The 68,513-nt window shown below is 35.6% G+C and overlaps 9 protein-coding genes and 1 pseudogene across 15 annotated transcripts in view; 7 read left to right on the plus strand and 3 right to left on the minus strand.

Annotated features, from left to right (window-relative positions):
* The first annotated feature begins 7,128 nt into the window (after window positions 1-7,128).
* LOC121237639 (brassinosteroid-responsive RING protein 1-like) lies at window positions 7,129-7,899 on the plus strand. The gene has a single exon (XM_041134479.1). It carries the CDS (start codon window positions 7,243-7,245, stop codon window positions 7,735-7,737), a length of 495 nt encoding a protein of 164 aa, XP_040990413.1. The 5' UTR covers window positions 7,129-7,242; the 3' UTR covers window positions 7,738-7,899.
* A 3,275-nt stretch (window positions 7,900-11,174) lies between these two features.
* Window positions 11,175-18,307, minus strand: LOC121237622 (annotated as a pseudogene).
* A 352-nt stretch (window positions 18,308-18,659) lies between these two features.
* LOC121237591 (zinc finger protein CONSTANS-LIKE 2-like) lies at window positions 18,660-20,457 on the plus strand. Its single transcript, XM_041134409.1, has 4 exons — window positions 18,660-19,426; window positions 19,532-19,708; window positions 19,874-20,002; window positions 20,095-20,457. Exons 1-4 carry the CDS (start codon window positions 18,833-18,835, stop codon window positions 20,188-20,190), a joined length of 996 nt encoding a protein of 331 aa, XP_040990343.1. The 5' UTR covers window positions 18,660-18,832; the 3' UTR covers window positions 20,191-20,457.
* Window positions 20,458-26,301: 5,844 nt separating this feature from the next.
* On the minus strand, window positions 26,302-28,723 carry LOC121237597. 4 transcript variants are annotated; one of them, XM_041134418.1, is made up of 6 exons: window positions 28,592-28,715; window positions 28,209-28,357; window positions 27,629-27,715; window positions 26,947-27,540; window positions 26,779-26,834; window positions 26,302-26,689 (listed from the first exon to the last, which is right to left on the minus strand). In XM_041134418.1, the coding sequence occupies exons 2-6, from the start codon at window positions 28,210-28,212 to the stop codon at window positions 26,486-26,488; spliced, it is 945 nt and encodes a 314-aa protein (XP_040990352.1). In that variant the 5' UTR covers window positions 28,213-28,357; window positions 28,592-28,715; the 3' UTR covers window positions 26,302-26,485. The 4 variants fall into 4 exon arrangements, with proteins under 4 accessions (XP_040990352.1, XP_040990353.1, XP_040990355.1 ...); XM_041134419.1 differs by having other exon boundaries at window positions 28,581-28,714; XM_041134421.1 differs by lacking the exon at window positions 28,209-28,357 and having other exon boundaries at window positions 28,592-28,723.
* Window positions 28,724-30,539: 1,816 nt separating this feature from the next.
* LOC121237525 (general transcription and DNA repair factor IIH helicase subunit XPB1) lies at window positions 30,540-37,554 on the minus strand. The gene is made up of 19 exons (XM_041134290.1): window positions 37,397-37,554; window positions 37,145-37,258; window positions 36,875-37,043; window positions 36,570-36,792; window positions 36,422-36,478; window positions 35,665-35,808; window positions 34,947-35,027; window positions 34,705-34,792; window positions 33,868-34,205; window positions 33,697-33,772; window positions 33,405-33,598; window positions 32,865-33,028; window positions 32,702-32,774; window positions 32,188-32,301; window positions 31,927-32,007; window positions 31,773-31,832; window positions 31,330-31,413; window positions 31,106-31,248; window positions 30,540-30,869 (listed from the first exon to the last, which is right to left on the minus strand). The coding sequence occupies exons 1-19, from the start codon at window positions 37,404-37,406 to the stop codon at window positions 30,779-30,781; spliced, it is 2,304 nt and encodes a 767-aa protein (XP_040990224.1). The 5' UTR covers window positions 37,407-37,554; the 3' UTR covers window positions 30,540-30,778.
* A 1,691-nt stretch (window positions 37,555-39,245) lies between these two features.
* LOC121237519 (beta-adaptin-like protein C) lies at window positions 39,246-47,838 on the plus strand. The gene is made up of 15 exons (XM_041134280.1): window positions 39,246-39,404; window positions 41,064-41,261; window positions 41,796-41,909; window positions 42,112-42,362; window positions 42,864-42,999; window positions 43,132-43,311; window positions 43,414-43,506; window positions 43,612-43,823; window positions 43,935-43,998; window positions 44,125-44,304; window positions 44,984-45,076; window positions 45,562-45,971; window positions 46,270-46,459; window positions 46,580-46,783; window positions 47,304-47,838. The coding sequence occupies exons 1-15, from the start codon at window positions 39,318-39,320 to the stop codon at window positions 47,601-47,603; spliced, it is 2,712 nt and encodes a 903-aa protein (XP_040990214.1). The 5' UTR covers window positions 39,246-39,317; the 3' UTR covers window positions 47,604-47,838.
* Window positions 47,839-48,211: 373 nt separating this feature from the next.
* LOC121237627 (serine/arginine-rich splicing factor SR45a-like) lies at window positions 48,212-51,877 on the plus strand. The gene is made up of 7 exons (XM_041134461.1): window positions 48,212-48,348; window positions 48,639-48,661; window positions 48,742-48,831; window positions 48,999-49,110; window positions 49,763-49,912; window positions 50,638-50,704; window positions 51,505-51,877. Exons 2-7 carry the CDS (start codon window positions 48,639-48,641, stop codon window positions 51,690-51,692), a joined length of 630 nt encoding a protein of 209 aa, XP_040990395.1. The 5' UTR covers window positions 48,212-48,348; the 3' UTR covers window positions 51,693-51,877.
* A 2,155-nt stretch (window positions 51,878-54,032) lies between these two features.
* LOC121237631 lies at window positions 54,033-58,026 on the plus strand. Of its 2 annotated transcripts, XM_041134467.1 has the most exons (8): window positions 54,033-54,307; window positions 54,957-55,146; window positions 55,247-55,706; window positions 56,650-56,794; window positions 56,930-57,060; window positions 57,375-57,437; window positions 57,523-57,589; window positions 57,678-58,026. In XM_041134467.1, the coding sequence occupies exons 3-7, from the start codon at window positions 55,515-55,517 to the stop codon at window positions 57,562-57,564; spliced, it is 573 nt and encodes a 190-aa protein (XP_040990401.1). In that variant the 5' UTR covers window positions 54,033-54,307; window positions 54,957-55,146; window positions 55,247-55,514; the 3' UTR covers window positions 57,565-57,589; window positions 57,678-58,026. The 2 variants fall into 2 exon arrangements, with proteins under 2 accessions (XP_040990401.1, XP_040990402.1); XM_041134468.1 differs by lacking the exons at window positions 54,033-54,307; window positions 54,957-55,146; window positions 55,247-55,706 and adding an exon at window positions 55,729-56,073 and having other exon boundaries at window positions 57,678-57,897.
* A 2,715-nt stretch (window positions 58,027-60,741) lies between these two features.
* On the plus strand, window positions 60,742-64,318 carry LOC121237626 (probable E3 ubiquitin-protein ligase RHB1A). Of its 3 annotated transcripts, none has more exons than XM_041134459.1 (5): window positions 60,742-60,955; window positions 62,084-62,227; window positions 63,258-63,684; window positions 63,818-63,927; window positions 64,028-64,318. In XM_041134459.1, the coding sequence occupies exons 2-5, from the start codon at window positions 62,162-62,164 to the stop codon at window positions 64,055-64,057; spliced, it is 633 nt and encodes a 210-aa protein (XP_040990393.1). In that variant the 5' UTR covers window positions 60,742-60,955; window positions 62,084-62,161; the 3' UTR covers window positions 64,058-64,318. The 3 variants fall into 3 exon arrangements, with proteins under 3 accessions (XP_040990393.1, XP_040990392.1, XP_040990391.1); XM_041134458.1 differs by having other exon boundaries at window positions 60,754-61,062; window positions 63,258-63,722; window positions 64,028-64,084; XM_041134457.1 differs by having other exon boundaries at window positions 60,758-60,955; window positions 63,258-63,722.
* A 2,678-nt stretch (window positions 64,319-66,996) lies between these two features.
* LOC121237538 (AT-rich interactive domain-containing protein 2-like) overlaps window positions 66,997-68,513 on the plus strand; it is a 10,924-nt gene continuing 9,407 nt past the window's right edge. Inside the window, exon 1 of the mRNA XM_041134323.1 lies at window positions 66,997-68,491. Within this exon, the coding sequence (XP_040990257.1) occupies window positions 67,487-68,491 (1,005 nt within the window). The 5' untranslated portion in view covers window positions 66,997-67,486. The remainder of the gene's footprint in view (window positions 68,492-68,513) is intronic.

Here is a 68,513-nt window from a genome sequence, read left to right on the forward strand (position 1 = left end):
ATCTTGACAAAAGGGTCTGTAATTGGCCCAAATTCAAAACATGGGCTGTACTGCGTTTCCCTTTCCTCAGCCTCAAAATGCCCACATGGACTACATGACAATGGTTCAAAACAAAAATAATATACTAAGGCCCATCTCTCTCTCTCTCTCTCTCAGCGTGACAAAAACACTTAGACAAGAAATAATGACTAGACGAATGCATTTTCAGTAGTAATTCATGTGAATTATAGCTTGTTCAGGCTTGATGCCTTCTACAGGTTTCGAGTTTTTATGGCAGCTGTTGCTTTCAACACACTTATGAAGAGGTAAAGACAGCCTGTGATTTACTGTGTTACTCAATGCTTTATGAATAGAGTTGACTCAGTTGGATATATCTGTTTAATTTGAGATCAGTTTTTCAAACACTCATGGAACAACTGGACTGGACCAAGCAACATGGCAGATGGGTCAGATGATGACATGCAGCATTAATTTGCAATGCTGAAAAATCAATTACAGTGATCATTCCTAGTTTTATTGCATGTTTCATAATGCTGCTTATGAATCCATACATTTTGTTCAGAAAAATAAACAAAAAACAGAAACACCCCTTGAAGCTCATTACTTCTTCCTTTAAAAAAAAAAAAAAAAAGAAAATATCCAAGTTTATTGATAGCCCTCACTTATGACAGAAGAAAACTGTAATTATAGATAGACATCTACGATCTACAAATAATCATAAAATATCAAAACACAGGCATCAAAAAGCCTAAAACATTTATCCAATAGACAAATATTCAAGGATTACAGATAAATCAACAATAAATCAAACCTTAAAAATAAGAAAAACAACCTCACTGCAAAATTCGCAAATAATTTTATGATCTTTTTACTCCCAAAAGACTTTGATGGGAGCCCTGAACAATAGCTCATCAGAGCACTCCAGAAATGATATTTCCCTTGCATCCCAGAGATAATTTCTGCATGTGAGAGGGAGAGGTTGAGAGAGAGAGAGAGAGGGAGAGAGAGAGAATAGTTTTGTAAGCACTTTTTGTTGGAAAGGTACAACAGTACCAGACATCCCCACTTGCAGACATGACCCACCAATCTGATTTATGTCTCTCTGCTGATATCGTTATCTTTTCCATCAGCCATCACAATGTGATTCTGGAAATCTCCCATTCAACACCTTGGCTTTTTCTCAAGCAAGCATGGTCATTGGTCCCGTTCCCATCCAACTACAAAAGCTCTAGAAATCTACATTTTAGACCCTAGGCTGAGCTCAAAAGCTTAACACCATTGAGCTTCGTTACCTAAAATGTTCAGTAAAAAGATTCTCCTAGCTAACTTCCATCCTCCCAACTAAACCATTACTAAATGAGCAATGGAGAAAACAAATCCTAACAAAATGCTCTCACGACAGAAGAAAGAAAAAGACATACTCTTTGCACAAAGCTAGTTTGTGTTTGCTGATGTATCCTAGGAACAGTAATTTCAGTAAACCTATTCAAAGTGTTGATTATCAAACATAAACAATCAAGAGTATGGATTAGAACTTGAAGAAAAAACAGGGTTACATAATGGCAGTTTTAGAGAGAATCCTATTCAAGACACAGTGAGGAGACAAGCTCACATTGGTGTACGGACAAAAAGTGGTGGAGGTGGGATTGACTATTAGTATAGCTGCCACTGCCAGTTCTATTATTTTGATCATTAGTTGCAGGTATCCTACAAATAAATTTCACTTAATTATCAGGGGTTTTGCTCCCACAAACAAAACGTGGGTACACAGTAAAGGTTCAGTGCGAACTGTTCAAAAGCAAAAGCAACTGCATAATTAAAGAGAAAGCAAAGAAGAGGACAGTAGATATGTATTTTTTGTGAGTATTTTTTGTGAGCAATATAAGACTGACTGGTATCTGTAATGCCAATTGATACAGAAGCAACTCAAGCAAGTTGTGGAAAAAAGTTCTAAGCTAGCTCATCTCTCTAATCCCAATTTGTCAAGCTATACGCTTGTGCCACTACTGCTTGCCGGCCTTGCTTTATTAGTTATTACTAACATGCGCATGCCTGCGCAGAAAGAGAGAGGGCATTGATAGAGATTGTAAGTATTGGTGAGATCATTGGATTGTTCCATAGATCTGGAGATCATGTACCAACCTTTTCAAATGACAAGCATTAATGGCCAAGTCAGTACGATGAAATAAACCTTCTGATATCAGGACTTGACAGAGATTACTCAGATTACCGTTATCTTGGACTTCTGCAGTATTCTTTTTGTACTGGGAAATCATGCTTATCCTATGCTTTCTAGGCAACCAAACAGAAAACCAAAAAGAAAGTAAAGGGAGGGAATAATGGGAATTTAAGGAATGATCTTGTTCTCAAGATTTCCTGTCCTGTATACCATCTTACTGACCAAAAAATGGGTCATCAAAATTGACGGTGTATTGTACAGTCCAATGAAATGGTTTTCAAACCTTGCTACAATCTAAAGAGAACTTGAAAAATCTATCAAGGATGGATGCACCAAGTCTTATCGAAATGAAGTTCTTGAAGCTCTGATCTACTCTCACGTTCCTGGTTGAATGGCAGTGCATATGATCCAACTACTGTCTATTAATGTATGTATGTATGTGTATGTATGCATGCATGTGTTCAAAACAATGATTAGTACTTAAATTTCCCAAACCAAAGGAGAAAGGGCATTCAGAAAGAAAAGCCACGTGGTCCCTGTCAGTCTATATCACCAATGAGGCAACAATCAACGTGGTCTCACATGTCGAATTAAAGCATGACCCAGAAAAAGCGACTAGTCGCTGCTAATTCTGCCAGTTAAGCAGTACTCCTCGGTTATTTTTCCGCCATTTTAATGTTATGAAGCGGTGGACAATATCTGACAAACAAGGTTGGGTAGAATTTGATGATCTTTAATTTATCGGTAGACATGTTGTGGTTCTTAGTTCAATATGATGGCAGGCAATCTCTGATAATTAGATGCTAAATTAGGAACTAGTCACATAATAATCTTGTCTTTTGGCCTAGAATGTCTAGGCGATCAGACTAAAAAGAGAGAAAAAAAAAGGAGCCTGAAATCAGAAGAACCAAATGAATTAAATATGAAAGGTGGAGTAAAAAATAAATCATGGTTGGATTTAGCTGGCCGGCCTGTTAATCAGTTTTGTTTATGTTAAATTTACTGACATGTTGCTTTTCACAACCTGGATGGACCTTCTAGGCCATTTAGGCAGCAAGGTAAACGTGAGTCATGATGAACAAGTTTACAATACATGCATGCATGAAAGAGAAGGTTCTTCAATACCAAAATATATGCGCATAATATTCAGCATATTCATTTTATGGGCCAATTTGGATTCTCAAACTCCTTATAATCTGAGTGCAGAACAGGAAGAAAAATGTGATTTTCTCATTAGAGTTTTGAAGTCAGAATAGAAAAAATCCAAACTTCAAACCCACTTATAGCTGAAGCTTCATCGGCATTGCTAGCTTCCAAAATGTCACTTAATCATAATCTATCAATTATTAAAGACGACGTCCAAAATATCATCACAGTTGTAGAAAGTCCTGACGCCTAGTCCTCACTATTCTGGCAAGCCTCCCCTATTATTGCAGACATACAACAAATTCTCCATCATCATTAAGGATGGAAACTAGTCAAAATTCATTGATTTTAAAATTGATGTGCACACTTAGTGGCATAATGGGCAGCAACTAATCTTATTTTTGGATGCCTAGCCTTAGGAGTGGTTTGGATTCAGAAATGAGTTAAGATGGGTTGAGATGGTTTGTGAATAGTAGAATAAAAATTGAATTATTTATTATATTTTGTGTGGGAATTTGGAAAAGTTATTTTGAGATTTGAAGAAGTTGAATTATTTATTATATTTTGTGTGAGAATTTGAGAAAGTTATAATAATGAGATGGGATGAGTTGATGTGAGTTTTGAATGCGATAAATTTCTTAGATGTTTTATGTATATTGACTGTAGGAAAGATCCACTCTAAACTCTTGTAATGCTGTTTTTTAATCTATAATATACTTGATTAGGGAAAAAAAAAAGTACACAGGCCTGACCGAACAAAAATTATTTTACTCTTTTTGTTGTCTCATAGATAGCATCGAAAACCCCATTTAAATTTCCAAATACATGTTACTCCTAGATTTATTAATTAAAGGTATCATAGAACAGTGAACAACAGAAAGCAAGGAATGAGACAAAGGAAGGAAACAGAGGGGGTGGTGGTGTGTAGTCAGAGGTCTGGACCCTCTGGTCCTAGGCGGTCGGGGGTGGGTGCGTGCATGGGTTGCAGCCCCACCCCCGCTGCTTATAATATATATGGGGAGTGAATGTCGACCTAAAGGGCGAAGGGTGTAGCCTCTAGAATTTTGTTTTTTGGGCGGGGTAGTCATTCTCTGGACTTATTAAGACACATGTCAGAGCAACTTTGTAATCGGCAATTGGTGCTGCAATGGTGAACATGGCTGCCATCTGATCTTCTCCCCAAGTTCCAATCCATCATGCTTCGCTGTTACACAGTCACAGCCTCGCCCAATATGCTTGTTACTTTGTCCTCCGATCCAGATCCTTCCTCTTTCTGTCTTCACGGGCATTATGTCTTGATGAATGATCAGTTGATTGTAATTCAATGCCCTGTGTTTGTCAGAACAGAAGTTTAACAGTTTATGTATAGAACATAGAGGAGAGAGAGAGAGAGAGAGAGTAACCCAATTTTGGTGAGTGAATTGGAACTAAATCAAACAACGTGCAATATGGTGATGGATTTCGTGAGAACATGTCTTTCTCTACCATCAATGATCGACATTCCACATTCAAGCTTTATCTCATTCGGCTATAATTGAAGGTACGATTAAAAAGATGACTTGTAAATGAACACTATATCGCTGTTGTTTGTCTAGATGTCCATTTTAACTGCATTCTACTGCGATAATCCACCCTGTTTAGGGTCTACACTACACATGTGCATAATGAATTCTTCTACACAGATCATGTGCAAAAGTTCCCTTCGTTTTAAGTAGTATAAACGTCAAAGGATGATCAAGTGGGTTAAATGGGAGAAACGATTTTCTGTGCAAATTTATCCCAAACAAGAATGAGTCACGAGTGTGTTTGAGAGAGAGAGAGAGAGAGAGATGAAGAATGTCCCGAACAGGCCATTTGAGATGTCAGTGGGTGCCCCGACTTAAGAATGGACAATGACACAATGATATGCCAAAAGAAACCAAATATCACCCACCCACTAGCCGTAATCAGCCTCATCTTTTTTCCATTTTTCTGTTTTTCTTTATGTCTAGCAAGCTTTGTGGGTTTCCAAAGGGACCAAAGGGGATGAGTGGTGGAGCCATCAGTCCCCACTTCATCTCTACGACATTTTGATCGCAATCTCTCTCTCTCTCTCTCATTTTGGCCCATTACTTGATGATTAATTCCCAATAATTAATCTTTGCCATCTTCTTCTTTTACTTTTAAAAAAATCTTCTTATAAGTAAGTTCGTGCACTAAACTGAGCAGCGATACTGGCGTGTAAGACATCTATTTAATAAAATAGTATTAATTAAAGACAGAAATGATTTTCAAGAGATATAATATATTCTTTTTATTTCAAAATTTTTCTTCTTTTATTTTTCTTTTCAATAAAAAAGATTATGTCAGTGTTTATATGCAGTTTGGTACACTAAATCGAAAACTTTTTATCTCTCTAAAGTCTAAACGGAGATCTATAACTCGTAATTATTACAACCCTAGGTAACTATATATGACTTTACTAAAGAGGGATCATATTATTAGTTCATTTTCAAGGGGACCTTAATCATCTTTTATGAATTATTTCCATGGACCCTATCGAACAAAAGAGACCGAAAACAAAAAGATTAGTGCATCCGATTCATGCGATTGTTAGTCACTAAAGAAGCCATCGGATCCATACATTTATATTCAATGCAGGCTTTGTCACTTGTTGACATGACAGATGTTCATTAAATGCCTATTTAAATTGATGAATTGGGGGTATTTTGCATGACAATTCACATAACACTAGAAGGAAAGAGCGCTGTTGCAGAGAGTATATGTTCGGAAAAATAGGATACTTGTTATAATTATAAAAAGATTTTATAAAATTAAACTCATAAATTTACTTGATTTTATATCATACGTTAGATCTACTTTTTCTATAATAAAATAAATTTACAATTTAACATAACACATCGTCAATTTATGAATTTATTTTTAAAATATTTCTCTAAAAAAGGAGGATGAAATTCTATTACAATATGTAATTTAAGAACTTTCTTATTGGCTTGGACAAATGAGAAGGTCGGCTAAAATTTACATAATTTATTTCAAAAAATCCTACATTGAATTGGACAAATTTAAAATAATTTAGATTTCTGCTACAGTAGTTAGTTAAAAATAGAGAATTACAATTGATTAATCAAATATTAAAATATTAATTTTTCACTCCAACCACACACGTGGAAAAAACAATTCTAATATGAGAATACAAAAGGGAACGGCAATTTCTCACTCCAACCACACATTAATTTAAAATGTTACCACCTTATTTGTATATGATTTAAAAATTAAAATAAATTTCAAAAATCTGGGTTAAAGGGAAAATGTTAATGAAATTGGTAGTAAAATGTTACAATGTTATTTGGAAATATGAATATTTTAATATTAATTTAATTAAAATATAATTATTATTAATATTAAATTGATAAAATAATAAAATGTGATACAAATAAATTAAATAAAAAAATTATTAAATTAATAATAATTTATTATTAAATAAAAAGTGAATGAATAATGGAGATTGATAGACAAATACAAAGAAATATGATATTAACTAAATTTTAAAAATGAATTTTACCAAGCCACAATAAGGAATAAGGATGCTCAAGGAACTCAAAAAGTGTAACACTGCATTCACATTCGTAAAAAGCCTCTGAATAGGACAGCAATGACCAGTACTCACATGAACCAAAACCATAACTGTGCCTGTGTCACTCTCCACAATCACATGTCCCCCTTCTTCATTTGTCATTCTTTTCAAACCTCGGACCCATTTTTGACATTTACACATCCCCTCACTCCTCCTTATAACTCGGCCTCTCCCTCTTCCTCTCTCCCACTTCGTATCTCTCTCTCTCTCTCTCTCTCGCTCTCTGCTTCAAAGAATCCACGCGAACGAGCATACTCTCTTTCTCTCTATAGTCTATTCCATGGGTTTTCCGGTGGGCTATACGGAGCTTCTTCTGCCGAAGCTCTTTATCCACGCGCTTTCGGTTCTGGGTTTTCTCAGAAAGCTCATCTCCACCCTGTTTCGCCATCTGGGTCTCGCCGATTTTCTGGAGCCCGACATTGCGTGGCACGACGCACCGGCCCGAGTCCCCGAATTCCACTCCATGTCGGCGGTTCTTATCCGGGAAATCCTTCCTGTGGTGAGGTTCTCGGACCTGGTGGACCCGCCGGAGTCCTGCGCTGTCTGCCTCTACGAGTTCGAGCCGCAGGACGAGATCCGACGGCTTACAAACTGCCGCCACATCTTCCACAAGGGCTGCCTCGACCGCTGGATGGGGTACGAGCAGAAGACGTGTCCCCTGTGCCGGACACCATTTATTCCGGACGATATGCAAGGAGCTTTCAACGAGAGGCTCTGGGCTGCTTCTGGGATACCTGAATTTTACGACGAATATACCAATATTACCGGTTGGTAGTAACTCTTCAGTTTACCAAAAATCGAAGAGAGAAAATCTTGGGTCTTGCCTGTTTGAGATGTTCATGAACCATGTGTGTATACATACCAAAAAATGATCTTTTTTTCTTTTAATTCTTCTAAGAAAGAGGTAAAGTTATAAGAAGTTAGATGATTTTGTACAGTTTCTTTTCCGGGTATATTGAATTTTGGGTAAAACAAAAAAAGCGCATACTTTACCTTTGCGTTTAATCTATGGGGATGATCTGATTTGACATGTTATATAATCAGGTAATATGGTGAAATTGGTATTGGTTCATGAACGATTTTTGTGTTATATGCTTGGATGTGACAAACGTTGGTTGTGGGGTGGTGGCAATAGGTACCTATAATGCAATAGGCGATAAGTGTGGCATGGTGAGTGGCAGCAAGTTTTGTTTGGATTAAAAGTGTATAAATAAAGGACGACATGAACAGTCTTACACGGGGTTTGGAGCTTTTTATGCTTGTGGTTGTGGGGACAACGTTGAATCTAGCGAAGCCGGAAAGAGATGGTGGAAGCTGCAATAATCCAATGCATCTCTCATAATCTTGCCATTGTCATCTGGACTATATGAATTGAATTTGGTTGAGCAGAGTACATCAAGGACTCACAGAAAAGTTGGCATCATCATTTTGTTACTCTCCCCTACCCTATAAACTTTTTCCGGCATTAATAATCTATGACTGTTTTTTACATTATGGTTTCTTTTTTGAAGGAGATAATATCATAATACGGCAGTGTCATGGACCATATTGAGTCAAAATTCGCATGAATCGAATACAAAGAATCGACTATCGAGGATGAAAGAGCCAGTAGAGCTGCTCTCTCTCTCTCTCTCTCTCTCTCTCTGAGCAAGCTCACGTTTTATGTTGTTAGCACTTTGTGAGGCTTGGCCAATGGCCATTGTTGCAACCTTTGAAGGGGACATTCTAAAATAAGTTTCAATTTGCATAAAGAGTCTCAGGCCATTTTTATCCCTAGGCTCACAAAAAGAATCCCTTGGTTCTTATTTCAATAGAGTTGTCATGGTAGGGACAAAAAATAATATTGTTATACTAAGTAATACATTTATAAAGTATGATCCGACCATGACAAAGACATAACATGAATATCATAATAGATAAACACAAAATGCTTTTTACAACATTGTTTTACAGTATGGTGTTCAATTTTTAGAAATTATTTAAGTTAAGAATTAAGAAATAAAAAATCCCACATACCATATTATTATCTCACTGACACATTGTGATGAGGCAACAAATTATCAGATTTTCATTTTTTTTTTAAATAACATAAAGATGATAGAAAGTGTCATGTTTACAAAATATAATAGTGATACGGTATGATTGCACTCTTATCTTATTATGATGGGCAACCTATCAATTTTTTATTTTCTAGTTAAAAATAAGAGATAATCTAAAAATGATAGAAAATATCGCATTTACAAAATAAAATAGTGATATAGTTTTTAACATTACTCTTAAGAAATATTTAACCATTCCAGCCATTTTACAAAGGGTTAGGTACAGAGGAGAGAGTAGAACAAAACGTGCAATCGGTATTGGTTTGTTAATCGATCGTGTGTAGCAAGTAATTATGGTATATTTAATATAAAAAAATATTAAATGTATTTAAAATTTTTTTACAAAATATGTACTTCTTCATGTATTATTTATTGATATGTTAAAAATTATAAAATTAAAAATTAAAAATAAAATAACAAAATAAATCTTGTAAGTAAAAATATAACTATAAGTATTATATTCCTTTTTATCAATATTTTTTTTTCTTTTTTAATCGGAGAGTGGGTCAAATTCAAGAACTCAATTTTGAAGATTATATATATACGCCTTTTGACCCTTTTTTTTTTTTTTATCAATAATTATATTCTGTTATAAGTTTTGGAATTATAATAAAACTTATAATATTCTCTAAAATATTTTTTTGGAAATAAAGTGTCATTTATTACATGGGCCCCCACCTTATGAGGAAAGGTGATGATATCGTGTGATGAACTTTTGCCCGTGGAAAGCGCCTTGTCGTGTGTCACGTTGCATGCACTAGATCATCTATGTATATGTCCTTTGCGTACATGTTTCTAGTTAATGCTAGACCTTCACCAACATCTTTCAAAATATCAATAATCTCTTATCAAAAAATATATATATATATATATCAATAATCAAAATACATAAAAATCAAAGGGTAAATGTATGTGGTCTCGGAATAATAACAGGGCGTGGGTGATTGATAAAATGAATTTGCTTAAATAATGTATGTTCTCTGTAATATTCTGCATGTATTTGAGTATAATACCTAAATTTATCATTAGAGTATGAGAATTTTTCTGTATAATAATTTTAAAGAATTTTAATTATAATTTTGAGTTGTCTTTTTAGAATATAGGCTCGAATATAACTTTAGATTGAATATCTTTCAAATGACTCTTTTAACCCTCCCATTATAAAGCTTGATCGTTACAGTATTAGACAAACTGTGGTCTTCTGGATGCTCCTTATTCCTTTTAAATGGTCCCAAATTGACGTTGTCATTCAAAATTTCGAGAAAGTTGGGGAAGACTGTATATGGGCAAATCCTCTATGGTATCAGTTTGAATAGTGTTGTTTTATATATTGGCGATAAAGAAAAAAAACCCATATGAAAACTCGTCTAATGGAGGAAATTATGAAAATGATTTTGATTATACGACAAAAAAATAAATAAAACATAAGAACAATAATTTTAAAACTTTATTTATCTATTTTCAATTTTGTTGTTTTCTTGTTGGTGTCCCATGCTCCCCCAACCCCTTCTATTTTATTTTGATTGTTTTATATAATCAAAATTTTAAGGAGAATTACACAGAGAAATGATATTTACAGTCGTAGAGTATGTAAATACTGCACAATCGTTTTGAAAAAAGTGAGTAAACACAGGAATCACATGAAAACAAATTAATTTTTTAAGAGTGAATCTCACTCTTTTTCAAAATACTTGTGCGGCACTTGTATACTCTACAACTGTATGTAACATTATTCAATTACACCCTAGTCAATAAACAAGAGGAAGGAATAAATAAATAACGAAATAGAAATATCTTAAAGTGCGGATGAACATACATGTAGGCGAATTTAGAGGAAACTAGGAGGTGACATAAGTCCGACTCATCAGGCATGTTACACCAATACATGCATATACCTGATACACAAATTTATACGAACACACAAGAAGTCAAAGGAAGTAGGATAAGAAATGTCCATGGAAGGAACAAGAAGAAATGACTAATTTAAAAAATAAAAATAAAATAAAAAATAACATAAAAGAATATTCGACTTTTGAGTTTTTTTTTATTATTGTTTTAGTGACAAATTACAATACACACTGGTTTACAAGTAACAAAACTATTTATTTAAAACCTTTGTTTCATAAATGGGCAATGAGAAGCCAAATCACAAACAAACATGTTTCTATCCTCATCACTCTTCTAGAAGTAAATTATCAAGGACAAAGTGCCAGGACCAGATGTTCAGGTCAATATAGAAAGTGGAACTTTATATAGTGGCATCACTTGAAACTGTAATACTCCAAAATCGCCTGAAGTTGCAAATCAACTTGTAATGTTGTAATAAGATCACCTAGAATAGCCAGGAGGTGGGTAAGCGGAAGGATAAGCAGGTGGATAGCCTTGAGCCTGGGGCTGGGGATAACCATAAGGATGTCCATATGCTGGTTGAGGTGGATATCCAACGGAGGGAGGAATTGGCTGGTCGATACGAGACATCTGTTGCATTGGGGCACCGCCATTACAGGTCCAAACTTGCCATCTCGCTTGTCCATTTCGATCTTGTGTTGTGTCTGCAAAAAATCCCAGTTAATTAGGTATTTAATGACATTTCATTCATTTACAGATATGTTTTCCCACTTGAGGGTAATTTTTATTGCTCTCATACCTGCATACATGCGCAGACCCTACATACACACAAAAAAAAAAGTTATATAACCAGTAAGTTATTTAGGCCCAACTGGATGAGAAATTCAGTGGGAGAGGGGAAGAAAAGCCTTACGTGCAGTACACCATGTCTGCCAAACAGGATAATATTTGAGAAGCCTCTCGAATTTCATCACTTCCGACAATCATTGCAACGATGGAAAAGATGCATGCAACTTGTTGTAGAACGAGCATGAAACCCTAAAAACAGGAGGAAACATGTATAAAATAGTTGCATGAGAGGAGGGGGGGGGGGGGGGGGGGGAGGGGGTACACAGAGAGAGAGAGAGAGAGAGAGTACAATGATGCAATTATCACATTGTGTTGTCTGTATATTAAATTCATCTTGTAATAAAAACCGGGTTGAGGCCACTGAATTTCCAAAGCAGAGAAAAACCTGGGAGATCAAACACAAAAACATAGAATCATAAATTATGACAACAGAAGCCTTTTACGACTGCCACAAAAGTGAAAAACATAATTGAAAAGTTATGGAAAACCATAATCAACACATTTTGTATTATATTTAAACAGAGTTAGGATGAGGATGAGAAAATCTTCTCATGGTAATCAATCTAACCTGTCAAGAAGTACTGAGAGTTAAGAAGGGACAGATTTAAATAACGTCGATGTAAAGATCAGAAACTTTGTGATCAATTTAGCAGCCTATTTAAGTCAATGACACTAGACTATATCTACTTCAACTTCCACAGAATAAAGGGTTCAAATGATGGATAATCAATAATTTAGTATTAACAAAGAGATAACTTGTTAAACCAAGAAGTATCTGAACAAAGAGAATACACAGCTTAAGTAACAAGCATGCTAACCAAAATCAAATAGAATCTGTACCTCAGTGGCTAGGCAAAATTCAGGGCATTTACTCTCCCCACACTTGCCACTACAGGGCATATAACCAGCGCAGCATACATATCTACACCAAATGAGAAAACAGTACATAAGCACCAAAACATCACATTTTTCAAATGAGTCTGAGGGGAATCAAAAGAATAATTACCTTGACATGTCATCGTAAAGAGCTCGTTTACGGAGCAAGTATGATACACATGGTGCACTACAATGAAAAAAATGGATTGTGAAGAGTGAAAATGCTTATGTAATTAAATAGCTTGTATATTCAATAAAAGATTAAAAGTAAAAAGATAAGCAATCAAATTTTAGATATTGAGACAAGAACAGGTATTTTTATCTTGAGTTGTGTTTATAACTTTTTTCTGTATTAGTATAAATATAAAATATATGATATGCAATAAGAAGAAAAAAATATGACTATTATGGACATGCTTATCAACCTATGGATGTGAGCACACGTCTATGATAGTGAAAGATCATAATTTCCAAATATTGATTTCACTTGTCAACCGAAAACTTGTTTCCCTTCAAAGCAACAGTTGTGGAAAAGAGAGAAGTCTGAGGACAGTTAGGAAAAGATTAGAGGGACTTACGAAAGGATGGAGGAAAATCAAGCATTGTAGAATTCTTTCTTTTCTTTTGTTTTTTTAAATAGCTGTAGACAATTATTATTTGCGAGTATCATTAGGAAAGGAGGTCTAAAATCTAAATGCTTTTATAGTTTTATGGATAGGTCGATCATTAGCAAACATTTTCTGATCTCAAAGGTAGAAAAATGAATTTGGATGGTAAAATAAAAATAGAAAAATTGATATCTCAATTAGTTGGAGAATCTTTTAAAATTGATTATTTCATATAGATATATTCATGATATAGTTCTAGCTATTTCTTTAATTCAGAAACAATTTGTATCATTTAAAATACATCAAGATGCCTTTGATTAATTTTTAAAAAGTTAAGATCATCAAAAGAAGACACTTTAAAGCAAAACATTGTCTTAATATTGAAAATTTTCTAAAACATCGTATATAATCAGATATGTATGATCCAAATTTTTTTTTTATCAGAGTTAAAAACATTAGAAGTTCCACAACAGAAACTAATGCTACATTCAAAACACTAAACTATATATAGATAAATATATTTCCAGACACATACATGCATTATCTAGACAATATTGGTGGCAATACCCATGACAATGCCATGAGAAAGTTTACATAAATCAGATATAGTATCTATTGAAAATAATATATATATATTTTTAATCGGTAATCAAAGATATTGTTTTCATAGTAGGCAAGGCCCAGGTATACAGGAAGTATACATGAAAAACGCCTAGCTAGAGGTTACAATAGGAAGTATACTCTCGATTTCTTGGCGCCAGAAGTCGAGAGCATTGTGGCTGAAAGAAGGGGATCGGAGTACAAAGTTCTTCCATAGAGTTGCCAACTCCCATAGAAGAAATAATACCATTGAAATGTTGAATATAAATGGTATGGTGTGTAAGGAGGCCCCTGTGATTAGTGAACATGTGGTGGATTTCTATGAACAACTACTTACAGAAAGAGAGGGATGGAGGCCAAAGATGGATGGCCTTGGTTTTGATACGATTGAGCCTCAAGAAGCGGCGTGGTTAGAGAGGCCCTTTGAAGAAGGGGAAGTGTATGAGGTAGTGAGACGTATGGTCAAAGATAAAGCTCCCGGTCCAGATGGTTTCTCGATGGGCTTTTTCCACTCTTGTTGGGAAGTGGTGAAAGTAGATTTAATGAATGTGTTTCAGGAAGTTTCATTGGTTGGGAAGTTTGAGAAAAGCATAAATGCTACTTTTATTGCGTTGATCCCTAAGAAGATGGGGGCGGTGGAGATTAAGGATTTTCGACCCATCAGCCTGGTGAATGGAGTGTATAAAATTATTTCAAAGGTTCTGGCTAACAGATTGGGGGTGGTTCTGGGGAAGATTATCACGAAAACACAAAATGCTTTTGTTAAGGGGCGACAAATCTTGGATTCAGTTCTTATTGCTAATGAAGGACTAGATAGCAGATTGAAGGCTGGATCTACAGGGATTCTGTGCAAATTAGATATGGAGAAGGCATATGACCATGTAAACTGGGATTTCCTCTTGTATGTGCTGGGTAGATGTGGCTTTGGGGTGAGATGGTGTACTTGGATCAGGTGGTGTATCTCTACGGCCAGATTTTCAGTCTTGATAAATGGCTGTCCGACTGGCTTCTTTAGCAGCTCTCGAGGTCTCAGACAAGGAGATCCTCTGTCCCCACTCCTTTTTGTTATCGTTATGGAGGCATTGAGTAGGATGATATCGGCGGTGGTCACGCATGGGTTGGTGGCTGGTTTTCCGATTGGTGACCCCAATAGGGGTATTATTATTTTGTCTCACTTACCATTTGCAGATGACACCCTTTTATTTTGTGAGGCTGATCACAACCAGTTGAGGACATTGAAGGCTCTGTTATTATGCTTTGAAGCAGCGTCAGGCCTGAAAATTAATTTTGACAAGTCAGAATTAGTACCAGTGGGGAATGTGAGCAATACTAGGCAGTTAGCTAGCATTCTTGGGTGTAAGATAGCTTCTCTTCCCATTACCTATTTGGGATTACCTTTGGGGGCTGTTGCTAGGGCCTCATCCATTTGGGATTCTGTTATTGAAAAGATAGGAAAAAAATTGGCAGGATGGAAGAGATTGTATTTGTCGAAAGGTGGCCGGGTTACTCTCATTAAGAGTACCCTTTCTAACTTACCTACGTACTTTCTATCTTTGTTTCAATTGCCTGTCAGTGTAGCGGCTCGGATTGAGAAACTGTATCGTGATTTCCTATGGAGTGGGATAGGGGATGAATTCAAATTTCATTTAGTTAGCTGGGACAAGGTGTGTAGACCAATCTCGTCAGGTGGGTTGGGCATAAAGAATTTGAGAACATTAAATCGGGCTTTGCTTGGGAAGTGGTTATGGCGGTATAATTTGGAAACCGGAGCTCTATGGAAACTGGTGATTGATTATAAACATGGAAGCTTATGGGGGGGCTAGTGCACAAAAGAGGTAATTGGGGCAAGTGGAGTGGGGATATGGAAACACATTAGGCGCGGGTGGGGGGACTTTATTACTCATTCTAAAATGGTGTTGGGGAGGGGATCCCGTATTAAGTTTTGGGAGGACATTTGGTGTGGGAGTGAAGCCCTAAAGGAGGCATTTCCAGCTGTTTTCCGTGTGGCTCGCAACCAGGAAGCATCCATTGAGGACCTCATGATTATATCAAGGGATCATGTGCAGTGGAACGTGACATTTAGTAGAGCGGCACAAGATTGGGAAGTAGACATTTTTGAAGCCTTTTTCAGCCTCATATATTCTGTGAAGCCGAATAGACAGCAAGCTGACAGCTTATGGTGGAACCTGACGGGTAAGGGCATCTTCTCTGTTAGATCCTTCTATAAGTCCCTTTCCCACACCACAACCATTCAGTTCCCGTGGAAGAGACTTTGGAGAAATAAGGCGCCTCCGAAAGCGGTTTTCTTTACATGGACAGCAGCATGGGGGAAGATTCTGACCATTGACAACCTGAGGAAGCGACGGTTAGTTATAATAGACTGGTGTTGCTTGTGTAAGAGATCAGGTGAGACAGTGGATCATCTATTGTTACATTGCGAGATAACGAGAGCCTTGTGGGTGGAAGTTTTCAGTCGAGTAGAGTTACCCTTCGTGATGCCAGAAACTGTGGTTGATCTGTTGGCCAGTTGGACACTCCCGAGAGGCGTTCAACAAATTAAGGAGGTGTGAAAATGATCCCGATCTGTATCATGTGGTGTATCTGGCAAGAGCACAATGATAGGACTTTTGAAAACAAGGAGCGGTCGCCGGGGGAACTTAGAGCTTTACTTTTCCGTACTTTAATGTTATGGGCCATTGCTATAGATTTTAATGGCCTGAATGTACATGACTTCTTAGCTTCCCTTTCGTTGACCTAGATAGGTTTTATCTCCTGTATCCATCTTGTGTACTTGGGTTTTTGCCTATCTCTATTTATAATATTATCGATTACTTATCAAAAAAAAAAAAAGATCATGGACACTAAGTCCGTTACAAACTATAGCGCCCGCCCATAGAAACAATGACTTAAAAAAGAAAACTTTAAGCTCATCCATAGTTCTCTCTTGATCATCAAAACATCTAGCATTTCTCTCACTCCAACTACACCAACACATGCATAGTCTATTGAAAATAATATAGAAGTTAAATACAAAGTTTTAGCTTTTTGCGATCCACAATGACACAAGAAAGTATAAATTAATAGGTCATGCTGCCAATTGGAAAGAATACATTAATAAAAACTCAACTCAAAAATTTGATTGGTAAGTTTGCATCTAAAAAAATGAGAATAATGATTTAAATATTTCAAATTTAATAAAAAAATTTGTATATAATATAATATCTTTTGTTTGTAACCATTTATTTATGTAAATAATATAATATATTGACCATTTATGTGTAATATTTATATTAGATATTCCCCATTTAGACCTTTGCCCTAGCCCTCAATTTATGTTGAGCAAATTCTCTCTCGCCCAAATTATATCATAGCCATTTTCTCAAAGCCCATTGTAACATAAACACCTAAAACATTTCAAGGCTGCTTGCCCATTCATTGAAGCTAATACACTACGACTTGCAAAACTACAGTCTCTAATGCCCTATATTTACAGTTCCTAAAAGATAGTTTCCCTGCTTTATTCTTTTGATGAATATGAGTATGGAGATGCTTCAATCTTCACGTCCCAAAGGAAAAGCCAAGTATTTGTACAGAAACATTTCCAAATTCCGTAGAATTCATTGAAACATTTTCTAGTTACCATCTGTAAATTAACAAACATAAATCTGCATAATTACTCATAAATTGTTCCAGAATTTCCAATCCATTAGAAAGAAAGAACAAGAAAATGGCACGGCCAATCAATGCCATGATCAGTAAATTCCAACTCATTCGCAAGAACCAGATATCGCATTCCATTCAAATTTGACCAAAAGACCAAAAAATCACAAAGTCAACCACTGTCATACAAAGTCAAACAGCTTCTCACAAACATGAGACCACAACGTAAGCAACGAAGACTTAAGATTCAGCGAGTAAGGAATAGATACAGAAACGAAGTCATGAAACATAATCGGATCCAAGATACAAACCAACAGATCGAGAGCACCTACCACCAAAATGCAAAGCAGCAATCTGCACACGCAGTCACACAGCATCAGCAAAAGAGGTATACACACATACAAATAATATAAGCACAGCAGCGAGAGAGATAGAGAGAGTACATGGAGTGTCAGCCTGAATGGTGCCCATGAGATCGGAGTGCCAGAGGTTGCGGTAATTCTGGCGGAGCTGCATCTTATCGAGGTGCGCCTGCGACGCCATGTTCGTAAAAACCTTGGTACTGAGCCGCAACCAAAGAAACCCTAGCTCCTAGATCTCGAGGAAGAAGGAGAAGTGGAACATGGAAAATTTATCGATATGACTTTTTATAAAGGAAAAATCAATGCCAAAAGACTTGGGAACTTTCGGTGGGCAAAGTAGCATTCTTCATAAGAATTTCTTATGCTTGCGGAGACGAATTCAACGACGATGACCCACTTGGGAATTTTCGTCACATGCCGGCCCTCATAGTCGTGGCACTTGATTATTGCCATTGGTTACATAGTCTTGAGGGCAAATTGGGAACTAAATTAAAACTCACGACTTCCGCTTTTGAAAAATATAAAAGTTCTGGGTTGTTTGGGAATTTCTAAAAGTATATGAACAAAAGTGTAAATAACAACTTCTTCATTTCTTTTTATAGTCGTAGCGGAAGAAAGTGGACTGGTCTGAGTCACTTCGTTCTGTGTTCGAAAATCTCAATGAGGGAGAGGGAGAGGGAGAGAGAGAGGGAGCGGTGAAATGGCTTTTCCTTGTCTTGTAGCTCTTGAAAACCCTTGGCTTTGAATAAATAAATCAGAAGCCAAGTGTCACTTCTGCTTGGTCGCCATTCCAGAGCCAAATACCCAGACAAAATAGCCACCAAAGAGAGAACAAGAATAGAGACAAAAATACAGATTACTCACTGATATTATATTTGAGCAACAAACACTGCTTGTTTCCAGTTTTGTTTTGTTTTTTTTATCCCTTGGTTCTTAATTGATTTTCAATCAAGAAGCAATCTGTTTCAATGTCTTCGGATTACTTCCTTTTTGATGACCCTTTCTACCTTAATTCAAGCTCAGACATGGTCTCCTCAGATGGAGACCTGCCCTACCTCCCTGACTCAACCTTTGATATTTTTCAGGCAATTTCAGACAGCCAAAACCATCATAACCCAGTTGATGAATCTCGCTCCTTTGACCGATACTCCTCTACGCTCCTCTCCTCCTCTCCAAGCCAGCAATTCGAGAGTTTGAACCTTTACCAGTCTACCCATTTTCAGTGTTTACCGAATGGTTTGGATTTGCAAAATGGGTTTGGGAATTTGTCTGGCTTGGAGAATTTGGAGGTAAAAAATGAGGAATGTCAAATGGGTTTCGAGTCTTTTTTCAACCAGACCTTTGCTCCTCACAGTTACAGCGGTGGGGCTGAGAATGTGGCTAAGTTGATGCAGAGGAGCTATAGCAGTAATTGTTTTGATGGAAAGCCTCGTTTTCTATACCAGCCTCGCTTTGATACTTTCATGGAATCCTCAAATTTTCGGAAACATGACCTGAGTCCTCCTGAAAGAAGCCTTTTCAGCGGACAAATGAGGAGGGTTTGCAGCACAGGAGATTTGCAGGTAAGAAATACTCTCTAATTGTCTCTTTTTTTCCCCTTCTGTCTCGGCTCTGTTTTTCAGCCCCATATCTAATTAAATCATGTCTTCTTTTTCTCTGTCTTTCAGAATATCAAAGCAGCTCATACCGCCCACAGATCCTCCTCAAGTCCTTTGGCTATGGAGAGCTCATTCATAGAGGAAGCGAATTCCAAAGTAGGTCGTTACAGTGCAGAAGAGAGAAAAGAGAGGATTTCCAAATACAAGGCCAAAAGAACCCAGAGGAACTTCAATAAGACCATTAAGGTAGTAATTAATTGGGTTTAAATGCATTTACTTTTTACCTTCTCTGAGCAAAAGTTCAATAATCTAATACGAACAAACTTCAAAAAAAGTTTCTTTATTTATCTGTGTTTTTGCTTATTCTAAAAACTAACTCTAACTGGTATGATGTTCTTGCGTTGGCACCAGTACGCCTGTCGAAAAACACTAGCCGACAACCGACCCCGCATACGTGGCAGATTCGCACGCAACGATGAAACCGGTGAGATCCCCAAGGCTGCATGTTCAACCAGCGTTGAAGACGAAGATGATCTCTGGGTAAAACATATTTCCACATATTTCTTAGCACATGTCTGAATATACCTCTCGTTAACATCATATTTAGATGCAAATAATGTTTCACTATACAGCTCGAGGGGATGCATGAAGACAATGGAACAGTGAGAATGGCACAGTTTGGGAACACTTTTGGAGCCACACAGATACATTACTACGGATTCCGATGAGTGGAATCTTTAGACAGCTCCGGACTACGTGTCCAGAAAAGCCTTTTTTGAGCAAAATCACTCCAAAAAGGCCTTTTTCTTTTCCTGAATAAGTCACCACTTGTTGCTGAGGTTAAAACGACAATTGGGTAAATTATAGACTGGCGGGAGGTAGTTTCTGGTCGGGTTTTTTTTTCTTCTTCTCTTTCTTTTTTTCTTTTTGTGCGACATTTCTCGCGTCAGTATGTATATACGGTGACCAGTAATAAGATTTTAAGGACTTTCTATTATCTTTGAATGTTTGAAATGAGTGAGAACCAGTGTTGCTTATTCTCCTTTTGGATCTAAACATTTCCTAGCTGTACGTGGATGTCGTGATACGATTACTTGCATAGAAAATTATCACGTACTCACAAACGATGGACGACGTAGTTGTGAGTAATATGACATCGTGAATTAAGATGAAAGTACCATGAACTTATATTATTGTCAAGCTGTTTATAGCCTCGCAGAAAACTACGGTATCCTGTTAATTATATTTGTTGAAGGGTTTTGTTTTAGAAAGAGGGCGGAACCTCTACATTTATTAGACGGCCTCACTCAGGTGGAGGGAAACCCGTGGTACATAAACAGATAAACCAAAACGCCGGAACAGTGCATCCGAAAAAATGCAAAAACACAAAATCCTCCTAACATCGTGCTATTGTCTAATAGAGGGAAAACCCAAAGCATATAAACGAATAATACCCCTCCGTGATCTTGGTAAGCATGCAGTACCTGAACCGAAAGTCCAATATGATTATAAGTAAACAATATGATTACTATATTTCAATTGGATGCTTTGTTTTCATTATTTATTGAAAATACCATTTTAGAAACTTGTTGGACATTTTGATCAATCTTATTGGTCAGTTGACAAAAGAAAAAAAAAAAAAAATTGAAAAACCGTTCTATTAATGGCCCAACACATTGGCTGTTGTTAGGAATCACATGCAAAAGATGGATTCTTTGATTCGACATATGTTTACTGGTCATGAAATTTGTATATATAATATACATGGCAAGAACCAGGACGATAAAAAATTTCAAATTCCAAAGGAAATATACCGGTGAAGGTTGTTCACTGAACGTTCTGCTGATGATGTGAGACATGGCAAAATGTCTTGCTTGTTTAGATCTGTAGTCTCTGTGTTTGAAGTGTAAAATCATAACTTGAACTCTAATTTAATCATTTAATTTATATTATAAAAGTATCAAAATTTTTGGTCTTTTTATAGAAGAAAAAACACAACACAGCATGAAGACTCTTTTTTTTTTTTAATGGTGATAGAAATATAATGCAATGAGGACACAGTGCTACTGCTAGGCCTAAGGTCTACCCAATTATGATGATTAGAGAGCTTCTTTGTATGTGGTGTCCCCATCTTGTGCATGCGTGTTGATATTCTGAGACAACACTCGGTCATATTTCTCATGTCATCCGACAACAATCGTGTTGATTTTTAACATATCAATAACTGACGTTTAGAAGTAAGTTTTTTGTAGGTTTTTCTTAAATATATTTAGCATTTTCCTTAGTTCTAAATGCCAAGTATAAAGGAAGCAGACAGACAATCAATTGTCTGCACATGATTCTAACCAGACAAAGTTTTGCTTAAAGCAGGAATGAGTGGATGGATATTGTCTCTTTAGACTGTCTTTGGAATAGCTGTAAAACAACTTCCAGGTAAATATTTGAGTATAGATTCTGTTTGGCTGGGCTGAGCTGAGCCTTTTCTCTATCATTCATGATCGATCTGCACAAAATCTCCTTCTGCCATTCTCGCTCACCATTTACCAATTAAGAAACCTCCTCGTCTCATGCAAATCTAACAGTGAAAACTCCTATGACCATTCTTTTTCCCAAATTCCAATTCAATGTTACTAGTAGATCGAGCTAGTTGTTCAACTATGCAAATGTCAGGTAATTTTGCTAGGAAATCAGTAGCCACAAAGGGCAATTTTTTCAGTCTTTATTGGAATATTATACAAAAGGGCAAGGGCTCAGTTTTAAGTACTATCGTGCATTCAGCTTAACATCTTTGGATTGGATTGCTTTATCTACATTAGGAGGAGTATTTAATTGACAACTTGGTGCAGCATGGAACATGAAATATGGCTGTACGTTATTCACAAAAAGCAATATGCTTTCAACACTGAACTGGTGTAGTAACACCTGGTCTTTCTCCTACAGTGCAGCAATCGATTTAGTTGAAGAAAATAAATCATTTGGGTGTCCACCTGGATTTGACTCTTGTAACGTTCATGATGCTGCACTAAAGGGACATGTATATATTAGTTAATTTGATTTGTTTGGTCTGAACCAATATAATCTCTTCTTTTGCTAATCAAGCAGCCTCCATTCCCGAAATCGGAAAAGAACAAAGTGCAAGGGAAAAGGAGACATTATATTGTTGTTTTTAAATGTCCCAATGTCACAACATTTGATTATGAGAATTTCATTCACCAATCCCAGATCAGTCAAAGAATTTCAAATGCTAGAGGAATGTGTATAGGTAGTTCATGCCTCTACCCTTTTTAGTGTTGTCAAATCGTTGGCGTCCTAACGATGATTTAGAGCAATTCGTAGGTATTGATGGAGTGTGGATAGCATGTTCTCCATCCAATAGAGAGGAAGAGACAGAAATATAATGGAAAGCCACTCCCTTTTCATAAAGTGACTATTCCTTTAGTTTCTTTTCCCATCTGACAGAAGGTAACAGCTAGCACTTTATCATTGGTGACTTCAAATAAAACCAGTGGTGTGATCTCAACCGTCCCTAAGCACTAATGGTGTGTGATAAACCAACTTAATTGGTCAAAGACACATGTGAGAAAATAAGTAGAAGAGACAGAATCTAGAGTTGGAACGTTTGTATATAACCTGTACCAGAAATATTGTTTAAACATACAAAATTGTAATGAAGGTATTGTCTAGTTAACTTCTTCCAAATGATAATATAGATAAGCAGCGTAGCTTTTGCTGTTCCTTGTTTCTGAAGCAAGAAAAACTGCATCTTCTGTTGATCTTAAAGGCATGAAAGGTATTGTGAAAGTCCTGATTAAACCATGCCTAGATTATTATCCAACTATTTCAATATTGGGAACTCAATCAAGGCACAAATGAAGCAAGGTACCATGTGTCAAGCTGAACAGCTTAGTGGCATTTCCCACAAAGGGGCAATCCTTTAAGTTCATGCCAGTTGGAACCATATCTCTAGGATGCAATCCTCTCAATTGAAAATGAAAATTTAGCTCGAGATGGAGAAGTTCATCACTATTGTAAGCATTTTCTTTACTTGAATCATGGCAGAAAAAGGTGTCATAGAATTCGTGTCTCATCTTTGGCATTAGAAAGAGATATATGCTTTGAGGATAAAGCTCATATCTTCTTAATAGTTTGCGTAACTGATCCTAATCCACATAAAGCTCAGCATCTGCAACCTTCCATTATTATAATTTGAGCACATCTTTATGGAAAAAAAAAAAAAACAAACAGAGAATTTGTGAGCAAAAGATCACCCCTAGTTTTGCTGTTCAGAATGACAGCCTATACTCGTTCACTCCATCAAAAATGCAAATGGAAACCCAAAAGGAACCAATAAGCATCTAATAAGAGTCACAAAAAGGAGATACAAGGACCGAATCTTGTCATCAATCCATAGCTCTAAATCTACAATTATGCAGTGACTGTGAGTTGACCATCAGCAAACCATCTTCCTACTGTGAACAATCTCTGAATGAGAAAGATGACTCGCTTAATGGGGAGAGCAGTATAGAAAAGAATGCTTATTAAATTTGATCATAAGCACCGAGCAACAATGATTCCAAAGACTAACTTTTGACCAAACCACAATATTAGAATAACTTATTAAAAAAACTAGTTCAATTTCCAATCATTGCACTGCTATAGATTATAAGATGATTAGTCGACTGGCCTCTTGGAAAGATATATACCCCAAAGAGAATTTTCTCAGGGATGACATATGTTGAGAAAACGAGTGATTGAAAAAGTTGTCGGCTACACTGTCCTTTTCCTGTGTTTTTTTTTTTTTATCCAAGAAAAGGTTTCCTGTGTTTGTACATCGAAAATTCCATGCTCTAAAAGCTTGTATTCGTGATTTTGTAAAATTATACTTTGAAAAGAAGTTCATTTTCTTTAGTTTTTAAAGCTTGTGCACGAACGGTATATGATTAACCCGTTTTACTTTTATGTACTGTCCATCTAGCAGACCGGAGAGAACCTTGTGTCACTGGTGATGAAACTTTTGATTCAGGAAAAAGAAGAGGAAGAATACAATTTTGAAGCCTTTTCCTTTAGTGGGAAACCAGTTAGGCTGCCATCTAACAGCTAGCAGTTTAAGTCTAACTAATCAGAATCCAACTCCAAAGGAAAGCTATGAAAATGAGTAGGCATACTAAAGTTTGAGGAGGCAAAATTGGTATTTTAATTAAGCATATCATATGCTTTTTATAGAACTATTTTCCACCTCCTAACATATCAATAACACACCCTTGTGCGGAGTAATAGTTAGAGATGGCTTAAAGTTGACTAAACCGAAGAACGGTGCTTTAGGAATAATTCCTATAGTTTATTTGTGCAGAACTTTCTTATGATTATGCACTTAGTCCTCCTTTACTGTATATGGTATTTTATTCTGCTTGTCTCCACTACTTGGAATTGGGAGTGAGGTCCTTGTTGCTTTCTTTATAGTCGTACATAATCTCTCTCTCTCTCTCTCTCTCTCTCTCTCTCTGTGCGTGATCCTGTTTTGCCTTTTACAAATTGATTTTATATTAGCAATAATGAGCAGTAATGGTAGGCATATTGTTTGTGGTTTGGTGAAGTGAATCTTTTGCCTTGCTGGGAGGTGGCTTTTCCTTTTTTCTTTCGCCAAGTATTTTGTGTAATAAGTGGCTTTGTTTTAACACGATCAAGTGCAAATTATATAAGCTAAAAGCGAAGATTATGTCCAAAAAGCAGTCAAATGCTAGAGTTCCTCTAGGTCTATTGTAGGCAGAAGAAATTCCCCCAGCTTGTGAAGAAGCCATAAAAAGCTACCCCCATTAACAGAACTCTCTTTCTCTTTCTCTTTCTCTTGATAGTGTTTTGCATGTGGGGTCTCGCAACAACTTCAACATGATGACAGGTTGGTTTCTGGCAGCAGAATGGTTGTGCAGCCTATTTTGAAATTCAATCACCAAACACAACTTGAGGAGGCAAATCCCAAAACTGCTAGTAACATTTGTCAAGGAAAATATTCTTCTGGTTGCAAATAGAAATGCAGCTACTTTGTGGGGGCATATATCCTATCTAGTGATCTCCAACCACAAGCATTGCAACTGTCAATTCATCTTTTCTCCGTGAATAAGCTCGTTTGTTTTTTCAGATGAGTTGAGATGAAAGTTGAAAGTTTTTTTTTAATATTATTTTTACTTTGAAATTTGAAAAAGTTGAATTGTTTATTTTATTTTGTGTGAGAATTTTAAAAAGTTGTAATGATTAGATGAGATAAGTTGAGATAAATTGCAAAAACAAACGAGGCCTAACACTTCCCTACCAAAGTGGGATAGATAGTGTGAGTTAGTTTTTCCCCTTTTTTTGGTTTTTTTTTTTACATAATTTGTAAGGTTTCTTTTCTTATGACTTCCATAGTCAAATTAGAATCCTTGAAGATAATTAGCATTCTTATTTTAACCCTTTTTTATTTTTTGTCTTTTGTTCGTCTTTCCATAGCCATGATTTTTGCATCATTCGGTTAGCATACTAAAACGGTTTCTACAGTTTCAAAACTATGAATCCAGCCACCCTTCTGTTTTTAGATGCCAATTTCTCAGTATTTCTTCGAGCTAGGGTGGACATGCCTGCCACAATCACCTCGTCTCCAGTGATTTCTTTGATATCCCCTAAGATAACACCAATAATGTACATAAATAACACATTACTTTTCCTATTTCTGCTTCCAATTACTGCAATGATTATAGGTCAATCAGAAGTTCCTTACCCACAAGGGGAAAAAAAAGGTTTGTAATGCAATGCAAAAATCCCTTCACGGGGACAAAAGCAGAAGAACTTTAGGCGGTCAGCCCACATGGACAAACAAACATGTATGAGCTGCATTATTATAACAACCAATCAAAATGGCTTCAGAAACTAGAAGTACGGATGCGTTCAAGTACAAAAAGGTGGAAAGATTCGAAGGAAAGAAACATGAACTACATGATTTTAACTACCACATTTGATCAAGATATCACCAGGCCTACAGCACAGCATTGGTTACTCAAAGTTGAGAGGATTCAACACTGAGGAAAGCTTTGGCGTGTTCATTAATGCAAATTTTGGAGACTTAAATGTCCTGCATTGCTGTGAAGAACAATTCATATCCAGCAGCTCAAGTGTCCTGTGTTGAAAGGGAGTTTGAATTTCTTTTGGGAGCTCAACCATCTCCATAGTTTCCCAATTCCGAAGGGGGCTCTCAACCTGAAAATAGCAAATCTCGCAGGTCAAGTGCATCCTATTTTGAAAGGTTAAAAAACATTGCATAAACAAGGGAAAGCATGCATATACACCTTTCCTCGCCTCTGTTCTAAAAGCTCGCTTTCAAATGATAATGGCATTGAAGAATCTGAGAATAACTGAAGCGATTAGTTATAAGATACAAGCAAATAAATGATTAATAGCCTGATAGGCATGGCTTAAAAAAATAATAAAAGAAAAAAAGGAAACTTTATTACTACCATCATCCAATCCAAGAGTCCTCATAAAGCATTCCATATCAGCAGCCCTTGTTCTTGATTTAACACACCCTTTATGATCGTGTAGGAATTGTTCATCCGCAACAGAACTAAGCTTCTTGGAATGATTAATTTTTAAAGCTTGATGCACAGATAAACTTTCTCGATTCGAAATGTTTGCAAGTGCTTTCCTGCTATTTACTTTCCCTTGAGCATTAAACTGATGGCTCTTTAATTCCTGACAGGCCGTGGGATCATGAACATTAATCTCTCCCTTGACAGGAGATCTAGGCTTAGAAACATTAGTCTCTTCGTTGTTAGTACTCAACTTATTCAAATGTTTCTTCTTTGAAGCCTGAAGCATAGAGGGTTTCCCGGAGTTTAACTCACTAAGGACATTGATCTTTCCTCCAGAGATATATGTTGGCTTGCATACACCATGTTCTGCATCAACAGCACCAAGCTTAAGGGAATGGTTCTTTGATGGCAGGCATGTAGAGGGTTTTGCTGAATTTGAAAGGTCAGCGAGTGCTCTTCGACTGCCAACTGATACAGTCTTCTTTTTATATACATTAGTACTCTTTATAACTGAATCCCCTGAAATATTAAATATGAAAGTCGAAAGATGAAAGACTCAATAATGCAGGGTTAAGCAGAACAAAAGGCTTAAGCAGATCTAAAGTACCTCTACAATGGGAGTTCAAATTCTGCTCTTGCATCAAGCCGCCAGATTGAGTTTCCATTTTTCTTCTACTAGGATGGCAAGGTAATTCTGCAGCATAGATTTCACACTCAATCATAATGCAGGGTTTTCAATATGACATCCTTCTCAAACTGTTGACGTGACATTAAGCTTGAAATAGTAAGCAAACAGGTACAATTCACAGAGTGAAAATGCCACCCAGTCGGTGGAAGTCATGAACCGAAAATGCGTTGCTATTTAACCTAAACATCTACATTGGGCTTAGGTAAGCAGACCATATGGTGAGGTGCGCCAGCATAATACAGATTAAAATTTAAATTAAATACTTAAATCAATTATAAACCAACCGTAATGACAAACATTTTTAATGCAAATCTTAAAACACGTTCGCCTATTTTTTTGCCTCACTCTTGCGTTTCTCGTTAAATTAACTCCAGAGTCCAGTCTTTTAGCTTCAATAACCATTTTGAACCCTTACTACATATGAAGACAGAAGAAAGGTTTCCCAATTCTCTGCTATAGCACGAGAAAAAGAAAGCCCTAGTTTTCCTATGAACTTTACCCATTATGAAGTTCGAAGTCTGAATCAATCAGCTTAAAGAATCAAAATTCTGCTAACACAAGAAGAAACCCACAAAGGTCCACCAACAGTTCACAGCGCATCTTTTCCACTCTCTCTCTTCCCATATGCACCATACAATCACACACCCACTGCACCAATGGCCAAAAAATCACTTGTAACGAGAAAAGCACGCAAGCGTTCCAAACAAACAAGAAAATACATAGATGCCACTGATCAATTAAGGAATATTTATTTCATACGATGCAACCAATGTACACCCTGATCAATAGAAGAAGAAGAAGAAGAAGCAAAAGAAAGAAATTAAACGAAGAGAAGGACTTAGTTCATATATTAAAAGGACAGGGTTTACACCTAGATCTCACAGATGGATGATCTCCGATCTTGATCTCTTTATCTTCTTCCGAAATTTCGTCGAGTTGATTCTCTTTCGTATGTCTGCGTTTCTCAGGAACTTTCTTTTGTCAAGGTGGTTCAAACGTGAAACATGGTTCCAACGGTCGAGTTTCTTAAGTATGCTATCGATTCGATACACCGGCGATGCAGTAGGAAGTTTACACATTCGATTCGGAAACCTTGCCACGTGGCGTTAATCTGGACAACATTTAAGGTCTTCCGTCTTTATAACACTAAGAGCATTTTCATTGGCTTTACCAAAGTTAAAGAATGGTTAAAATTTAGATAATTTGTATCAAAAAGATCTCACATTAGATTGGTCATTTCTAAAATAATTTAGATTTCAGCTACAGTGCTTCACTAAATATAACTAACTATAATTGTTTTATCAAATATTAAAATATTAGTTTCTTCCTCTAAGCAAACAAATTAAATTAATTAGAATAAAATTAACATTTAATAATATTTTTTAATATTAATTTAATTAGAATATAATTATTATTAACATTTAATAATACTTTTTTTATTATTAATTTAATTAGAATATAACTATTATTAACATTTAATAATACTTTTTTAATATTAATTTAATTAGTATAATTATTATTAACATTTAACAATACTTTTTTTTAATATTAATTTAATTAGAATATAATTATTATTAACATTTAATTGGTAGAACTATAAAATGTGATAAAATAAATTTAATTAATTAATTATTAAAATAATAATATTTTATTATTATATAGAGAGTAAATGAATAATCTAATGTGGGGATTAAATTTAAATGGAATAGGCATATGTAAATTCATGTGATATTAGCTAAAATTTGAAGATGCATTTGGCTAATCCAATGAGAATGTTCTTAATTTTTTGCGAGATTCATTTTGCAACAGTCAAACCAAAATACATTGACGTTTACTGCCCATTACTCCCTCCTTTGTTTCTTCAACTCATTTCAATTCCTGTCATTTTATTTTATTTAATTATTATAATTTTTTTAAATTTTCACACAAAATAAAATAAACAATTCAACTTTTTCAAATTTTAAAACAAAAATAATATTAAAAATATATATTCTAATAATATTTTATTCAACTTTTACGGCTCGTTTGGATATAGAAATCATCTCACCTCATCTCATATCATCTCATCATTACAATTTTTTCAAATTTTCACACAAAATATAATAAATAATTAAACATTTTCAAATCTCAAAACAATAATAATATTAAAAAATAATATTCAAATAATATTTTATTCGACTCATCTAAAATCATCTCATCTTATCTCATCTCAACTCATCTCATCTGCGAAAATAAACAAGGTCTAAGCTTTGCTACTTATTATCTCCGCACACCATACTTATTTTTATTATTTTTTTTAAGTTTATTTTATTTTTATTTTATTTTATTCTTTCTAAATTAATTGAGTTATTCTACTCATTATCTATATACTATAAATTTGATAAGAGAAAAAATAAAAAATAAAAAATTATGTATTGTGTGTGGAGATAATGAGTATAGTTTTTCATTACATATATTACTTTTATTTAATAACTTTAAACGAATCCTGAAAATTCATAAAAGGAAACACTCAAAACAAAAAGCAGAAAAAATGTTCTGTCAAATATATATTAGTTATGAGTTATTTTATTTTCAAATTGGGATTATTTAGTGCACACTATTCATATAACTTAAATAATAAAATTTAATTTGTAAAATTTATTTTCTAAATCAAATTATATCATATAAACAATTTACTAGATGTTCTCTAAATACAAACTTTATAATAGAATTTTTCATTAGTTTTTATTTAAGAATCCATGAGTTCTACAATAGGAGTTTCTCTGCAATTATTGAGTCATTTTTCGTTTAAAACTTGAGTGGAATGTCGATTAAAAAATTACTAGAAAAATAGAGGGGAACAGACTAGGGCCGAATTTCACATCAAACCAAAAATGCATAAATACCACCACCATTATATTTACAGATCTCTGTAGCGATGCATTTTAAATCTCAACTGGCAAGTAAGTAATGCCTACTAATTATAATATTATATATATATATTGCAAGGCAAAAGGACAAAAGAAACCACCATCCTGCTTGTTGTTTTCTTCTTAGCTTTTACTGGGATCAAGAAATCCGTATGCCTCTTTAAGTAAAGCGTTTCTTGAACAGATGATGTCGCCTCGCAGGATCTTTGGGTTTACTCTTGAGCAGGCCTTGCCGATGTTTTTGCCCGGTACTGCAAATAAAGATAGAAGTTCATGATACAAGATTGAAGTGAGTGCCAGCAGGCATTGAGGTAAAAAATGCAACTAGAGCGTAATATAAAGGCCCATAATTAGTAATCCGCGATGCCCCATATTGAGTGAGTATGGGTGGTGAATGGGGGGATCCCATACTGCTTGGGACTTGGGCATTATTTGGATTGTTACATAATCTTACTCCTCGTGATGTAAGAGAAGATGGAGATTATACCTGTATTCCATATAAACCATCCCATTTGCACCTGACATAGCACTCATGGATCCCATTAATCGACGGCCCTTATGAAGAGCTATGTCATCTGCATCTTCTTCTAATTGCTCCAAACCGACCGCATCATCACCCGCACTCAACACCTGATGTGCAAAAAAGGTCAGAAATTTCTTTTCTCATACAACAGTTAAGTTCAAAATTGAAAGAGAAGTGAAGATATAGACCTTTCCGAGAAGTGCCAATTGTTCATCTAGACTGTGGTAACTTAAATCAGCTCCAGTATCAGGTGGAGGCAAGCTTGTTATTACCTGTCACGTGCAGAAGTTGAATGCCAATTACTTAACAATTGAGATCCCTATGAGGTGCAATTTTGACAGCTTATGTGTGGCACACACTTAATTGGGCAAAGTGATACCAGCTTATTTTTAACTTCAACCAATATACATGATTTAGAACTTAGGGAAGCCAATGATAAGTCCACATGTATGACCATCCTAATCAAAGCTGCTTCCAGCAAAGAATGGGATACCTACATCTATACGGGCAGGCTAAACCAACAATCTTCTCTTATCTAAACTTCAGGCTACTATATCCCCACAGGTAACGGATACCATTACATAAGCATAAGTGCAGTAAATTCAATGAATAATAAAATATAGTCATATACCTTAAAGCTATAACCTTGATCAATCAAAAACTGTTGCCTTTTACTTGAGTAGTACATCTCCTGCATTCAAACCAACAAATTGGATATCAAAAAGCTTAGCAATAGAAATATAACATGCAACATGTTGACAGACAAAAAGAGAATAGAGGCGTACCTGTGTATCTGTTGACACAAGGGAATAGAAAAATGCATTATACTCCTCTTTACCTCCTGCCATCCTGTCCTGAAGTTTACCCTGTTGATAAATTGGAATTTTTGAAATATCACACCAATGTCTATTGGTTTTTTTTCAAGATTGCATCATTCAGGCTTTTCAAATAATGATCTCAATCGATTAAAAGAGCTAATTATTTCCCACACCAGCTAGTAAAAAAAAGCTAGGTTACACACATAAGAAGAGAATATGAAAACTAACCTTGGCCCTGAGAATACGGCCCAGACGTTGGGCCTCTTGACGTCTTGAACCAGCATGTGAAGAAATCTGAATTATAACATTTGCCTCAGGAATATCTATCGAATTATCACCCACCTGAAAATGACACAAACAATTAAAAACATCCTTTTGTAGTCTAAATGTTCCAACTTTCAGAAGGTATGCCTTAGAAATTATAAGAACTAGTCAATGATGTGAAGAAAGTTGGTTCCCCACAAAGACAGAGAATGGTTTTTAACCTTCAGAAGACTAACAACAACAGATTATGCAGCTATACAGCATATATAACCAGATTTTCTTAAACTTGAAAAGTGAGGTTGCCCAGGCACATCAAGCACCCAGTAAAGCTTTATGGTTTACATATCCATGCATGTTTTGGTGAATTTTACATATACATCAATCATCAAGTAATAAAGATTGTATGAATTCATGAAATAAGACGAGCCTTTTCAAGTTGAAGTTACTGAAAAAGAAGATAGCAAAATCAACCGAGTACCTTGGACAGGAAAATAGTGTTTACTTCCTTGCTAGTTTTGAAAGCTCCAAGAATTTTTGTCCTCTCAACATGGCTATACATTAAAATACAGATAGCCAGCATTAGATATGAGCCAGCACAAGTAGAAGCATACTTCTAAAAATAAAAGATCTCCATGAACTACCTTGTAGCACCATAGATCATAGGTTTGCGTAGTTTCATCGCATACTCCGTGAGTGCAAAAAGATTGTCAGCAAAGACAATTATCTTATCACCACGTTGCTGTTCATGAAACCTTATGAGAAACTCGCATGCCCTAAACTTATTTGGGTTCATCACATAAAGTGCCTGGAAATGTAAAAGACCATTAATTATGTTAGGAGGAAAAATAATGACAAGCAATGAATCACACAACCACCATGAATCTGCTGGCTTTTAATAAAGCAATTCACCCATGCACTTCCATAGAAATTATCAAAACTTCTTACGATCAGAGAATAACACCCTACCATGAAAGTCTAAATAGAGCATCAGAAGTCAATGAAGAAAGACATTGTCTAACAGAGAACCAAAAAAACAAAGACAAAAACAAAAATGACTGGATAACAGAGGAATAGACAAGATGACTTAATGGTGCAACAAAAAATACAATCCATTCATCATTGCACATAAGATATAACTCCCCTAAATATTTATAAAAGAAGCATTTCTGTAATAGGCATACCTGCTTTTTTTTGGAGTTTTCTTTCTTCAAATATTCTGCGAAAAACTCCTTTGTCATTGGACACCATACTTCAGCACACTGTACATTTGCTATAAATCCACCTTTCACTAGATCCAACCAGTTTGCTTCATACAATTTGGGACCGATAAGGAAGTTTAGATCTGTAATCCTTTCATCCTCTCTCACAAGCGTGGCTGAAATTAGATTAGTTAATTTTCAGTTCCTGGCAGGGAGAAAAGAAATATAAAGACTGGATGTTGCACTCAATCTACGAAAATACTATCATGCATACCAGTGAGTCCAAGTTTACAGTGGGATTTAGTGATGCTGATGACCTTTCGAAACATGTGAGCAGGAACCACATGCACCTGAACAAAATGGATATAATACACCAACTTACTACGCATATAACATTTACATAATCTTACAGGCATTAAGTCACAACTAAAATGATAAAGCTTACCTCATCCATGAGAAGCAATCCCCATTCTCTATTTCTTATTTCTTCAATAATCTTTTCAGATTCTTCAGACCGTTTACCACCAAAAGCAACCATGTTATATGTCGTCACAACCACCCCAGCATTGCCACGAAATCTTTCTTTGCTATCAGATGTGAAACGACAAATTTGATCATCACCGATGGATGACCACAGTTTGAACTGAAAAGCCCATTGATCCACCGAAACAGCATTTGTTGCTAAGCAAAGACAGCTTTTTTTTATTCGGCAGGCTGCAGAGACACCCACTAGAGACTTTCCAGCACCACAAGGTAGTACAATAATTCCAGATCTAGCTCTACCTATAATAGATAATTTTGTTGTGTCAACTAAAATACAGCTTCTTCTTCATTCAAATCAAAACAAAATATATATACATATCAACTAAAAAGAAAGCCGTATGCTTTGGACCTTTGGACGAAGCTCATACAGTTGGGGAAGATGTTTGAATTGACCACAAAAAGGTTTTACTGCAATCGATATGCCCTTGGGCATGGCCATGTATAAAAGAAATCAAAATCGGAAGGGGTGGCCCATTAGAAGCATAGAAGATTGAAAATTAGTATGTGGAACCAAGCCTGTAACTAATTCAAAATTTATAACTAATTATTCTTCTTCTTCGCAAGAGTAATCTACAATACACCAACAATGAGCCCGAAAATTGTAGCCTCAAAATGTGATTCATTACATACAGGTCCCACCTAAAAGAAAAATAAACTTAGAAATAATCTAGAGCATGTCCCAATTTATTGCCAGTTGAATAAGATACTATAGATACTTAGCATCACAAGATAAACTCACCATTTCCAAACATTTTAGTAAGGCTCTTTTCCTGATATGGCCGTGGTTGTGCTTCAGGCTTCAGGTCCATGTTGAGGTCAGGGTTGACCTGCAGTGCCAGAGAGCAAAATTAATAAAGATGCACTATGCAAGTCCAAGACATGATGAAACTTGTGGATGTGCCTTCACTCAACGACATTGAAATTCAGCTTAACATTCTACTTAATTTGCAGCAGGGGAAACACATGAGAACTCCAACTCACGGTATCATTTCTGAAGTCGTACTCCTCCAACATGGGGTAATTTAAAGCATTTGGCAAGCAACGTTGCTTTACATTCTCAACCTGTCAATTAGAGAACAAAGTATAAAGAAATGTCTTGTCTATAGCCAAGGATCCAAGTATGAAAATGATGTTTTTCGACCATTGAAAATAGAATGCCTCAATAAAATCTGTAAAAGAATGTTTCTACCCATTTTGGTTGGCATTTTGGCTTTTCCATATGATGGAGTGTATAAGTACCATTCGATCCAATGTTTAAGTTTATTGGTCGTGGAAGATTTCTATGTAAATATGTAAATACAACAATACTCAGATTTTTTTTATTGGACTGGTAACAATACCAAGAGACGAAACATACTGAAACAAGCAGAGCTAAAAGATCACACATTAATAATGTATAAGTGAACCCTACCCAGTAAAATCCTTTCACAGAAAACTATGAAATAATAAAACAGACTGAAACAGGATGGCCTAGACCCAGCTGATACGCTTACTTACCACATGACTGGCTTACATCCAATTTATAGAGCAAGGGCCAGACATAGATGAAAACCTAGGTGAAGTAACTGTATGAAAAGGGCAACATGAATCATGCATAGTCTAACACATGTTCAATTCCAAAAACCTAAGCATGCATTACATCCAGAGGGTCAATTTTAAAAGCATGAGTTCAATTTCAAAAGAGATAAGCATGCATTACCTGAGAAGGGTCAATTTCAAATGCATGAGTTTCTTTTTGTTCCACTGCAGTCGACACTTCTGCTCCATTAAGTAAATCCTCATGACCAGTTCCAATTTCACCAATCGATTTGCTAATTGTAAATCCATCACTTCCATTTGAGCCCTAAGCAAAATCAACATATAGGTTCAATATTCAACTGATAGAAAATGTTAAATATGTTATGAGGATACTTCTCAAGCAAAACATAAACAGCAATGAGATTGAGAACAAAAAAAAATGTAAAGCAGCCATATCTGACAGTAATTCCTTTTTCTCTCATTTTTGTTTTTTTTCCCTTTCTATTTTGTTTTTGTGTTTTTTTTTTTTTTTGGGCAATGCATGCCTTCATGAGAAATATACCAGCACATATTTGACATACGTCATAGACCATTAATGTGGAAACTTAAAAAGTTCCAGTATAAAAGCCTGTACAATTGAAGCAGAAAATGAATCCTAATAAGATCTCATATCACAATCACAGCTAAATGATTGTCTTTAACAAACTTCACATATTACTGGAAACAGCCCGGCATGCATACAAACAAAGAGAAACACATTTGGAACAGGATATAAAGCTAGAACGTGCAACCAATTGAAACAACTCTGTTCAAACAACCATGAACCAACCGCTAGCCAAATGACCCAATGACTAAAGGGCTAACAGAAGTTAGTCGTGTCATGGGAAACAATACATAGGCGCCTGCCATTTAAAATGTAACTCTATTAAGAAGCCAACCTCAGAATTGATCCTTGCCCGGGAAATAACTTCATCCTTGAGCAACTTCTTCAAGACCTGCAATGAGTTCAGTAAGTACAATCAGCATCAAAAACCTAAAATCTTCATACACTGTGCACGACTAAAAGCTAAAAGCAGAATCACTTGCCTCCGGAAATGGGGATTCGACAAAGTATCGATTCTTCTTAAGCACAAGCTTTACTTTGCCATAATTGGCCGTGGAAGCATGTATGAAATCAACCATTTCCTTAGGCAGCTTGGTCTTTGATAGTTTACTCAAAACAGCTATAATTGTTTCCGTTGCAAGACCAACAGACACCGCAGCATACAGCGAGTGCGGGGTCAGGTTGTACTCGTGCATCGACTCCGGCCTAAAAATCGAAATTCACGTTACGTAAATGTCCAATAGATTGACGAACTGAGACCCACATAACTGGGTTCAAAATTAGATACCGGCAAACGGGTTCGGCGATAGCGATAAGAAAATCGTAAGCTTGTTTATACAAAGTCGAGAAGGTTTCGAGGAAAATGCGGCCATCGGCGCAAGCCCACAAAGGCCTATTAGCATGATCCGGCTTCAACTCTAATTTGCTAAAATCTCTCTTCTTCCCTTCTCTCTCGGCTTGAATCAATCGGATTCACACAACAAAACGAATCCAAATCAAAATTTTCGTACAAAATACTATAAATTCGTACTAACAACAATGACTACAACGAAAATACCATCGCGATCGTCGTCGACTTCTTCGCCAAAAAAGGCGTCTTCGACCTCGGTAATTTTCCTGTGACCTTCCTTCGCCGATGATTTGTGCTTTTTGGCGGGTCGGCCTTTTTCACCTGCGAGTACGAACCAGAATTTGAATAGAAAACATATACTACTTTTTTTCAACAGATTTTCTTCCAGGATCTTTGCTTCCGCTTGAAATTTATATTATATATACGAATTCGACGAGGGAAAGATTAAAAGTCCGGTACCGTGTCCCATGATCTTCGATGGGAATCTAAGATTGTTTAGTGCGATGAGCTCGTAGGAGACTCAGATGCTTGGTTTCTTGAACGAACGGACCAATTTATAGAGGTTTTGGATTGCAGAGATTGAAGAGAGGAGGATCTCTAGATCATTTGTAAGAGGAACCGCCCGAGTAGGTCACCGTAAATCCGCGATCGCGTGACGGGCACGTGCGTATACGGAACGAAGAAGATCCTCTGTATGCCCGAGCTCAGTCCTCTACATGGGTTGGTTTTCACAGATGTGGCCCAGCTTGCCTTTCAACGCAAGAGAATTTTTTCCCAAGAGTAATGCTACTGAGTATAATAGTTTTAGGTGGGCAAATAAAATAGTGTCTATAATTCAAAAATTATTATTTCATATAGATTTTGAATTTATCTATATTTTAATCATGACATCACCTACAAAATGACTAAACTAGATTTGGATACAAAATTATCTCATTTAATCTAATTATTATAATTTTTTTAAATTTTCACACAAAATACAGTAAATAATTCAATTTTTTCAAATCTCAAAATAATAATAATATTAAAAAATAATATTCTAACAATATTTAATTCAATTTTTAACTTTCATCTCAACTCACTATTCAAATCTCCCCTCAACGAGCATGTCAAATATTTAAAGAATAAAGTTGTAATACTCGGGACGTGAATGACATCATACATTATCTAAAATTGAGAAACTTTTATGATTTATAGTAAATTAATGTATCTCAAATTATAATATTAACTAATCATTTCAGAAAATAAGCCCATAAACCACTTAAAATTTTTATCATATCCTTATAAAATACAACTTATGTCTTGTATATTATATCTAGTGAAGTTATCGGAACAAAAAGATTTGTACTCTATTTGATTTTGGAATTCTTCTAGTTTTACATCACATACTGTTGATGTGGGTCTTTAGTTTTTGTCTTTTAATTTATTTTTCTTAAATAAATATGTAGTGTAAGATTGCTTAATATAATTTTTCATAATTTTGTTTTCAAAAGCATTCTCATTGGATCAGTCAAAGTTAAATGACACATTTGATGAATGTGAGAGAAATTTAACTTTTAACTATTTCATTCATATAAATCTCCACATTGGAATAGCTATTTTTTCATTATATAATAATAAAATAATATAAGATAAATTTGATTTTAGTTATTCACATCAAATCTCCACATTAGATTATACATTTATTCATTATATAGTAATGAATAACTAATTATTTCAAAAATATTTAATTTTTTTAATTATTAATTTATTTTATTTTATCATATTTTACTATTCTACTTATTATATATTAGTTAATAATCATATTCTTATTAAATTAATATATTACTAACTCAAATTAATATATCAATTGTAATAAAATATGTGATAGAAAGAAAGAGAAAGAGAAATAATTAATAAAATATATATTTGATGATGTACAATAATTTTTAAATTTGAAAAAATTTTTGAAAGTCACTGCAGCTAAATTTTAAAATTTAGATAATCTAATGTGAGTATATTTTACTCTTTAATAATTAAATACTTATTAAATTTAATTTTTAATTAATCTAATAAGAGTGTTCGGGACAGTCACCGGGACAGTCACCGGGAGGAGAGCTCAAAGTTTCAAACGTGTTGAAAATGGCCCAAATCAGCACCAGACCCACGACAGACGGGTTCACCTTGGAATTGGCCTATCGCGGCCCAAGTTGCTGATGACTTTGACCATGACCAAAAGCAAGTCCTTGACTAGTTGTCCGGCTCAATGCGGTCCGCGAATTGCCAATGGGCTCGGTTTTAGGCCACAGCGATTTAAATCGAAACCATTTTTTGACCACTATCGTTCTTCTTCTTCTTCGATTCGGCGAGAGAGAGTAAGAAAGACGAAGACACAACAGAGATGAGCGGCCACGACTCCAAGTACTTCTCCACCACCAAGAAGGGTGAAATTCCTGAGCTCAAAGAGGAGCTCAATTCTCAGTACAAGGTTCTTTTCTGTCTCTGTCTCTCTATTTCTATGTATATTTGTGTATCTGTACCTATGTATGAATGTATATGTTATGTATGGAGCTCTGATCTCCATATATTTGATTATTGATTCGAGGCCTATCACGATTTCGTGGCCAATTGGCGACGTTTTCTGGCAGATCTGCTGGTTTTCGATTTGATTTGTACTCAGATTTCATCGGATTTGGCGTTATTTAGTTCTGTCACGTTTTCTGGATTGTACAGATCGAACTTATTTTTTTCTCCGTGAATGACGAGCTTTTATGCTCTGTTTGGTGGTTCAAAAATCGCTGGTAAAAGAAGAAAATCTGGATTTTCTGCCTGTCAATACAATACGGACATAGCGGAATATTTGTTGTTTTTAAGTTTTTTATTTTTTTCTTTCTATCAGATCGAGCCGGAAATTGTGAATAATTCCTGATTGGGGTCTGATTTACTCCGAGTTTCTGCTAGTAGATTAAACTGTTATCTATACTTTTTTTATAAGGTATTTTTATCTATATAAATGAGAAATTTGTTAGAATTAAGGAAAAACAGAAGAAGATGTGAAATTTGTTTTGTGTCACTCAAACTCTGAGGTTTAGGATATTTCTCTAGGGGGTTTAGGAGTAGAGATAAAAACTACCTTCTGTATGGGAATTTCAAATTTAGCGGACTACATGAAGAGACAGGCCAATGAATCTATAAGAATGTTGTGTTCAGCTTGCCGAGCAGCTTAGTGAAGGGAGGATTGTTATTTCTTTTTGGTATTCAAGAATAAATGTCAAACATACTGTTCCCGATGAGTTTGGTGTCTAAAGTAAGAGAGGCTCATTATGTGATAAGACAGATTAAAAGTGTCAGAAAGTTTGATAAATTAGTTTGAATGCATTTTTCATACAGACTTGTAAACTTCGATGTGGATCCCCGCTGACTAAGGGAGGATTGTTATTTCTTTTTAGGATTTAAGAATAAATGGCAAAAATATTGTTCCCGATCAGTTTGGTGTCTGAAGTAAGAGAGGCTCATTATGTGATAAGACAGATTAACAGTATCAGAAAGTTTGATAAACTAGTTCGAATGCATTTTTCATACAGACATGTAAACTTCGATGTGGATCCCCGCTGACTAAGGAAGGGGGCCAGGCTTGGCCTTGATATAATGAGTGATATTATGCTGATTTTGAATTTTTTTATCATTTTATTCTTAAAATGTTTTGAAACCGTTTCCAGCTTGCAAAAATCAGTGCCATTAGTATGTAGATGTGCTTGATCTCTTTTCACTTTATAATTACTATAAAAGTTTATTCTCTCATAGTTTTTGTTTTTTGAAAAGTTAAGAGAGTCATAGTTACTCCCAGTTATTATGTTTTTGTTACAAGGACAATATAATATTCTTGTGGGTTTGTATACTCCTGGGTACTTTGTTTCTATTCTTATGTCAATAAAACTTACTTTTACTATTAAAAAAAAAAAAAAAAGGGTTTTGATGCTGTGCTTTTGAGTAGAGTAGCGGTTGATACCCCTGTGATATTGGCTGCATAGTGTGTTAGTTTCAAGTCTGTAAAAAATTACAGATGGGATGCTTATGTATATTTTCATTCGTACTTTGTCAAAAACAGGTAACGCGTAATCATTTAATATTTTTTAATGTTATACAGGATAAGAGAAAAGATGCTGTCAAGAAGGTGATTGCTGCAATGACTGTTGGGAAGGATGTTTCATCTTTGTTCACGGACGTGGTGAATTGCATGCAAACCGAGAATTTGGAGTTGAAAAAGCTTGTTTATCTGTATCTTATTAATTATGCTAAAAGTCAACCTGACCTAGCAATTCTCGCAGTAAATACATTTGTGAAGGTAAGAACTAGAATTGAATATTCTATCTTTTTTTTTTTTTTATTGGCACTGGGTGTCCAGGAACAACGTCTGAATATTCTATCTTATCAAAATAAATATTAGGTATTCTTCTTCTGGTATAATTATTGACATCTGAATTCGAAAAGACCCCCTGGTCTTCAGGCACGAAACACACACACAGTGCCATGAGAAATCTAATGAGAAAAGAACAACAGAAGATGTCCCTCGGTGAAGAGCCTAATTTTGAATTTATGTACTTGTTTAGGGGTACCTCTTAGTAGTATAAAAATGCTAAACAATATGCAAGAAACAGGTTGTGTTTGTTGCAAATAATCCCCTGCTTCATTGGGTTAGTAAATAGTAAGTGCCACTCAGTCCTTGATCTGTGACATTCATATTCTATATTTTTCAAACAATATTGTGGATCTCTTTTAATTTTGATGATTTTGAGATGTAATATGTTTAACTTGCTATAATTAACTTCTGGTTTTAGGGATCTCAAATTAACTTATACTTTTATGGGCATTTGTGCAGGATTCACAGGATCCAAATCCTTTGATTCGAGCTTTGGCTGTGCGGACAATGGGATGCATACGTGTTGATAAAATCACAGAGTATTTGTGTGATCCCCTCCAGAGGTGTCTTAAGGTGATTTGAGGATGACATTTTTGCCACATATGCCCAGTTCTTGGAATCCAGCATAACTTTTGACGAGTCACTTGTGGTCATAACTTGTTTTGACAATTATCCTTAACTTTCACCTTGCCATCCATGTCTCTGTCTCAGTCAGTATTCTGTTCGTTGAATTATGAACAACTGATCTGAAATTTTTTTTATTATATTTTGATAGGATGACGATCCATATGTTCGCAAGACTGCAGCCATATGTGTCGCAAAACTTTATGACATAAATGCTGAGTTAGTTGAGGACAGAGGCTTTTTGGAATCTCTCAAGGATTTGATATCTGATAATAATCCAATGGTTGTTGCAAATGCTGTGGCTGCTCTTGCAGAGATACAGGAGAACAGCAACAGTCCTGTTTTTGAGATCACCAGTCATACGCTCTCAAAGCTACTTACTGCCTTAAATGAATGCACTGAGTATGTTTGCTTCTTACTTTTTATTGATAATTTGAAAGATCGTGTTTAATGACTGACAAACTTTAAGATGGGACATCAATTTCATTTAATTTATCTGTTAGTTGTTTAACTGCAGCAAATGTTAGGGTGCTTCCTTAATCAACTTCATCACATTTCTATGCTGCAGAAAAGAAACTTCATGATTTTATATCTTGTGTCAAAACAGCTTATGATTTGAAATATCTTAAAGTCTCTTATATGCATAGTTTAGGAATGATGGTGCATTTAGTACACTGCCTATGGCAATGCTTATGATTCATAGTTTAGAGCTGATAGTTTAACTGTATCTTAGATTTGGTGGTAGCCATGTACATGTAGTCAAAAGCACCCTCGGACCTTGTCTAGCAACTTCTACTGATATTGATCTTTTATTTAGTTCTCTCTCTTTTTTATGTCCTTTTTATATTGCAGCAGCCTTTGGTTTGTTTTTTCTAATATCGGTTGCAATGCATGCTTGTTTAGGTGGGGCCAAGTTTTTATCTTGGATGCTCTTTCCAGATACAAGGCAGCTGATGCTCGTGAAGCTGAAAATATAGTTGAGCGAGTTACACCACGGCTACAACACGCTAACTGTGCAGTTGTACTTTCAGCTGTCAAGGTGACATTCATTTCCATTGATTAATTGGTGTTCTGTATCAGTATAGTCCTTGTTAGTGTCTTCAACAGTTTCCAACTTGTCAACTATGCTAAATATCCATCATCTTTTATCTTTTCCTTTTTTGCCCGAAAGATGATCCTCCAACAAATGGAACTTATCACCAGTACGGATGTGGTTCGAAATCTTTGCAAAAAGATGGCTCCTCCTCTTGTGACATTACTTTCTGCAGAACCTGAGATACAATATGTTGCATTGCGAAACATCAATCTTATAGTACAAAGACGCCCAACAATCCTTGCCCATGAAATTAAGGTCAATCTCTATACTTATAAACTTATAGATGTTGTTGAGGAGATTTTGCATCCCCGTGGTTTAAGGAGGGCGATGCTTATGGAATGCTATTTTCATTCATAGGTGTTTTTCTGCAAGTACAATGACCCAATCTATGTGAAAATGGAGAAATTAGAAATCATGATAAAGCTTGCTTCTGACAGAAATATAGACCAGGTATGTCCCTTTTATTGGATTTACTGCTTGCTGTTTGGAGTTTTGCTTATTTTCCAGTATCTCTTCATCAGATATTGCGATGCTCTCTTGTTTGATATTCTGCAGGTTCTTTTGGAATTCAAAGAGTATGCAACGGAAGTAGATGTCGATTTTGTCAGAAAGGCTGTTCGTGCTATTGGTCGCTGTGCCATCAAGTTAGAAAGAGCTGCTGAGCGATGCATAAGTGTTTTGCTCGAACTGATCAAGATTAAAGTAAACTATGTGGTTCAAGAGGCAATTATAGTCATTAAAGATATCTTTAGAAGATACCCCAACACGTAAGTTAACATTTCTACTTGGGATGGTTATGGCAGTGATTTTGATAGTGTTCTAGTGAATGATGGTATCTTACTTTCCAACTTTATTGTAAATATATTTTTCCTATACAGCTATGAGTCTATCATTGCAACACTCTGTGAAAGCTTGGACACTTTAGATGAGCCAGAAGCTAAGGTAGTGCTTCTTCTGCTGGAACAATTCAGTTATAAAAATACTAAGCTTCCGATTATCAATTCTTATTAACAAACTAATATTTGATGCCCCCCCCCCCCCCTTCCCCCCCCCAAAAAAACCCCCAAGGCATCAATGATCTGGATAATTGGCGAATATGCAGAAAGAATTGACAATGCTGACGAGCTTCTTGAGAGTTTTTTGGAGAGTTTCCCAGAAGAGCCTGCACAAGTCCAACTGCAGTTGCTGACTGCAACAGTTAAACTTTTTCTTAAGAAGCCGACTGAAGGCCCACAGCAAATGATTCAGGTTTCGCTTTAATGTCCTACAAGAACCTGATTAGATTAATTGTGTGTTCTGGCTTTTCTTTCACCTTCAGTAGCCTTCAAATGGAATTTTAGATGTCCACCTCTGGTTTGCACATATTCTGAGTCGATTGAGCATTTTTATATTTCAAGCACGTGGAGTTGATGTGGATTTCAGTTGCTTTTGTTGAAAATCCAGATCGATCTTCTGTCATATAGTGTCTGAGTTGACCACATTATAGCTTAGAAAAAGGATAAAATACAAAATAAAAACTCATCTAAAACAGGGTAAAGTTCCCCAAGTTTCACTTTTATTCAATAATAAATTAATCGTTTGTTTGATTTCTATCATTGTCATTCAGTGGTTGTCGAATGATTCCTGCATAAAGTTGTTGAGCCGACTGGTTAAAAAGTCACATGATTGAAAGTTCATTGTTAGTCATGTTGGAGAAAATATCATAATGACACTCTTTCTGATATAAAGAAGGATAAAAACAACATTCTATTCTCATTTATGTTGAAAGATAAAAATGATATTCTATTCTCAGACTTTTGAGCAAAAGTAGAGCTTATTGATCAGTTTTTATTTGAAATTGCTAGCTCTTTGAATCAGTCATGTGTGTACACTATACAGTCTTCAGACTTGTTTTGAGGCATTTTTTCTTTATTGTTCATGATTACAGGTCGTTTTGAATAATGCCACTGTGGAGACGGACAACCCTGACCTGCGGGATCGTGCATACATATATTGGCGGCTCTTGTCAACTGATCCTGAGGTGGGTTTTTGCCACAATTAAGTTTAGTTTTGTATTCATTTGATGTCCACCACATTGTCCTTCTATTTAATTCTGATCAACTGCCATTTCAGACTATTTTGGGTTGGGAGGAGGGGGTTTTCTTGGAGTCCTCATACTTATTCCATGTTTAGCACTTCTATGCTAATCAATCATTGATAGATGAGCAATCTGAGCTTATCAAAATCTTAGCAAATTTGTATAAAGGTGGCTACCAGAATGTTTGTAGCCATTCTGCCTATGCCTTTTTTGGGGACCTAAAAATCCATCCAATTTCAACTCCTAATGGAGAGAAGGTGATTGCACTAGGTAGTCATCCATGTCTTGCCCTGTAGGATCTTTACACCACTAGTATGACTCCATGCATACCCTTCAGGACTTTTCCAACTCGAGCATGACTGCATGCATATATGATATTAGGATCACAATGTTGGATGTACATTAATGGGATATGTTTTATCTCTCAGGCAGCTAAGGATGTTGTGTTAGCTGAGAAACCTGTGATAAGTGATGATTCAAACCAACTTGATTCAACTCTTTTGGATGAGCTTCTCGCCAACATTGCCACACTATCTTCTGTGTATCACAAGCCCCCAGAAACATTTGTTACCCGTGTGAAGACCACGGCCCAGAGAACTGAAGATGATGACTATCCTGAGGGGAGTGAAACGGGATACTCTGAGTCATCTTCTCATGCAGCTGATGGTGTTGCATCACCTCCAACTAGTTCAAGTAGTGTTCCATATTCTGTTGCAAGGCAACCAGCTCCTGCACCTGCACCTGCACCTCCAGCTCCTGTGCCAGATTTGCTTGGTGATCTGATAGGCCTTGACAATAATGCTATTGTTCCTATTGATCAGCCTGTTGCTCCTTCTGGGTAAATATGATTTAGAGTGCGACAAATTATCTATAATTTTTTTATGAAGCTTGTGAATACTTGGGAATTGCTGCCCGGGATTAGTCGAGACGCTGTTCCTGGACACCCGGTGCCTATCAAAAAAATACTTGGGAATTGCTGTATTGTTAAGGGAATGAAAACACATTGTTCAACAAATATAAAATTGGCCTATGTGAATTTAATGTTAAACTTGTCTTGCTTTAAAAAAAGACTCTAAGATAGGCAAACTTTAGTGTGTACGCTATTGCACTCACTCGTTTTCTGGCCTTGTTTGCAGCCCTCCATTGCCTGTTTTACTACCAGCATCATCTGGCCAGGGTTTACAAATCTGTGCACAGCTGACACGGCAGGACGGTCAAATATTTTACAGTTTATTATTTGAGAATGGCTCACAAATTCCGCTTGATGGGTTCATGATTCAGTTTAACAAGAATACATTTGGTCTTGCTGCTGCTGGGCCTTTGCAGGTAGTTATTAAGTGCTTTTTTCTACGTGTGGTTATTTCCACTTTGGGCTGTGGGGCTTAATTCCTCATTTGGATGCTTCACAATTTACTGACTTTTAATTGGTACGTTTCTATCTATCAGGTTCCACTTTTGCAACCTGGGGCATCAGCTAGGACTCTTCTGCCCATGGTTATGTTTCAGAATATGTCTCAAGGTCCCCCAAGCTCACTTTTGCAGGTTGCTGTGAAAAACAATCAACAGCCAGTGTCCTACTTCAATGATAAAATTCCATTGCAAGCGTTCTTTACCGAGGATGGAAGAATGGAGCGTGGTAGCTTCCTTGAGGTAAAAATATATGTAGTATTTTCTCCTGTCAGACTAACAAGCTGGGCTGGGGTTTCGCCTTGGATAGAAAATAAGATTAGAGAGTGGACCTGTTTTAGTCAAAGACATTAAAATATCGAAACCAACTCATCTTTACAACAAATAGAGTAAGAGATGATAGAAAATACTCAATGGTTTCTGCACTCCCTGCCTGTTGCTGCAGCGTATGTAACCATTCTTTACTCAAATGCCATGTGTTGCAATATTCCATCTTGGTGATTGAGAATGGAATGTTAGGTAGATGGAGATAATTTTTTTTAATGATGTTAAGGGTAGGTCAAGAATCTTGCGAGATTCATGAAATTAATTGAACAATGCTTGCTGACTTATGGAGCTAGAGCTAATGGTTTACAACAAATCAAAACAAACACCCAATGAATTGGACTGATGAAACTTGTTGATTCAGAGAATGTTTGTAGAGTTTTAGTTTGTAGAAGTCTGGATTATGAAAATTGAGACCTGACACTTCTCTCAATCACAGACATGGAGGTCCCTTCCTGATTCAAATGAGATTTCCAAGGACTTTCCTGACATTGTGGTGAACAGCATGGAAGCTACTCTAGACCGGCTGGCTGCATCAAACATCTTCTTTATTGCAAAGCGCAAGCACGCAAACCAGGATGTATTCTATTTCTCTGCTAAAATCCCTCGAGGGGTGCCATTTTTGATCGAACTCACTACTGTCATCGGAACCCCTGGGGTCAAGTGTGCGATCAAGACTCCAGGCCCAGAAATGGCGCCTCTGTTCTTTGAAGCCATAGAGACTCTCCTCAAGGGTTGAATAATCCGTTGAATGAGTAATGTTTTTTGTGTATGATTTTATATTTCTTAGCTTCCGGTTATTATTTGTAAAATCTATAATTGCTGCCGAGATTTTGGTTGATCCCTTTTTTTTTTTTTTTTTTGTCTTCTTTATTATTCGTGTTCAGCATCAGCTGTCCTGCCACTGACACTGACACTGACACTGTCTTTAATTTGTTCAGACTGTGGTGATTGTTCAGTGAGTTTTCTGCTCTGATGGGGGGTCAAATGTCTGGCTTTTTGCCTTTTCCTTTTCTTCTCGGATGATACTTTAGAAGTTTGTGATTTTGAGTTTAGTTCAAAATTAAATTAAATCAGATTTATTATCTGTTGTTATTTCGTTTTTAAATGCTCAAAAAGATATAAATATATATAAGTTTTGAAAAATAAGCCGTAGTGACCTTAACTACATTTTCATCAGTTTCACCAAATGCCAACAAATTTTCTACATTCCTTCAAACGAAAATCAGCCTAGTTTACTATTTTAAAATCCCAAATATTCGGCAAAAAATATGAAATATGGGCCCCAAAAAAAGATCGGCCCAACAAATACTTGGGCCAGTATATTTGCATTTGTACACGTGCGAAGCTCCATACGATCTCTCTTCCGCGTTGCACTTCAACCATTCGCTTTGTGCTGAACTTTTCAGTCGGTCTTCAAGCCAGATAGGCGTTCCCTCACTGTGTTAGGGCATCCGAGTTGACTCAGCGAATCTCCAACCAAGGTAAAAGCTTCGACGCCTCGCCCTTTTTCGAAATCTATCTTCTAGCAAACAACAGCTAGGGCTTCGACTTAGGTTATTAGTTGGTTCAGCGCCTTTTCTTGAATGAACTGTCATTCATTTTTCAATTTTCATGGGAGTTTGTTTAAATCTCAATAGCAAAAAAGATTCAGCTAGTTATTTTGTAATTTCAAATTATTCGGTGTATGAGTTTCTATTAGGTCCTCTTTTCTTTTTGGAATTTTTAAAGGGATGTATGCTGTGCCTGATATCTTGTTTTCGTGTACTGGTAGATGTCATACTCAAGGGAAGGAAGGTGAGTTTCTTTTCAATGATTTTTTCCTTGAATTTCTACTTCTGAGTTATACGCAATTCTGTTACTGTTTATACTCCTAGGTCTGTCTCGCCTCGAGGCTCTATTTCACCTAGTAGACGTCATCGTTTGAGGTCGAGGTCATTGTTGAGGTCGAGGAGAAGTCGGTCCAGGTATGCTGTTGCTGTCAGTTATTTAGTAAGACATCTTGAAATAGATGCCTCTTTACCTAAATGTTGTCTCTGTTTTATGCCATGACATAGTAAATGTGTTGCTCTGATGATGCTTTCTTTATGAGTGGTATCGAGTTTATATGATATGTCAAGCGTTTTTGCTCCAGGAGTCACGAATCCGATGATGCAACCAATCCTGGGAATAATTTGTATGTAACAGGATTGTCAACAAGAGTTACTACCAGTGACGTTGAAAAGTATTTTGGCAGGGAGGGAAAGGTATGATTCTTGTTATATAAGTTCTTTTATTCAGTGTAGCACGCACAAGTTGTCCCTATATAAACATGGTTTGGTTATTTTAACTTACAATGAGTACCGAATGTTTATTAAAAATGACTTGGGTTCAACTTGGAGTTTCTGCCACACTGGTTGAACTCGAGATGTTTATATTTGAAACAATCAGTTAAAATTCAATTTGAGATCTAGATTTGAAAAATGATTTCTATAATTGAGGTGGCATGACTTTTAATTAAAAAACAAACACCTGTTATTACCAAGAACCTGGTTTCATTAAACGCCAATTTGTTACAAACAAGAGCTTTGAGGTAGTTTTAAGTCCATTAAATGCTTTTAGAACTATAAACAGTAATTATAATAAAAGGGTTATCATAGATCTCTAAGGTTGGCCTTATCTCAGTTTTTTCAATCAGTAAACAAAATTTTATTGATAATTAGAATAGGCAAGAGCCCAAGTATATGGGACATATACAAGAGCTACGCCTAAGCATGCTAGTTTAGTTATACAAGGAATTCATGAAAAGTCATGCACTCGGAACCTATTACGATACCAGAAGTATTTTTGTGTGGTTCTCGTGTGGTATTTTGATGCTACGCAAAAGCTACTTTTTTCACAGCCTAATTTTGATTTCAGGTTTTGGATTGCCATCTGGTGACAGATCCTCACACTAGAGAATCCCGTGGATTTGGCTTTGTCACCATGGAAACGAATGAGGGTGCTGGGCGCTGTATCAAGTATTTGAATCGTTCAGTTTTTGAAGGTCGATTGATTACTGTGGAAAAGGTATTATTTTCCATGAACGGATCTAGATCATTACCGTGTAGTGAGAGTTCGTCATTTACTCATAATTTTCCTTGGTACATTTTCTTCGAAAATGTTGCCTGATAAGTTGTGGCAGCAGGTCTGGTCTGTGTAGCTCCATCAAATTCACAATCTAAGCTCTTAACGGTTGAACACATTCCTTCACGAATCACGTCATGAGTTCTGCATCGACACTCAAAATTGATCGAAACAAATTCGACCATTTTGCCGAGGGTTGTCTGCCCGCCATTCCTTCCTTCATTAGTAACAGTATCTTAACTGGTTCTTTATTTATTTATTTTCATTTTTTAATATTCTGAGATACCCTAGAAACATCATGAACTAGTTAGGTCCACCAGATTGCATGTGTTATCCTGCTTAATTCTTTTGAGGTGGATGTCCTATCTTACTTGTAAAGGTGATTAAAAGTTCTGTCTGCCTTCACTATGGAGATAACTCATGCCACAAAGGCAATGGTAGCTGGGTCACACTCGGAAATATGAATTGCAGATTATTCCTTGAAGTTTCTCTACTTTTTGGCAAATTAGCATCGCTGTTTTAAAGGGAAATTCGTAGTCATCTTGATATTTCTTTTAATTTCAAACAGCTGTTTTGGGAAAGCACTGCAATGTTTTGTTTCAGTACAAGGTTGACTTACAGTTATTTGTTTGCCATGACGTTACTTTGCTATATGTGTACCAATGCAGGCAAAAAGGAAGCGTGGCAGGACACCAACACCAGGAAGGTATCATGGTTTAAGAGATAATAGACGAGGTACATTCTGGAATAACTCTTGCAGATACCTGGGGACATTTTATTATTTTGATATATTGTGCTATAATTGGTTATGAATTCAGCACGATACTCTACTGTATTTTGTGAAAAAACTTGTGTTGGGAATAAATGTGCATCAAAGCCCTATAAATTCTTGTTGAGGCCTTCATTAGATTCTTACCTTAACGGCTAACCCTTGACATAAAATACACTAGGATTTCATCTGATGTCAAGGGCTAAGGTAAGAATCTAATGAAAGCCCCAACAAGAATTTGTTATGGTCCAATTAAAAGAATTTCGCAAACTATTGGTTACCCTGATTATCGAAGGTTTTTTTTTTTTTTTATAAGTAAGAAATTTTTACCCTGATTATCGAAAGTTGAGGGTATTTTATTATGGTCCAGCCCTCCTAGATCAGTTGGTAATGAATTGTTGAAAAATGGCCTAATCTTTCAGTTGTGCTTCGAGTCACTTTACCCAAATAAAGTCTTGAGATTTGATTTCACAGCAATGTCATTTGTACAAGCGGTCAATTGATTATGGCATTGGCATCTTTTCCTACACTTTTATTCTCTTTGAAGTAAGTAGGCGTGCAGCGTGCAAGTATTTTGCCACAGTTTCAACCTCTCCCCCACGTGGGCCACCCTCGTCCCCACCCTGTCTATTCTTTCGCCTCATTTTCGGTTTTTTTTAATGATAAGAGGTTGAACATTATAGAACAGAGACAGAGATAGCTCACTGTTGATTCATTGATTAATCTCTCTCTGTTATGTGAATTATTGGCGGCAAAAAATATGCAGGACATGGACGTCGAAGGTCTCGTAGCCATTCGCCTCGTCGATGGGGGGGAGACAGGGATCCCTACTCAAGGGGCCGGCGAGGAAGATCACGCTCTCCATATAGTAGTAGGAGGATTGATGATAATGACTCATACAGGAGGCGGAAGGAACGTTCCTGGTCAGCAGGCGGTAGTCGCTACATCAGATAAAACAAAATTAATTCCATAGCAATGTGCATAATGGATGTGGGCTTTTTCTCGTGAAGCTAGGGATTATGGCTGTCTTTTTACTTCCCTTTTCCTGGATGTTCCTATCGTGTTTGTCACTTAACAAATTTACCTTTAACAATTGACGTGACGTGTTTTGATGTAATATATTTTAAATTAGAAACTTATTTTAGATTTTATTTGGTCAATGGAAGCAAGAACATAGATATATGCTTAAGAATGAACTAGCGGGCTTTTTCGACTAGTTTAAACATTAAACGACACGTGAGATGTGCGTTTGACGGTATCATTGAACCAAAAGGAAAACAGAAAAAAAAAGAGCGCATTTACGTTTGAATTTTGAAACGGTTTTATTTTATCTTATTTTATTATTATAAATTTTTTATAAAATATAATAAATAGATCAATTTTTTAAATTTTAAAATAATAATAATATTTTATTTAATTTTTATTTAAAATTATCTTATCTTATCTCACTATCTAAATGAAGTTTAAAAGGGCTAAGATCATGTTTGGATTTAGAATTTAATTAATCATATTTTATTTAATTATTATAAGTTTTAAAATTTTTTAAATAAAATATAATAAATAATTTAATTTTTAAAATTTAAAATAAAAATAATATTTTAACCAACTTTCATTCTAATTTATTATATCTTCTCTCAAGATAATGTTGAGCAGAAGTTTGAGATAAATTTTGCGTAAGTTTTTTAAAAGAAGGTGAATTCAATTTAAAAAAAAAAAGTTTTCTTATGATGGAGCTTATTTTTTACAAAACTTTGTGCATAATTTGTCAGACATAGAAATCATTTCAAAAGGTCTAATTGCCAATTATAATTGCATAATTTGTGAAAAAAGCCGCCTCGTCTATAAGCACGAAATTCGACGCAATTGTGGGGGAGAGAGTACAAAAAAGAGCGCGTGAGTTAGGGGATGTGGGTCCACCATTTTGAAATCTCTTAAAAAGCTGAAAGCGGGCTCTGTGTGTGTATTTGTTTTTCAATTTATTTTGGAGGTGGGAGAGTGCGGTCCAGCTGCCAAAGGGCGGACTTCGGACTTGAAATCAAATTTCAAATTTACGCAACTTCATTCATTTATTTATTATTCTACGAAAATATACAAACAGTGGAACAAAAATGTACGCTAGGATAAGATCCGACGTCTGTCTACCTGACACGTGTACTTCATTTCCTCTCCCGCCTTTCTTTTCTTCGGTAGCCGGGAGGCCTCCCCTTCCTCGATCCCCGGCTTGCGTCTTTACTTCGCTAATAGCTTACCCTTTTTATGTTCGATAATGGTAAATAAATATAATATTTACGAGTAATATTATTTATAATTATAAAATATATAAATATTATATAATCGTTTTAAAAAAAATTAAGATTTATTATTAAAAATTAATTTTTTTATATAAATTTTGTATTTATTTATTTTAATATTTACACATTCAAGATTGTAATTATCATTTTTTAATATTTATAATTATAAAATCTCAATTTCATTTTAAAAAAATATAAAAAAATTTAAATTTGTTTTTTATCGGCCATTCGTAAATAATGGAATGTTACTGTTTATGAATTTGGTCCGTGCCCACGAATTTCATCCGCCTAACTTTGGTCATGTAATCAATCTAGTACTTGCTAATGATTATTTTTTAGAAAAGTTATATTCATTATCTTCGTATCATATATTATATATGATTTTTTTTATTAAATATATAATATATAGATGATGAGTATAAAAACTTAATTAATTTAGACAATTTTGAATACAAATTCACCATATCTACATTATATGTATTTTTTATCACTTATAATTGTATTGATTTATTTTTATTTTTATTTCATAAATTCTGAGGTTCTAAAAATAAACACTTTAAATATTTTCTTCTTTTTATTTAAAATATTTTAAATTGCTGAAAATGATAAGATTTAACAGGAAAGGCATGAATAATAAGTAGGATAATGACATGTAACCTTTTGGGAATAGGTACGCAACAATCAACATGGCCATATAGGACTTGTTATCCCTACATTAAGCAGCGTGCAGGTGACTAGGTGAGGCCCTGAGGAGGCCCTCACAAGATCTGGGCCATCTGGCGACGCCAGAAGCCGCTCCCCCGGAAACGACAAACAGCTCGAAACTCCTCCAGCCGAGCCAACGACAACGAGAGAGAAGACAGAGAGAGAGAGAGAGAGAGAGAGAGAGAGGGGTAACCGGTGAAACCCGTAAACAAAAGTCGTGATCGTACGGCACATTGCAGGGTCGTTTCCTCCCCCCAATGGCAGTTGGTACGCATTTATTGTGCTGTTTCTTCTTCTACTCTCTGTCTCTCTCTCTCTCTCTCTCTCTCTCTCTCCAAGAATTTCAATCTCCTTTTTGCATTATTTACATCTTTTCTCACTTTCTCACACAGAAGCCCTGCTCTGCATTTTTCACTACCCATCACATTCGAAAACCCAAGGAAGCTCGGAACTCCAATCCGCTATCGTCCACATCCCTTCCCCTCTGAGAATTTCGACTCCGTAACCCCCGGTTCCGCGGTTTCGGCAGCTCAAATCGGTTGCATTTCGAGTTCATCCATGTATTCAAACCAGGTACTTGAGCTCTATAAAGCTCTGGCCGTTGGCTCCGTCTCTGCTTTGAGAGTGATACTAGGTTTCTGGTTTTGATTTTATTCTTTTGCTTTATCCAATCCGCTGTCTGCTCCTTGGTTTTCATTGGTGGCCAATTTCAGCTCACGAGGATCTTTTGCATTCTCATTGATTAACGTTTTCTTAAGTTTGAATCTTATTTGTTTTAACTTGAATTTTTCTTCTCGATTTTATTTTTGAAACTAGTTAGTGATTTTCAACGATTTTGGAGGCAATAGAGAGTTCTATTTGTGAAAGATTCGAGTGTTTTCTCTTTCGCCCTTATCTTTTGTCTTTCTATAAAGTGGAGAAAAGCAATGAGAACAAAATTCTCTGTACCGAAATTTTTTTGGTTTAGAAAATCAGGTCCGGTTGTAGAAGTCCACTTCGATAACTTTGACGTTTCCATTGTAATTAACAATTTCGTTACTCGAAAACAATATTATTTCGATTTCTATTTTTCCTTTACTTTCTCGGGAACCAAACGATGTCCAAGGGTTTCTAGTTTTCTGCTTGGTTTTGGACAAGAAGATTCCTTGAGGCGAACTAGTTAGTCGTCATCAAAAGGAGCTTTTATTAGTGAAAATGATAAATGATTTTGATATTTGTTCAGGTGCGGTGGTGGTGATGTCACTTTGAATTATAAAAGAGCATAAGGATATAGTGATCTGTATGAATAACAAATTCACTCGTTCATTGTGATCAATCGGAGTCCGTGAAAAGATATATTGGATTCTCCCTTCGTGGCTTATCCGCATTTGACTTGGCCTTTGAAAAATACGTGTCAGACTTCAAGCGTACAGGTCTCTCTCTCTCTCTCTCTCTCTCTCTCTCTCTCTCTCTCTCATACACAGTCAGTGTCCGTGAAATTTTTATGACACCCTTATTTTGTTTTCGCTTCAGGGATCCCAATTGGAGCTGAGAAATTTTGAGCTAGATGAGTTTGAGGAGTTTGTTTATCACTATGCAATTTGATTTGAAAAGCTAGGTTTTAGTACTACAAGTGAAACCCATTGAGAAGGAAGATTTGTTTTGGGTATTTACAAAATTTAGAGATTCCGGGTATTTGACAGTGCAGTATGTACTTATGTAGCTTGTTTTCCTCTTAATTAGTTTCTTTTATATTCTAAATTTAGACAAAGGAAAAAAAAGATTGAGAGGGTGAGACAGAATGCTGGAACCTGAGCTATGTTCTTCTCGGATTCTTTCGCCTTTTCGCGAGGAAAGTGGGGACGAGGAACTTTCCGTGCTTCCCAGACACACCAAGGTTATTGTTACTGGAAACAACAGAACAAAGTCTGTGTTGGTGGGTTTACAAGGCGTGGTCAAGAAGGCTGTTGGCCTCGGAGGTTGGCATTGGCTGGTATTGCTTTATTCCTTTTACTTTAATTAATTCTTCTTTTAATCATTCGTAATAGGAATCTTCTTGGCTCACATATTAATGTCCAGTTATTTAGGCGTGGTTTAAATTCTGAATGTTGCATGTTATCTTTTTTATGTGGGAGCTAGTTGCCACCCTCACGCGTAGGAGGCCTTTTTATTCGTTAATATGATTGGGTTTTCTCTATTGCCTTAGTTGGCCGTGGGGCTTCACGCGGTTCACGCATATAAAGGGTTTTAATTTTTTAAATCTACGAGAAAATAACAAATTTTTGTAAAGAGGTGCTTTTCTTTGGCCGCAAAGCCTGAAAAAAAAAGTTCTTTCTGGATAGTCCATCATGTCTGACCAAGTAAGTTTCTGTCAATTCTTTCTTAATATTTTAGATTTACAAATTGTTAATTGACAAGTGAATGGAGTTCTTTTTTGTGTATCGTTTGAATCATCTGTGGGTTGCTAATCTTTTTTTCGTAGGCGTTGATTATTAAGCGTGAAATATCTTGACTGTTGTTTTCATGTTTTTTTTTTTTAGTTGCAAGGAAATTTTTTGTTTAACTGACCAAATATATAAGGCATACATAAGACTAGTATTGTGTGTTGCATGAAACTCTCTCTTATAATATAACACTAAATTCTGACGTTGCATGGGATCTCTGATTACTATCAGGTTTTCTAGATATACGTAACCTTTTTGTTGGAAGGTAAAAATATATGTTACTAAAAAATCATAGAATAAATGTTTTGGTGAATCTGTTAAAAATTGGATTTATGTTTGATGAGTGTCTTTCTTGATGGTAGGAATTGGTATGTGGTTTGTTTTTGTTAGTTACTACGATTTGTAATCTTATGGCCCCTTTGTGCTCTTCTGTTCCGTCAATAATGTAATATCAGGCTGCATATTATTAACAACAATGCTTTGACATGCCAGGTTCTGAAAAACGGGGTTGAAGTGAAGCTGCAAAGGAATGCATTGAGTGTTCTGGAACATCCTACAGGGCATGAAGAAGATGATGACCGTGATTATGATATCTCTAGCAGCAGTTCTGATATTGGTGAAAAGGATAATGATTTCTGTAAGTTACAGACTTTTATGATGATATTTGATCATATAGTTTCTGCTTTCCATTCTTTTAGAAAGGTAAAGAAAGTATTTCTGCTTTTTATTGTTTGAAAATCCCTTTTAAGGTCATTATTGTTCCATTGAGCAGCTACTAGTATTGAGTTCCACAAAATTAACAAGCCAAGAATTCGGACAAAGCCTTGGGTCTCATCTGCATCAGCTAAGTCAACCAATCGTGGCAGTTACAGAGAAGTTCAATCGATTCATGCAACTCAACTGGTAAGAATTTCAAAAGCTTAGAGATGCATGAAATCTGAAGGTGTTTGACTGTAGCTGGCATTTAAACCCCATATCTTCATGCTGATGAAGGGCTAAAGAATGTTCTGTGATATTTGATGAAAATAGGCATATACTCTTTACAGAGAATTAAAACGATCTGATTTTGTTTGCCATGCTTGAATTCATCCTTAAAGATTGTTAATGCATGATCAGTTCATATTTGTGCTCTCTCGGGAAGCAGAAACAATACACACACACAGAGCAGGTGTTTATGTTCATACTAATATATTTTCTACTTGTGTGTGGATAATCAGAGGGTGAACCTGGGAAAATTGGGTACAGACTCATTGTGGAGATATTGCAGACACTTCAAGCTTGTGAGTTTCTTACCGACTTCTAGGACCCGCAATATTTTCCTGCGGATTTTGATAGTTTTAACATAATTTGCACTTTGAATTGTAGGTTAGCAGCAGTTTTTCATCCATCAAGGGAACAGCTGCTTAAAGCTGTGCAGCGGCATTTTGCCCAGGTCTCTCTCCCTCTCCCCTCTCTCCCCCTCTCCCCTCTTTCTCCCCATGAAAACAATGCTTCAAAGCTGACATAGTTTTCTGATACAGCTAGAAGTGGATGAGGCACAAGTGATTGCAGAATTTGTTCATGCTGCTGCCAAAAGGTTGAAGTCCACCAACAAACTGATAAAACGAGAATTCTGAAATGTTGGGTGCTTGTATGATAACATATTAGCTAAATTAACACTAACCTTTAGATCAGATCTAATTAGTAGTAGAGTAATTTGGGAGAGTGGATGATTAGCCAATTATATTCATTCTCACGTATTACTTATATATAAAAAAATATTCATTCTCACGTATTCTAACCCTGTAACATTAGGCTGATGCCCTTGTTATTGTTCTATTCCCTTAAGATGTCTCCCTTATATTAGTTATATTATTCTATAGTCGATAATAGTCGTCCAATCTGATGATATTTGTTTATTCTCTCTCTCGAGATGAATGGTGTTGGGATATTCATTGATTGAGTTCTTTTATCTTAAATCTCTTTGTTAAAAATCAAAATACCGAACATTGAACAATAGCCTCATAGATATGGCTATTTGGAGTGGAAGTTTTAGCAACATCCTGCCATTTAAAAACTGTTTTCTGGTTGAAGTTAGGTCTTCATATCTACGTACAATCTGAAGGATAATTTTATGGGTCCAAAGTTAACTTGGAAGTATTCAAAGGTGGAGGGGAGTTTGGGGCATATTTTGTTAGGTGTCTCCTCAACGACATGTTTGAATGCACAAAGACCACATAAATGGAGATGGGACTAACCACCACCTCAATTATATCCGATGATGGTGTTTGTGGTTGGGCCAGGCTGTCGTTTGGTGACAATGGGGATCTGTGCAACAAATGGGAGATGTTGACATGTGGATTTTATTCAGCCCATCTGTCATCTGTGTTCTGCAAACACTAGAATCAATGACACGTGCAGTCCAGTTTAGTCATAATTCTCTCTCCCTCTCTCTCTCCTCTTTTTCTGTACGACACTATTTATATGGTCGTGTACTGTCGCTTAGCCATTATTGTTGGGCGGCAAAGATTTTGTGCAAAGGAGGGCGGGGTGTCATCTTCTTTTGTATTTAGGTCTCGTGATCAGCTTAAGCTGTTTGTCTTGCTGCATTATTAATTTATTGGCTCGGACGGACCTCGGCCTCGGGCATCCTCGTACGGTGGAGCTTTCAAATTAGATAGCATTTTTCTTTTTTTTTTTTTTCTTTTTCTTTTTGAATAGAAAAATTTTTGAGGCAACGGCATCGTATAACCGGCATGCAACTGTCTTGTCCACATCATTTAAGAGTTTTTCACCGGTTTCATTTTCTTCTTCTCTCCCTCTCCATTTTGTTTTTTCCTCCCTCTTCCACTTTATGTAAAATCAAAACCCGACTATGAAAAAAAGTACATAAAAAAAAAAAAACAGGAGTTGAGATTGGATATAGACCTTCAAAGAGAAAGGAGGAGGACCGCTACCATGAGGATAGAGGATAGAGAGATCGGAGGAAAAGGAACCAAAAGAAGGGGCATAATTGGAAGAGGAAGAAGAAGGACCAAAGAGTCTGCCGCCGCAACTGCCACCAGGTCTCGAGCTCAACACCATCAGATCAGCCTGTTGCATACCTCAAATCTTTCGCTCAGATAAAATATGAAGACAATCTCAGCTGCCCGATTCAGACCTTGAAGAATAAAGCGAAGGAGATTCAGCTACGCACAAAAAAATGATTTGATAATCTAAAGGTTGTCATTTTATATATTTGATAATTGATAATTCTTCTCATTCGGTACTATTTACTATCTCACATTTCATACGGACCACACTATGAAAAAAAAATATCATATATATAGTACGACATGAACAATAGTTGATGTATAACAAAACACCCTTGCTATCGAGATCTAGAGACAAAATTAGGAGAGATATTATTTGGGACTTCATTTTCCATTTCTATTATCAAAATTTTTTTCGTATTGCATTTAAAAATGCTATGTCCACAGCAGACTTGCTATGTAGTTTATTGTTTAACATCACTCAACTCTTAATCCAGCCTTATTTGATTGAATCAGCGTTTTCTTACTATTCCTTGACTCGGCCTGCTCCTTGCTTCCTTTCGGGATTAAGAAATGGACCCTGGCTTGGGAATTCTTTGAGAGAAAAAACCCACCCAGGCCACCTTCAGGTGGGCTACGTGTAATAAGGCCCAGTATCTTGATGGGCCAACTACAAGCTGGACTATTCAGTTTGCCCTTACTTCAAACTTTGCTCTTTAATATTTCGGTCAAAAACACTCGTCACCAATTATTGGCCTTATTATAAAAGAGTTTGTCTTGATAAAATCACTAATTTGATCATTGTGTAAAAACCACATAAATAATAAATTTAATTAAAAAATACAGATACCAAGTTATTTCTATAACAAAATATTTACACAAATATTAAATATTTTATTATGTACTGATAAATGTGTTATACCTATCTATCGATTTATAAATAAAATATTTCTGTTGATAATGAGTTTGACCAATTCACGCAGTTCCATCCCTTTGTGTGTATTTTTTTATAGCATTGATACAACATTTTCATAATAATATTATAAGATACAGATATTTTTATAAAGTGTTTTATAAAATTATTCCTAATTTAATATATTATTGTAAAATGTGTTATGAAAAATATTGTATATAAATTATTTTCCATTTTTTTAAGAATGGTAGTACTCATACCGAGAAATTCATTGACAACCTGTACCATAGTGTTAAATCATTTTTATTTGTTTGTTTTTAAATAAAATAAACATAATACTAAAAAAATAAATAAATACAAATATTTTAAAAAGTCTTATCGGTACAAAAAGATAGGTACACTTTGTCCTATGATTTTCTTTTTTAAATTGTTTTAACAACTCATTTTTTGGGATAGGAGGTTGGGGTTGCTGAGCTAAATCTTTTTTTTTTTTTTCCTTAATTTTTAGCCATCGAAATAGAAAATAAATTGCCACATGGTCCAATAGTATCTCGAGTGTATTTCCATCATCAGTATGCAAAGTTTAGAGAGTAGGTACCGTCGGCGCGTGTTTCGTAAACGAATAAATTCCCGCAAAAAAAACAAAAATACTTTTAAGATACTAGCATTTTCCTTTTTGCAACTCCTTTTGTCAGTGAAAGTCGCTCTCGCAGCAGTAGCACACGAAACGAAACCAACCCTCTTTCTATGTGCTAAAGCCTCTTTCGGCTCTCCCTCATCTCCATTGTCAACAAGCCCAAGAAGCTCACTGCACCAGCACCTCTCGGCGTATCGCTCATTTTTTCATTTCCAATTTCAATTCTCGATCGCAAAGGTACGATTCCCGCTCCTGCAATTCCACCTCCGCGTTTCGTGCATAGTTGCCGAATTCGAATTGATCACTTGCTCGCTCTCGCTTTCCACCGTATTCGATCTCCTTTTGTAATAACCTATGCCGCGTTTGTGAAGATCGTGGATTCTAATGCTTTGTTTTGTTCGTTTACCTGCCTCCCCCCCCCCCCCCCGCTTCCCTCCCCCAAAATCGGTTTGCGGTGCTGTTTTTTCGTATTTATTGCTACCTTTCGATTTTTTTAATTGATTTTGTTAGGGTTTCTGAGTTTTGCTTCAATCTATCATTGTTTCCATATCCGATTTCTCTGTTTTTTCTGTTCCTTTACTGGTTTCACCGTGCTTTTCCGTGTGTTTCTGCTTTTATGCTTACATGGACACGAACATAAATACATGTATTTCTGAAATATTTCAGTTAATATGGAATAGTTCACATGTATTTTTATTTTAAGACGTGCTGGTGATCGACTAGTAATGAAGAATTGTTTAGCGTGATGGTTTAGGAGCTGCTGAAGATTGGATTGCCTAATTTCGGATTCTTACTCTCTAATTGCGGAGAGGAAGCTATATAGTATTGCAGTTGAGTTGAATGGGTGATGGTAATATCAATGATAGGCTGGGAAATTCCGCGATTATTATGATAAATGATATAAATTATGCCGTGCTTTTTTTTTAGTTTGCCATGTAATTTAATTGAAGTATGAGAGGAATGGATTTGGTTCATTAAGGATGGTGGTTTATTAGGCTCCCAAGCTTACCTTGAGGGTTGGATTACTCCTTTTGAGGTTGGCGTTTTTGCTGGAAAGTGTTATCACTATAAGGTTTTGGTGCCGATGCATTATCGGTTTTTCCCCGCTTTAAAATCAGGGGCTTGATCATTCTTTGTTTCTCTCTCAAATTCTTGTGCCATATGTTACGCTAGTGGATGGTGCTGGACAAAAGGATTGCCTACATTAATTGGGAAACCTTGTATGCTTGGAATGGGTAGCTTATATGGGGTTTCAACTGATTAATTTTCTGTTCTCTTAATGTTTATTGAATCTTTAATAATAAAGAAACTGGTTATGCTGTGTATAAATCTAACATATAGGATTGCTTCTCTCTTATCTGATAGGTTTTGGTGCTTAAGAAGGGGATATGCTTCTCCAAATGCGAATGCTGATAAGTGGACTGTTGAGATAAATCAAACGAAATGGGAGGTTGCTGCTGTTGTTCCTCTAAAGGAACAGAATTGAACACAACAACAGCATATTATTACGTCAGTATAATCTTTTCTTAACATTGGTTACTGTTCCTCTCTCCATTTTTCTCGTTATCCAAGTCTAGAGAAACATGTTGTCTTTATAATACATGCATAATTTGAATGCAATTCTTTGTTGTACCCTGATATACAAGTATGTGCCTTTTCTCTCGCAGTTTGACATTAGTAATTACATCATTTTTTTGGTTTTTTTAGACTTGAATAAAGTCAAATCCTCAGATACAAGCTCTTAGTTATCGAATGAAAATCCATTAAATCCGTAATTACAAGATAATTCACTTAGTGTTCGAATTGGAAGATTGCTCAGCATCTTGGTTAAAAGCCCAGACTGACTTAGAAAAAAAATCCCAAACTTGAAGTCCTATATAGGACTCTTTGCAAAGCTGATTTCTGCGAGAGTTTGGGCCTGTTTAGGGTTGCGTTAGGTGTCTTAAAAATGATTAAATAGTCTTAAAAGCTCTTTAATGGAAAAATTAGGTTGTTTAGGTGTTACATATTAATGTACTTTTTAATCTTAAATAAGCTAAAAACTATGTTTGAGGAAAAACGTCATTTCTTCAAACATACTTTTCTGGATAATGCAAAAGGTAATTTGAATTTTAAAAAGATTTTCAATGGATAAAAATACCCATACAACTTTCAGATAATTACAACTTTCAAGGATATGATCATAATTTTTAAAAAATCAACCATTCGTCATTTCTATCTGAGAAAGCACTTTTTTAATTTATTTCCAAACAAATGTAATATTTTGAAAGTGCTTTAAACATATGGTTACCTAACAGTAAATAAATTTCTAATAGTAGAACTTTTTATTTAAGCTATAAGTCCTAAAGCCAACATATAATTAAAAAAAAAAAAAAAAAAAAAAGAAAACCCACTCTAAAGTCATAAGCTATATTTCCCACTGCAATCCCAAACATGCACTTAGTCTTTTGTAATAATCAAAAGCCACAAGAATATATATGACTGCATATCACCCTCATGATCTATATTTTTGGTCCTGCTAAGTTAACTTTTTCTGCAGTACCCAAGAGCATCAGAAGAGCATGTACCTCTATCATCTGACCATGGAGGTGCCTCTGTACTCTCTACAGGGCTCCTTGTGGATACAAATCTGGATACATCAATCCCTGACACGTATAGACCACCTCCGGTACCTATGCCATATGATGTGGTTTTAGGGCGTCCTCAAACTCCACCCGTGGCTCAAGAAATTTGCACCAACAAGACTGATGCAGCAGTGCTAACAACAAATTCTGATTCTGTTCAAGAAAGTGCTGCTGGCGACACTCTAGAAATTTCAGCAAAGTGTGAAGCTCTGAAGGAACCAGGATGCAAAACACAAATCAATTTTGAATTTGATTCGGTTAAAGGGGAAGTTGAACTTTCAAAGTCAGTGGAACCTGTTATTTCTGCCTCAGAGGAAGAGGATTGTCCCGTTTGCTTGGAAGGTGATGTCCTTACTGCAACTCCATTCAACATTCAAATGGTTGTTCTTTTTGGTTTTTTTTCTTTGTATGACGTGATGCCATTGTGTTTGGCAGAGAAAGTTATGTACATATATTTTTCTCTTTTTCCCTGCAGAATATGACGCAGAGAATCCAAAAATCACCACAATGTGTGAGCATGATTTTCACCTTGCATGCATTCTTGAGTGGATGGAGAGAAGTGACGCTTGTCCTGTATGTGATAAGGTCTGCCCCAATTGAAACTTTCATATATTTTGTGATTCGATGAAGGAATTATTTGTCATATGTTCAATACTTAGATGGCTTTGTTTTTCTTACACTGCAGGAAATGATTTTCAGCCCGCCTATTGTTTAGCAGCAATCAGAAAGTTAAGTTCCAACTCCTTTGCTGTTTGAAATGGGGTCCGCGCGGAGGTTACCAATCCGCTAGGGTTCTCAGTTCTTTCTCTTTCTGTTAAGTGGCAGCCACGGATTGGCTGTAGTTTGGTTATATTTTGCTTCTGAGTCATGCCCATTTCCTGAGATGGGTTCTTTGTGCATACATTACATTGAAACTTATAAAAAAAAATGAAAAGAGGAAGAAAGTAAATATAGATATGCACGATTCAATCCCCAAGGTCCATTATCCTTTTTTAATAGATTCGTGGTTAGTATTTTGGTCGGGATGACACAAGCAATATTTTTTGGCTTGAGTTGGATTGTAATTATAAGGGATTGCCATGTTAGGCGCGTTTTCTTTTAGTAAATAGGGACAACACCTCGAATTTTAAAAAACAAAGAGAAAAATTACGGTTACATCAGAAGCATATAAAGGATACAATCCAGAAATGTTTGGTTTGATGTAACATGTTATGATGCATTAAATTGTAATTTATTTCATCTCATCTCATCTGCAAAAACAAACAAGGCGGAAGTGTGGTCCGAAACGAGGGCAATTCATGATAAAAGTACGAACCAATGAATTTGATAAATAATACGTGATAAATAGGATTGAGTTTTATATAAATAAAAATTTTTATTTGAAAGTCGGAAGGGTAAAGCCCTTCTCCATTTTATTGATATTGGCCAAAACAAGGCTTGATTTTTTTTAGAGAATTTTAAAATTAAAATTTATTACAAATCAAGTCTTATTGTGTTAATAAAATAGAGGGTGTGCTTTACACACCAATTTCTAAATAGAAGAACTATTATATAAATTAGCTTGGATCAAAATGAGCAAAAGTAAATATATAAGTTAACTCAACTCATTTACATAAAACGGATTAAACAAGTTAAAATATGTTAAATAGGTCATCTTCAAGTTAACTCAATAAAAATTAATTATTAAACAAGTTTAAGTTAGTTGTATTGTGTAATCCGTTATGTATTTAGGTTATGTTAGAGTTTTAGTATTTGACCCGTTTAATTAAATGGGTCATGTTCTGGTTGACCTATATAGGCTAATACTTATAATTTGACATAATGCGAATACGACTCACGAACACAAATTATCACCCCTAGTTTGAAGTTGTAGGATGTTCTTTTATGTTACCGGTTTTATTAAGTTATTTCATCAAATTGGATCTATCTATTTTGGTGAAACATATTTAATATGTAAAATATTTATATTTAATGTTGTTTGTATTGTCATTTTGGAGAATATTGATCTTCTATAAACGTCTAATGTTATATATTTCTCTATCTAAACTTCTATATTTGTTTGGAAGCCAAATTCATCTCAACTCATCATTATAATTTTTTCAAATTTCAACACAAAATATAATAAATAGTTTAATTTTTTCAAATATCAAAATAATAATAATAATATTAAAAAATAATATTCTGACAATATTTTATCATCTCAACTCAACTCACTTCAACATCCAAACGCAACCTAAATTGGAAAAATTTGAATAAAGAATTAGAAAGGTTTTTAATGTAATGTCTCAAAATCTCTAGACTATTATATATATATATATAGCCCTATATTTATGAAAATGAACAAATTAGCATATGAGAATTTATTTATATATTTTTAAGAGATGCAAGTCTCGTTTATTTTTTCTAAAAAAAGTAAATAAATATAGAATTTAAATGAAAAAAAAATCCACTTTTAAATATTATGTCTCAACTTTTTTTAAATGAGTACGCGAGACTTGCATATCTCAAAATTGTATTTGTCATTGCTCTTGCCATATAGCCATTAAACATGAAGATCCTCAATAAAAAGCAAAAACATGATGATTTTTAAGAGTCGTATAAAAGTTACACGATTTGATTAAAAAAATAACTCAATTATATCAAGAATAAAATTGAAGAAATAAGAAATTTCACTTTAAAAAAATGTTGAATCTATAATTTCGAACATCCTGAAAAAAGAAACTAAACTAAATTAGGGCAAAATGAATATAGAAACTTTTAAGTAAGTTGCTCTTAATTTGATATCTTTCTTTAGTATCTAATTTAGTTCTCTACGATTTATTTTTGATGATTTAATTGTTCTTTCAGGCCAACCCATCAAGATTTTTCTCAATGCTTTTTCAGATATTTAATAAATATTCATAAAAGGAAATTATTGAGTTTCATAGTTCTCTGAGATTTTTTTTATTCTTTTTTGGATTAAACAAGATGTAAATTTTGGGTTTGCCTCCTACTTATCCCAAAAAAGGAATGCACAACTCCGGCCTACATCTCACTTATTCCTACTCATTCTTGAAAATGAGAAAAATCCTTAGTACCAACAGTTTTGTGTGGCGTATTCATGATATTTTTTGTAAAATGATTTGTAAAAATAACGTCCGTTCTATAAAAAATTATATTTAATTTAAATTATAAAAATAATTATAAACGTATCATTACCGAAATAATTCAAGAGCACCATTCATCCCACAAACTTTTTAAGTTATTCATGAAAAACTACAGAAAATATTTATTGTGATTTTTCACCAAAGCTAAAAATAGAATTTATCCTCCCAAAAAAAAAAATAATAAAAGGTTTCTAATAGAGTGGTGCTATTTTGTCGCTCATATCTGTCCGCTGCAAGTTACGGCTAAGCCAAAATTAGCTTTTCGTTTTTTTTTTTTTTAATTTTTGTATTCATATTTTTTTATAATTTTAAAATATTTTTTTTTAATATAAAAAAATATTTATACATTAATAATCACTTATTTAACTATTAAGTAAAGAAAATTAGAACAAAATTAAAATACATAAAATGTTAAAATAAGGTATCAAAGTAGCATTATTTTGATAAATTGACAATGTCCAAGTTCATTCATCCCCTTTGCTTATTCTTATTTATTGATTCCAATCATAAAAATTTCTTATGCCCCTAAACATATAGAACTATTTTGCCTCCCTCTCTCTCTCTCTCTCTCTCTCTCTCTCTCCCCGTCCCTCTGTTCATCTTGATCCCAAACCTATAGTCTTGTTCCTCCTATCTAGCACCTGCAAATCATTTCCTGAATATCCATGCATACAGCCTTAGTTTTGGCTGTCTGACCCACCCTTCCGGTCCTTCTTGCCACTGTTCATCTGTATATCTCATTTTGCGGCTCTTGTGGTGCATTAGAAGCAAGATTGTCAATGGCCCAGCTATGAGGTAAATCTTCTGAGAAACCAGGGCAAAGGGTCTCTCATCCTCCCATGCCCCAAATATAATTATTCACCAGTTCTCATTTTTTTTTACATTCATTTTTCGTATCATCGATTGTTGTTAAAGCTCAAACGACAGAACCTGTTCTTGATTATAATTGATAGATTACAAGAGTTAAAAAAACGAATAGAAAGAACAAGTCCAAGTTGATGGCAGGATGCTCAATTTTAACAAACGGGTCTACCTTAGATTGTGCTGAGAATCATTGTGGTTACCAAAGTAACGATTGTTGTCTTGCTACTGATAATTCCGTAAAAGATGGTGTCGACGATTCTCATGCTGATCATAAGGTTAAACTACGATGCCTGTTCGACCCGGTTCTTTCAGTTTTTCTGAAAGAGATTACTAGTACCGCTGTTATTAGGCCTTTTCCGGCAATGCTCGGTGACGGGCGATCACCAGATTTGTTTAAACTGTTCTGGTTAGTGAGAGAGGGAGGAGGGTTTGAGACGGTAACAAAGAAAGGATTATGGGCATTTGTGGCGACGGAATCTGGTCTGGATCATAGAGTGACCCCTTCGGTGAAATTGATATATTTTAAGTATTTGAATGCGTTGGAGGCATGGTTCAAGGAGAGGTGTAGAGATGGGAGATTTGGCAGTAGGCAGTGTGGATGTGATGGGGATTTCAGTTTGTTATCTTTGGAGCTAGAGACAGAGTTTAGACATTTGTTATCTGATGGTTCAGGCAAAAACAAGAAAAAAGATGTTGGACTTCGAATGGAATCTTGCAAAAGTGGAAAGTACATTGATATGGATATTGGAAAGTGTGGATTTGATATCTCAGACACCATCAAGGCTTTTAGAAAGCAGGAAGATGTTGGTAAAGGCAGTAGTGTTGACGACAAAAACATTCATGATGATGACAAAAAACTTTTTAATGATGAGGGCACCGCTCATGTGATCCTGGATTCTGTTATTGCTAATAAAGAATTTATTTTCCGTAAGAGAAAGCGAGAGTCTGTGGCGGGAATGCTGAATTGGGTGATCCATATTGCAAAGCATCCTGATGATCCTTCAATTGGAATAATGCTGGAACCATGTAAGGGGAATAACCATGAAAGCAAGGAGTTTTTGGTCCAGGCAATCAGGGCAAGGGAAGCACTGTTGCTAAGAAGGCACAACAATCCAAAAGCTGAAAGATCTCCCTTGGAGGTAAGTTCATGCATCTTTGGCA

The sequence above is a fragment of the Juglans microcarpa x Juglans regia genome, chromosome 6S (assembly GCF_004785595.1).
Source record: "Juglans microcarpa x Juglans regia isolate MS1-56 chromosome 6S, Jm3101_v1.0, whole genome shotgun sequence".
Taxonomy (NCBI): domain Eukaryota; kingdom Viridiplantae; phylum Streptophyta; class Magnoliopsida; order Fagales; family Juglandaceae; genus Juglans; species Juglans microcarpa x Juglans regia.

What these genes read in the sequence shown, in the direction of transcription:
- LOC121237639 (XM_041134479.1), top strand. Translation starts at nt 7,243, where the DNA reads ATGGGTTTTCCGGTGGGCTATACGGAGCTTCTTCTGCCGAAGCTCTTT.
- LOC121237591 (XM_041134409.1), top strand. Translation starts at nt 18,833, where the DNA reads ATGTCTTCGGATTACTTCCTTTTTGATGACCCTTTCTACCTTAATTCA. An exon ending in ACTTCAATAAGACCATTAAG is followed by an intron (nt 19,709 to 19,873) that starts GTAGTAATTAAT and finishes CGTTGGCACCAG; the next exon opens with TACGCCTGTCGAAAAACACT. An exon ending in AAGACGAAGATGATCTCTGG is followed by an intron (nt 20,003 to 20,094) that starts GTAAAACATATT and finishes TTCACTATACAG; the next exon opens with CTCGAGGGGATGCATGAAGA.
- LOC121237597 (XM_041134418.1), bottom strand. An exon ending in TTTGAACTCCCATTGTAGAG is followed by an intron (nt 27,541 to 27,628) that starts GTACTTTAGATC and finishes TTAATATTTCAG; the next exon opens with GGGATTCAGTTATAAAGAGT. An exon ending in GACTCTTGGATTGGATGATG is followed by an intron (nt 26,835 to 26,946) that starts GTAGTAATAAAG and finishes AGTTATTCTCAG; the next exon opens with ATTCTTCAATGCCATTATCA.
- LOC121237627 (XM_041134461.1), top strand. Translation starts at nt 48,639, where the DNA reads ATGTCATACTCAAGGGAAGGAAG. An exon ending in ATTTTGGCAGGGAGGGAAAG is followed by an intron (nt 49,111 to 49,762) that starts GTATGATTCTTG and finishes TTTTGATTTCAG; the next exon opens with GTTTTGGATTGCCATCTGGT. An exon ending in TTTAAGAGATAATAGACGAG is followed by an intron (nt 50,705 to 51,504) that starts GTACATTCTGGA and finishes AAAAATATGCAG; the next exon opens with GACATGGACGTCGAAGGTCT.
- LOC121237525 (XM_041134290.1), bottom strand. An exon ending in ACGACTTCAGAAATGATACC is followed by an intron (nt 34,793 to 34,946) that starts GTGAGTTGGAGT and finishes CTGGCACTGCAG; the next exon opens with GTCAACCCTGACCTCAACAT. An exon ending in ACACTATTTTCCTGTCCAAG is followed by an intron (nt 32,302 to 32,701) that starts GTACTCGGTTGA and finishes TGTCATTTTCAG; the next exon opens with GTGGGTGATAATTCGATAGA.
- LOC121237519 (XM_041134280.1), top strand. Translation starts at nt 39,318, where the DNA reads ATGAGCGGCCACGACTCCAAGTACTTCTCCACCACCAAGAAGGGTGAA. An exon ending in GCCTTAAATGAATGCACTGA is followed by an intron (nt 42,363 to 42,863) that starts GTATGTTTGCTT and finishes ATGCTTGTTTAG; the next exon opens with GTGGGGCCAAGTTTTTATCT. An exon ending in CTGCTGCTGGGCCTTTGCAG is followed by an intron (nt 46,460 to 46,579) that starts GTAGTTATTAAG and finishes TCTATCTATCAG; the next exon opens with GTTCCACTTTTGCAACCTGG.
- LOC121237631 (XM_041134467.1), top strand. Translation starts at nt 55,515, where the DNA reads ATGCTGGAACCTGAGCTATGTTCTTCTCGGATTCTTTCGCCTTTTCGC. An exon ending in TCGGAGGTTGGCATTGGCTG is followed by an intron (nt 55,707 to 56,649) that starts GTATTGCTTTAT and finishes TTGACATGCCAG; the next exon opens with GTTCTGAAAAACGGGGTTGA. An exon ending in TGAAAAGGATAATGATTTCT is followed by an intron (nt 56,795 to 56,929) that starts GTAAGTTACAGA and finishes TCCATTGAGCAG; the next exon opens with CTACTAGTATTGAGTTCCAC.
- LOC121237626 (XM_041134458.1), top strand. Translation starts at nt 62,162, where the DNA reads ATGGGAGGTTGCTGCTGTTGTTCCTCTAAAGGAACAGAATTGAACACA. An exon ending in CAACAACAGCATATTATTAC is followed by an intron (nt 62,228 to 63,257) that starts GTCAGTATAATC and finishes CTTTTTCTGCAG; the next exon opens with TACCCAAGAGCATCAGAAGA. An exon ending in CTCCATTCAACATTCAAATG is followed by an intron (nt 63,723 to 63,817) that starts GTTGTTCTTTTT and finishes TTTTCCCTGCAG; the next exon opens with AATATGACGCAGAGAATCCA.